Below are 72,089 nucleotides of genomic sequence, written 5' to 3'. Positions count from 1 at the left end.
TTAATTGTTTCTATTTTGTTATGTTGATGATTTGAAAACTGATTGTTTAAGCCTTGTGTGCTAGATCGTACACCTGCCTCTTGTTGCAGCGGGAGAAAAAAGGGGAAAACAATTTAGTTAGGTTGATTTGAATTATGGCCTTGTCTGGTGTTTGACGGGAGACAGAGGGCACTTGTTCGTGTTGGGTGTTGCCTTTTGCCGGTCGGTTTTGCAAGCTGCAGAACGACCAAGCGGGACCAGTGGCGAGAAGCAAGGTCTTAGGAACGACCCGAGCGGAGCTGGTCAAGGTGCCTTGGCGACGACGTGGTGAGCAGAGCTCCTGTCCTGGCGAGTCGGACCTGGGCACGTGAGGTTACCTGGCGTCCCGACACTGGACGTGAACTTGGACGAGCCTGACGAACGTGCGCGCCTGGCATCCGAGCCACGTGGAGGCAGCTCGTCTTCCCGGCGCCTTATCTGAGGGCGGGGATGCTGTTGTGCCATTACCACAAGCCCGGATCCCGAATCTGCAAGATGCAGAATCTATCCTGCGAGCGCCATAATTCTCCCTTCACAAGTCAAGATGCTGCGCCTTCGTGCGGGAGAAGCCTCGGCGGAGCAGCGTGTTTTGACGTGCCCGCGTGTGCCCGACGGCCCGGCGCCGCACCTCCCTTGCCTGGAGGTCACCGCGCGCGCGAACTTTGAACCGAGTGGCCAGCGCGGTCGCTGGTTGGACCCCTCGGACGACCGTCGTGTGCTGACTTTGTATTGGGCCGGTTGAGTGACAATGGGCCTCGGGGATTATAAAAGCAGTGACAAGCCGCCTGAAAAACAGGATCCGCTGACCCCACCTGGAGAGAGGGTCGCTCCCGACTGGGGTGAGATGTGTCACGCGTTTTCGCCGGACGCCGTCGTGCGAGAACAGTCGCGTTTGTGTGAGCTCTCGGCCCCAGTGCCGATCCGTTTATGTCCTGTATGATAACCTGTATATAATGTATAAAGTCCCTTTTGTTATTCTCATCGACGCCAGGCTCGGAGTCTTCGCTACCAACGCTCTGTCACGAAACGGGTGAAGAGCGCTACGGGACCACAAAGCCGTAATCGTGGTGCAGCGGTGCAAGTTCGTAACACTGGCGGCACCGGTTGGATGTCGTAACACTGGCGGCACCGGTTGGAGTTCATAACAGTGAGCCAATCGAGTTTCCAAGAAAAGGAATCAAGGGAATTCTTGGACGTTAATACGAACAACAGTGTTAGGGACAACATATCGCCTATTTACTCAGACTGAATCGGGGAGACTCGGAAGTTTTTGCCAAAGTAAACTTCGTGGCTTCTCTGACGATCCCCTTCAACGTGCCAGCAGGCGAAATGTAGTAGAAACATATAGTCTAATCGAACGATATTTGCTATTCACATCGTATTCAAATACAGAGTAAACTATTAAAAATTATTGAATAGCCGTTTGCGTTCGAATCTAATGAATAACAGTACTTATGAAGTCTCCAAGGTGAGAGGCCAAAGCAATGAGGACTCTTATGCAGAATGATTGCGCTGCTGGAGTCGTGGCTGCTGCGCAGAGGCGCGCCAGTTCCTGAGAGAATTAACACATGGTTGCTAATCGGCTCTGCTCAACAAGTTACTAGCTGCCATTCCATATAAACGCCTCATTTTGGGGCAGCCTGTAAATCTGCCAACTTGATTCAGGCAAGGAAAACAATTTTTTTCACAGCCTCACCATATCTTCAACCCATTAAAATTGGGTGCACAATGTGGCACCGCACTTATCTTCTTCGACGAACACAGCAGATCTACAAATATCTCTGCATGCATGTGAGGCGGGCCGTTCCTTTAAGTGCTTGATTAATGTCCTTATCATAGTGCACCGGATAACTCAGAGCCGCTGTTTATAATACAGAAGCTGCTTAGTTGAGCGAACGTACAATCAGCAACGGCATTACATTACGGTATGAAATATAAGATAAGGGTAACATGTTTTTCTCAGAAATAAACTTGAGAATAATTTCTTTTGTTTACAACCCCAGAAAAAAGCCGTAGGACGCAGCTACATTATTTCTGTCTCGTTTTTTTAATTAAAGAAATTCTAGCGTTTTACGCCTGGCGATATGCTTATAAGACATCCTGTTCAGTTTTCATCACCTGGGGTTCCTTAACGAGCACCTAAACATAAGTGCACGAGTGTTTTTCCATTTCGTTCCCATCGAATTCCGCGACCTGGTTTGCACCCGTGAGTTCTTGTTTATCAGCGCAAAGCGATATCCACTTTGTAGCCACTAATTAAGCTACCACGCCGCCTTTTTCTGTGTGTTTTGTTACAGCAAACCTGTTAACGGCTACCTTCCCGACTATCGTGTCCGCGTGTAGAAAAAAATTGCGAAGCTAGTGCAATGCCGGGCCGACCCGCGGCGGAGTTGAAGCAGGCGTTAAACACTCACCATACGGGAGCCAATCTGAAAGATAGATTGTCGATGCCCGGCTGATTCGCGGCGGAGGTGGAGTTGCCCATTAAGGGGCCCACATACACAGCTTCACAGGTTAACCTTCTTCACAGACTGGAAGGGCACTGAGTTTTGTCTTGTTGTTGCTTGTTGTTAAGCATGGACTGAACGAAAAATTTCACACGGCTTATGGGCCAAAGATTAGCATATATAATAGCTACCTAAAACTGTTTTCGGCGCCCGAGTGCCGACCGCAACAAAAGCCGTGCCAATTACTCAGCGTTCTGCTACGCGAGGAAGACGGAACCATGAATGGAAGGTTGCACTGCAGTCTTTTTTTAATTTTTCTATATGAATACTTCACGTAAATCTAGTAAAAGGTGCCGGATGGGGCCAATATGTTTTATTTATTTGAAGCGGCAAGCAAGAAGTTTACGTATATGTTTTTTCCATCTGTGTTTCGCATGAAATACTGATGAAAAACTATATGCGCAAAAATACACACGAGAGATATATACTGCTTGAAGAACAAGAAAAATATTTGTTCTCCAGAAGGAACTCTACAATAGCATATTAGAATAAAAGGCGACACTGCGGCCGCAATGCAGGCGCAGTCACCGAGCGACGTTGAAAATAAATAAAATGAAATAGAGAAGAAAAGGTTATTCCTAAGGCATAAATACATGTCATATACCATTAAAAAGACCATTTTATCGGTATAATCGCAAACAGCAGGGTGCGAAGTAGTGCGAACCGAGCAGAATCGCCAGCAGTTTCTAACGGCGCGACCTTGATGGGGCCCAATCTACTTTCATCGCATCGCCGCCACAGCATTTTTCGTCATCGCACGCCTCACTGCAAAGCATGCGCCGCCACAGCCGCCCGTCCCACTCAACCGTATTCTAGTACACTCTAGCCGCAGCCTTGGCAACGCATCACGTGACTCGCCGCGCCGAACTCCACCGCCGCCTACCGCCGTTGGCTTGGCGCAGCTGCGTCGCCTCCTAACCACGTGACTCACCGTGCGCCTGGCTAAGAGGAGCGCCGCGCGCGCTTAGTCAGTACGAGCTTGGCCAACATCCTCTTGGCCATAGATGAGGGCGAGGTCGGGTCTTCTTCTCGGAGCGTAGCGCGGGAGCGGGAGGCTTTGAGCCGTCGTAGCCAAGCGGCGTCTGATCACCCCGCGGATATCGCCCGGCGAGCAGCTTCACTTTAGAGATTCCGGTATGCAACAGGCATACCATCATGGAGATCAATGTAGCGAACGCGTTCGTGCCCTGTCTTTTTGTGTTTCGACGCTGCGCATGTTCGCGGCATCTCTTTGCATGTGCAAAGCACTTGCGCTTCCCCTGTGGCACAACAGGTGTCGCACCGTCGAACGATGAGTGTCTACCCAAGCCTAGTCACAGCCATGTCTAGCCAGCGACCTAGAGACAGCCGTCATACCTGACTTAACGATGATTTTATAGCTAAATATAATAATTACAGCTAAATCAAGAGAGAGAGAGAGAGAGCAAATTATAAAGGAAAGGTAGGGAGGTTAACCAGGACTGAGTCCGGTTGGCTACCCTACACTGGGGAAAGGGAAAAGGGGATTGAAAGATTAAAAGAAGAAGAGAAAGTCCACTGGGCATATCGTTCGGTCAATCAGTCCGGGTCACAGACGCTGACTCAGTCCAGTAGCCTTCAAATATCGCAGCAGAGCTTTTGTGGCCTTTCGTAGCTGCGATATGCGAGGCCATGGCCCCAAGATCTTCTTCAAGGTGAACGGTGTGCTGTCTAGCTGATTGAGAGCTGTGCAGAGGTCATGTCTTTCGTTTTGAAAAGATGGGCAGTAGCACAGTAGATATTCTATAGTTTCCTCGGCACCGCAGGCATTACAGTCGGCGCTATCAGTCATTCCAATCAAAAACGTATGCGCATTGGTGAATGCGACGCCCAAGCGTAAGCGGCACAGCATTGTTGCCTCATTTCGCTGAAGTCCTGGTAACAGCCGCAGTTGCATAGAGGGGTCGAGGGAATGCAATCGTTCTTGGGTGAATTCAGGTGTATGCCACTTCTCTAATGTCATACGGTGTGCTACCTTGCTTAGGTGTTGGGCTGCGTCGGTCCGCGATAAAGGTACAGAAACAAGGGTTGCTCCTTCATGGGCTTTCCTAGCAGCTTCGTCAGCGAGGTCGTTGCCGGAGATACCGCAATGGCCGGGCAGCCACTGAAACACGACGTCGTGTCCTTTCGCTATCATACAATGGTGCATTTCTCGTATCTCCGACACTAGTTGTTCACACGACCCGCGACGAAGAGATGACAGAAGACATTGTAAGGCCGCCTTCGAATCGCAGAATATTGCCCACCGATTAGCGGGTTGGTTGTTAATGTAATCAACGGCACCTCGGAGGGCAACAAGCTCCGATCCGGTCGATGTTGTCATGTGAGAAATCTTGTATTGGATGCTAATTGATCGTGATGGTATAACCACTGCGCCGGTGGAGCTGGTGTGAGTGGAAGAGCCATCCGTATATATGTGGACTCGGTCAAAGTAGAAAGTGTTCAAACAATCCAGAGCTGCTTGCTTCAGGGCCAAGGTAGGCAGGTCGGTCTTCTTTCTTATTCCTGGTACCGTGAGACGCACTTGAGGTTGTTCTAAACACCACAAAGCTGAGGTTGAACGTGCTGGGGGTGTGAAGCCCGATGGTAGACAGGCACGATGGATGCTGACCTCGTTGGAGAAGGACGCCTGCGGTCGTCGTTCTGGCAGGCAGGCAAGAGAGCTTGATTGTATGCGTGAAACATGACGAACATGGGCCCTAAGCGTGTCGATGCTAATGTAAGTCGTGATCGGATGGTCTCGAGCCAATATAATGGTTCCTGCTGTTGAGGCGCTCCGCGGAAGTCCTAGGCAAACACGTAGTGCCTGGGCTTGCACGCTCTGTAGTTCTCGAAGATTTGACTTGCATGTTTTAGCAAGAACGGGAGAACTGTAACGTAGCAATCCGATAAAAAGTGCTCGATATAACTGTAGCATGGAGCCCACGGACGATCCCCATGTTTTACCGGCGATAAACTTGAAGACATGAACAATAGATGTGAGCTTCTTCTTCAAATGGGCAACGTGAGGGCTCCAAGAGAGGTCCCGGTCCACAATGACACCCGAAAACCGATGATTTCTCTTGTAGGAGATAGGCTGGCCATTAATGCATACTGGATAACGAAACATTGGTTTTCGTGTAAAAGCGACTAACGCACATTTTTCTGTTGAGATGGTAAGGCCTTGTGTGTGAAGATAGTGAGATGCCTGTGTTGCTGCTTTCTGCAGCCTTGCGCGAACCTGCAGGCGAGTGACTGCTGATGACCAGATGCAGATGTCATCGGCGTAGATTGAGACACTCACTGTTTCCGGTAGGGATTCGGCCAGCCCAAGAAGCGCGAGGTTGAAAAGAATAGGGCTTAGAACCCCACCTAAATCAAAAGTTAAACAAGTGAAACCAAGGTTAAACCAGGCTAAACGAAGCTTTCGCTTTGCACATCAAGGGTTAGCTTAGCTAAGCCGCAGCCAATTTTTTCTTGCCAATGAGGGTCGATATCGACGTTGTGTGTGTTTTTTTTACTGACACTCTCAAAATGCGCGTTCTTGCCAAATATGACCTTAAACATCGCGTTTGTGCTTTACAAGGGCTCTGCGTAGGAGATACTGAGCTACTAGGCTTTCGCGGCTACCGAAGCGGTTCACGAAGAATGCTGTGATTTTCTTGTTAATCATGTTTTGATAATGTATTCGTCACAAGACTACAGATATTGCCAGAGTCACTGCAGTGGTCATGTGCGATAACATGCAAGCTTCGGCGTGGATTGTACGGCTGCAATGAGACGGTGACGGCAGACAAGCTACCATATACATACATACATGGATGGATTGAACCCTTCACCCCACAGGTGCAGCAGCACGATGGTAAAACCGTACGCTTGTTTCTCTCATACCGATGCCAGCTACAGGCGAGCACCTCTGCAAGAAAGGTCTCTAGAATGGAATGACCTGAATAACGAAGGAGTAACCCTGTTCTTGTGTCAGTTGCGCGACCTTTACAACAAAGTGACTTGTATAACGAAGGATTCCAGAGGCCCAAAGCACTCCCTAATAAAGGCGTTCGACCGCGATACACTTTTTTGATATGACCGGCACGTATATGTCACGTCCTACATAGCACGAGTGAGAGCACTTGTGGGCGTTCCAGCTTCCATACGGCAAAGAATTAATGACTTTCTTCTTTCACGAGCGGGATCGTATGAGTTTGTCCCATTCTCGCCTTGCCGTAACTAACGCTTTCGGACGCTGTGTTGAACCGCACCCCCGCCTTTGGGGTCCGCTCTCATTCCCCAGACGTTCTCTCGTAGCAGAACGCTATAGACATTTTGCCGCCTTCGGTTTCGGTCCAGGTTGTACCGTTTCTTTGTGGAGTAAAACATTCACCGACGATTACGATACTCCCTAATGCGAAATCTATATGTGCTTTTCTTTCGCGATATATCGGCTGGCGCGGACAATCTGTCTCGTGCAGCAAATTGCAAACGGAGATAAGTGCGGCGCGACTACCTGGCGAATCGGGAGATCGCGAGAAGCAATGCGTAGGCGTGGTTCACAGCAGCCGCCGCAGATAGACCTCTGCTCATGCAGTGCTTTGGTTCCGTATATGGTATCGGTGGACGCGCTCTCCGCATGCTATCGGTGAACAGACGACGGCGAGCTACTCTGGCGTCATCTCGTAGCGGTCGTCGCCGCAGAGCCCGTCTAGAGCGACACTAAGCTTTTCTTCTCACGATTTCGCCATAACCTCCTCCTCCGCTTTCCTCCTCGCGCACTCATCGCTATCGCCGCATTTAAAGCTCCGCTTGGCATTCACACTTTCATCCTTCGCTGTGCTCGTTCGCTCGGTTACGCTGACGCTCAACGCAGGAAGGGGCGCCTAAGAGTTGCGCACTAAAGTTATGGACAAAGGAAGGAGACGTACGTCTCTTTTTTGTTTCTTGAGCTGCTTCGCCGATCTCACACGTGTCGGTAAGTTCCCGTTCTCTGTTCCTTCTAATTATTTTTATCTTTGCAATGCATCGCCATTCTTAATGTCTTAGAAAGTAGCCCAATCTTCAGTCATGGACCATTTCACACAGCTGAACCCGACGAGAGCCGTGGGTGGCGGCAAGCGTGAACATGCCGGTGCGTTCACGTTCGCCATCGATGCACAGCAAACAGTCATGTGCCAGACGCGAATAGGGCTGGGAAGCGCGAGGAAGGAAAACATACCCTGAAAGGAAGACATCAGTCTTCCGGCAAATAATACGGCAAAAGGCGGAATACAGATCAAAGCGTTCGCCTTCGTAGCCCAAGCTTCCGAGCCGTTACAGCTGCGTAGGCGAAGACAGGCGGTTCCCATGGGGCGCTAAGCTCTTCCGTATGAACGACTCCTTTGTAAATGTTGGAACTATTAGATCACAGCAAAGCAGGCTTCGGAAACGTAGAGTGCTTAGCGATTGAAACTCAATACACAGAGCGCGTGGCTGCCACCTTCTTTTTTTTTCCGCAGCAGGTGAGCACTCTATAGCTGCTCGCTTTGGGACCACATGCAGTCCCAATATGTCACAAAGGTTCTGGCTTTCACTGTATACCATGGTGCATCAGCTCGGAGTCTCCAGCGCTTTCACTCAGTGCAACAAACGCCGTCGACCGCGCGCTTCGAGTATCGCGTTTCAATTACTGACCACTGTACGTACTGTCGCCTACAGACTGCGCGTATACAGTCATTCCGCCGTTCCATCTGGTGAGGCGGCGATGAAAAAAAAAAAGGAACGATGGAACTTGGTAAATCAACGTAGATGGCGTCAGCGCCTGCTGCGCTCTGCCTCGCCGTCACATGCCATTACATTTATGGTGCCGCCACATGAAGGCGCCACCGATCCGAACTCATACCGTGTCCGGTGCCTATAAAAAGTAATGATGACTTGCCCCTAAGATTTAATTATGCGTACGGGCCCCCGCTGTTTATGGCGCTCCAGAATAGTCGGCTACCATTGCGACTCAGATGAAAAACCAGCGCGTACTTAATTTATTTATTTATTTATTCCTGAAATGCCCCTGGAGAGGGGTTTTACATGAGGGGTGGGCTACTTCGAAGGAAAATGCGTTCGATCGCAGTCCTGAACGCAGTCACACTGGAGTGGTCCGCTGCTTTTTCAGGCAGATCATTCCAGTCTCTCGCTGTACGTGGTAAAAACGAATGAAGATGGTATGATGTGCGTGCATGCGGGGGTATACTGACTTTGAATAATTGGTCCGAGATGAATGGCGGTGAGCTGGCGATATGACGCTGTTACCAATCGGGGCATGATGAAACTTGTGATATAGAATGAGCCTGCACACTTGACGTCTCGCTTGTAGTCTAGGAAGATTCGCATTAGATTTTAGTGCTGTGACACTTGTATATGAAGAATAGTCATGGAAGATAAATCGGGCTGCGCGGTTTTAGACAGATTCAAGCATGTTAGAAAGATTAGTACGATGAGGGTCGCAAATTGAGCATGCGTATTCAAGTTTGGGCCTTACCAAAGATTTGTAGGCGAGATTTTTTACCGGAGGAGGGCCAAATTTCAGATGTCGCCGGAGGAAGCCTAAGGTGCGGTTAGCCTCGTTAGTTATTTTAGCGATGTGAGTGGACCATGACAGATCTTGAGTCAAGATAAGCCCCAAATATTTATAGCAGGTCACAGATGATATTATTGAATTACCTAACAGATATGAGGGTGCTATATAAGAATGCCGACGATTGAAAGAGATTAATGAGGTTTCAAATACATTTAATGACATTAACCATGTCTTACACAATTTTTCAACTGTTTGTAAGTCACGCTGCACGGCAGGGATGTCTGAACTATTGTTAATGGGTGGGTAAATAACACAGTCGTCCGCAAATAGGCGTAGGTTAGAGGATATGTAATTAGGAAGGTCATTAATGTAGATTAAAAAGAGGAGGGGGCCAAGAACAGAACCTTGAGGAACTCCAGAAAGTACAGGAGACATAGGGGATGAAAAGTTATTTGCAAAAACAAACTGTTGCCAGCCGGTCAGAAAGCTGCGCAACCAATTATAAATTAAGGGATTGAGATTCAGGACTGAAAGTTTCAAGAAAACACGGTTGCGGGGTACCTTTTCAAAAGCTTTCTCGAAGTCTGAAAACAATGAGTCTACGAGTACATTAAGGTCTAATTGGGAACTGATGTCATTTATAAAGAGTGCAAGTTGAGTATCGCAAGATAAATGCTTAAGAAATCCGTGCTGACTATGATGAAAAAAGTTGTTAGAAATTAGAAATCTCATGATGTGGGAAGAGATTACATGCTCCATCAGTTTGGAACAAACGCTGGTAATGGAAATTGGCCGGTAGTCAAGACATGACGTTGAAGAAGCTTTTTTGGGGACTGGAATGATCTTACCTGTCTTCCAGTCCTGCGGCACCACTCCAGACGAGAGTGGCTGTTGAAAAATGTGTGATAAGATGACACTACTGACATCTTTTGTATTCTTAAGCACTTTCGCGTTAATTTCGGCAATGCCAGCCGATAAAGTTAGCTTCAAAGATTCTATTAGTCTGCAAATGCCATGAGGTTCAAACGTGATGGCAGGCATGGGAGGATATTGAGGGTTAGGGAAATAAGGAAGATTGCCTTCAGATTCTTTTGTAAAAACCGAACAAAATGTTGAATTAAGTGTTGTTGCAAGTTCAGTATCAGGGATAGGGACGCCATTTTGGTCAAGTATATTTGTCGATTTCTTTGGGCATGGATTGACAGCCTTCCGGAATTGACGAGGGTTATACATAGCATATCAGGAAGTGAGGTTGAAAAGAATGATCGCTTAGTTTCGTTAGCTTGTGACTGAAACATTTTGTCAATGCAGCGGTACTTTTCCCATGCGCGCGACATGTTAGATTGCTTGGCGATACGATAAAGCCTTTTCTTTCTATTGTTCAGGCGTTTTAATGTGTTATTAAATCAAGGGGATGAGGGCCGTTCAGTTACAGTAATGGTAGGAATATGGGCTTTCGTTAGTTCTTGCATTTTGGATTTAAACATTAACCAGTTATCTTCAACGGAACGACAAGTGAGCATTTCAAGAAAGGAGTAACGGAACTGAGTTAACTTTTCATTGAACGCGACATAATCCCCTCTGTCGTAGAGCGTTATGATCTTTCTTATTTTGGGGGTATAGGCTATATGAAATTGATAAGTAGCGTGAATTACAGCATGATCACTAAGCCCGGGCAAAAATGTTATCTCAGAAAAGTTGTCAGGATGCGTGGCAAACAGGAGGTCGAGCAAGCTGGACGATTGATTTATGTGCCTTGTTGGATGGAAGATGAGCTGAGATGAGCCAAACGTAAGACAGTGTCAAGAAATTCACTTTCTGCATGTCCTAAGTGTATGGCTCCATTTATTGAGTTACAGAAATCAGTAAGATGGGCTCCTGAGTGGCTACTCAGGGTTGAACGTCTAGCTTCACTGTCCTTGGCGTCAGTGTTTGTTGGCTTCTCATGATATGACTAATAAAAATCGGGCCCCTCAGTTAACCCCCTTTCTTCTCGTTTAGCTTTACTAAAGGAATTTTAAATCATAACGTCCGGCATATCACAACGAGATGGCGTATCAGAAAGGACGCGCGGATACAGAAAAAACCAGAGTCGAGCTCTTAACTGCTGTCACAACAAGAATAGCGCAATTTTAACGTGATAAACATTTTTTGTCGATATGCCGCGAGAACGAAGAGAGAGTTACTTTGAAGGGAAGAGCACCGGATGGCTCCCTGCGAGAGCATGTGCGCAGACAAGCAGCATATAATGCTACAGTTTTTCGCTGGTAAGTCACCGACAGTTGTTTCCCGTTAACAGTGCCATCATGAAGTAAAGCTCCATTGGGCTTCTTTCTGTTCCCTAGACGAAGTTCTTGCGATGTCGCCGGTTGGAATCGAACGACGTCATTACGTACTATCTACCAGTGTTCATATGAAAGATTCACTTTACATAAAGAAATCAGGAAACGTTCCTGTCGACGCACGAATAATCTCTTTATTCTAGATAATAAACAACTCATAACCTGCATTTGGAGAGTATTGGAAACTTTGAGCGTAATACCCCCATATACGCGCTGCATCCACAGCGCCTACAAAGTCTCTGTCATGCTTTCTCGGCATCAGGCACGTCATAGCTTCAGTTAAGGCGGCCAGTGCCTCCGTTCTGTAGCTTTTTTCGTTTTCCTTCCGTTTCTTAAACATTCACGTCCACCTTCACCAATAGCGCCATAAAAGGCAGCGACCACCGAGAGAAACGTCGCACCTCAACACCCAATCCAAGAATGGGGGGAGTACATAGGAAATGTTCTCAGCTGGAGACGAATCTCACGCGGGAGTGCCTCTGTGACAATGAAATCGAGCGAGAAAAAAAAAGAGAAAAGGAAAGAGAAGCATAGCGAGATAACGTAGATGAACGAGACGACGACGTGAAGAGTTGCGGGGCGACCTCGGTCAAGTTTCCGGAGGTCCTTGTTCTTCCCGAGGCGACGCCGTAGCTTAGCCAAAAGAGAACGCACCTGGGCCGAGCACAATGAAGATAGGCAGCGCAGCTTTAGCGCCAATGCATTATCGTTCTATGGTCGTTGACGCATCAGTGCGTAACCTTCGTTGCGGTGAATAATAAAAAAAAGCACGAAAATACCGTGCTGGGAAAGCGCACCGCCGATCCAGAAAGGAAGGTTCCTACACTCGAATTCCTACATAGGTGCGCCTCTTCGTAGAAGAGACCGCACGCCGCAACCACGAAACCGCCCACCGAGCGACATACCGACCTCACGAGTCGACGACGGCTATCGCGACGATGCGTTCTTGGCAGCCCACGTGCGAGCCCCGCGCGCATGCAAGCACGACGATGAAGAATGGGTGGGGAGGGAACTCTATGCGACACCAGACACCACCTGAGAGGCGGGAGAAGAGCCGATGCGCATACACACACACCCTCTCTCGCGCTTTCCGCAAAACACGGCCGCAACCTCTCCCACTCTGCTCTCGCTACTATACACTCCTTCCCCTCATTGCGTCTTTCATGCTCGCATCCGCGTTGCGGTCTCAATTTTTTTTCTGTCGTGCGTCGCCTAGCGTTTGCTATATTCGTGCGGGTAAGAGGTGTTGAGTTCCAGGCGGGTCCTCTTCACCCAGGTGCGTGCGGGACCACAGGTGACGGATACCCCGCTGCGTTATCGCGCCCTTCACGTCCCAGCGTCCTCACACTGCAACGAGTCACCAGCAGGGCCACCCAGTGGACACCTCTTGACGGACGACCAAATGGCGTTTCTCAAGGGCCCACTCTTTGCTTTGAAGGTTCCCGAGTTTACACTGCTTGACATCATACCACACTTGTTTTCTCTTCACATGCACTGCAAAATTCGCAGCAGAGCCATATCCTCCATGAACCCACAGGCTGCAAGCTAACCGTGAGAAACGCTGCCTGAGACGATGAGGGGGTTAATGAATGTGTGCGTATTTCTACGACAGTTGTACTTTGACCATCGTCTGCTGTATAGCATCGTCAGCTCTTGCGATCATGACAGCTTCTTGAAAAGCATTAAATGGGCCGCAACATAGCGGATTATCGTTCGCGTATCGCTCTCGACACCGTGAAGCAACGCGTCATTGATTCGATAGCAGGATATTCTTATTTAGTATTGCCTAATGTCCAATAAAAACTGTAAAATTTTTTGAACAAGAACACTATCTAGCATTGCAAACGAAAGGTTTTTTCATCTCTTTAAATCTCTTATTTAATGAGCCCAGTTTATGTTGTATAAGGGATAAAGTACACGCAAGTAATGCAAATACTTACAAGTACATATAACGAAAACAAGCTAATGCATGCAACGCGAGCAATACATGTATGTCAGTACCAGAATACGAGTGAAAAAGCATATCATGCAAGCCGCAGCTTGGGCAAAATAGTCGAGCATCCGCGCAGCTGTGGGAGACAGACCAGTGCTGTTACCGGTAAAATAGTGACAAACGTGCTTCAGCTCCGGCGCTGGACAACTATGGTTGTTCCAGATGATTGGCATGACACCCACCTGATGGCATGTTGGATGTGTGGTACCACCAGTATCTTTTCAGGACAACGTACAGGATTTATTGGTACAATGCATATCACAGAATTCTCGTAAGCATGGGAAAAAGTGAAAAGAGCGCTCTTAAATGAAGATGAGCAGCTGATTGCGTCAGTGGGTGAAGGCCCTTCCAAACACCGGCAGCTCTGAAAAAAAATATAATCCGGAAAAAGTCAAGTACGAGCACTTGGAAACGAAACATGAAACACATCACCAAGATGACTGGATGCGCGTGAGTGGGCTTTATGCTAGGAGAATGATTAAGCACAGAACGAAAGAACTTATGTAACAGCGACAGGCTCAATGCATGCGGTGATGAGAAATTGCAAGTGCGATTACTGTAATAAGATTCTCAAGTGAAGGACCAAATGGCAAATTTACTTGCAAGAAAGAAATAAAGGTATGAAGTAGAATGCAAGATATAAAGGGGATATAGAGCTCTGCAAAAGAGCAAGAAAGACAATAGAAAACTAGCTATTTATGTGTACTGTATCAGAACCGTTACTAGTGCTTGAGGTCTCAGAGTGTACTTCACAGTGCTTATTTGTTGTCGCTGGGAGGTGTGCGCGTCGAGCCAAGGAAACAACACAGCACGTTAGCGTCAACTGAAATTCCCTCCAACGCAAGTGGCCCAAGCATTTGAAATCTTGCCACTCTGTGGCGGCCAGATTTCTGTGCTTGCCTGGGGCTAAAGTATTGCCGAATGGTAACAGAAAGGATATATTAGAACGAATAATATTCGCACAAGTGCCCATGTCCATGTGGCACCTGCCACTTTCCCGACAAAAAGGGGTCGTCTTTATCTATCTATCTATCTATCTATCTATCTATCTATCTATCTATCTATCTATCTATCTATCTATCTATCTATCTATCTATCTATCTATCTATCTATCTATCTATCTATCTATCTATCTATCTATCTATCTATCTGTCTGTCTATCTATCTATCAGTGCGACAACATGCTGTTTCTTTTCTTCAGGTACTTGCGATCATAGTCATATCTCCTGCTGTGTTATTTCAGCATTAGGGTAGCGCCCGCTATGCACCTGCTTCCGAGTTCTCGATCCTTTGCCATAAATGCCCATGGGCCATCTATCCCAAAATTATCTCATTTATTGCACATTGCTTCTTGTTTTTCGTTATTATTCGTGTTTCCGCTAGTTTCTCACTTTGTTTTTTACAACGAAGCTGTATACCTCTACTGTACAAGGAAATTTTTGTGTCGTAAACAAAAAAACTCCCCATACGTAAGCCGATCCCGGAGATAGTACAATGCCGGGCCGACCCGCGTCGGAGGAGAAGCAGGCGTTAAACGGCCCCTCATCAGATCTGGCGATATACAGCTGACAAGCGCAGAGCATACACTGCGCGATAACGATCGTGTCTGCAATCGTGTCTTACACCGCTACGTGTTTCGGAAAGATCTGAAATTTCAAACTGAACGCCGTTTTTCCTTCTCCTCGCGGCGGCAGCGCTCCAAGCCGGATGGTGACGTAGTCGTGCCCCTGCGCCTACGTAGTCGTGTCCGCAGTGTGACGTCGCTCGTGGTGACACGTAACTTTAACAATTATTGAAGACATTTGTTTTCTGTGCGATTTGTTGCTTGAATGGACGAATTGAAGTTTAGAGAAACAATAAAACACGCATACTGAAGGTCTGCGTGTATTTTGTTTTACTTCGCACCGAGGCAAAAGAAATGTATTTCCGCTTCTTCTGCTTGTTCCCACGGTCGTGCGGTCACGTGCGCAGGTACCGAAACTATGCCATTTTATACCCTGTTCCAGCCCGTGATCATGCTCTGCGATCCTCTTGATCTGCCTTAGTATTTGAGCAGCACTGAATTACGCCACCAGCCATGTTTCCTTGTGCACAGTGCTTAAAGTCGTGCGCTGCGCGAACGAGACAGCCAGCGCGCGAAGTTGTCGGCGGAAGTGCGTAGCGCCGGAAGAAAACCGACGAACCAAAAACAAAAGTGAAGGCGGGGCCTGCGACATATGAGTCACGCGATCCTCGAGGTCCGGTATGGCAGAACGCAGGGAAGGAATTTCGCTTGCGTAAGCTAGGCGGGGCAAGGGGAGAGACCGTCTTGCTTGGCAGTGGAGCCCGCCTGCAAAAATCATGGGTTCGCGGCACTGAAAAGTTTCTATCTCGGCTGATAATGAGCCGATTTGAGAAAGCGCGCACAGTTGACAAGGACAGAGTGTAGGGAGACACGAGCGCTTTAAGAATATGACACGGAAAAGAGCCCTCGGTGCTAGAAATGAACTGCAGCAGAACTGATAGTTGGGCGAATTGATACGAATTCATAGTAAAATATTTAGCGCGCACAATTGAGAAGGACAGAGTGAAGGGGGACACACGAGCTCTTTGACTCTGTGCTTGTCAATTGTGCGCGCTAAATATTTTACTATGAATTCGCACCAACTCGCCCAACTATCAGTTCTGCTTCTATTGCACACTCCTTAAAGGGACACTAAAGCGAAACAATTAATCAGTTTAGGCTAATGAAGCATTGTTTGAGAACACTGCAGGCAGTCATTTCAACAAAATAGTTTGATTATTAGATGAGAAAATGAAGGTCCAAGTATCAGTATTTGAATTTCGCCCCGGTACGTCAGCGTGACGTCAGGGATTCCAAAGTATGTTTTCGCATTTGAGTCGCGTTGGCTGAATAAAGGTTCCCGAAACTTTGCATGTTTAATATTGGGTTCCTTTAGAACACAATGTAGTCAATCTGTACCGCTATATATAGTTAGTAGGCCCTAAAAGATGCCATCAAAATCCACGACGTCACAGCCCCCAGGTGCGGGAACATAAGTAGGCGTCGCCACCCGTATTTCGTTCTTGCGCTTTTTCTGGCTTACCAAACGTCTTATCGTTGTAAGAGTGGTGTTTTTGGTGTTGTAGAACGGTAATTTACTGATGCAGAAGAAATCATTTTTCCCTTTAGTGTCCCTTTAATGATGCCCATAAGACTGTCCTTCATTGCTTCAACACTAAAGTTCTCTTCCTGAGTTAAACCCGAATGCCTGTTCTGTAGCTTGATTCGGAATTCCTCGCAAAGATAATTCACAGAGCAGTCAAGAAAAATGGGGAAACTGAAGTAATCAGACGCATAAACAGCAAATATCTTCCGGTTACACCCACGGAAAGGCATCCTGAGTACTGCGGTCAAGCCAACGAGAAGCTTGACCGCGACATCAGCGTCGAGGAAGTGCGAGCGGCCCTGCACGAACTAAACAGCAAGCCGGCGGCCGGCCCGGATCACATCTCGAACAGAGCGCTCAAGAACTTCAGCGATGTGGCCATCGAAAACCTCACCGGTTACTACAACAAGTGCTAGAGTGCGGGGTCACTGCCCCAGCAGTGGAAGACTGCCAAGACCATACTCATCCCCAAACCAGGCAAGCCGCTGAACACGGACAACCTCCGGCCCATCTCGCTCACGTCCTGCGTGGGCAAGGTGTTGGAGCACGTCCTCATGTGTAGGTGGCAGGATCACCTGGAGGAGTCAGGACTATACCCCACCACGATCATCGGGTTTCGGCGTTCCCTCGGCACCCAAGACGCGATGATTCTGTTGAAGAAAGATATAATTGACGAAGATACCCTAACGAAAGACAACAAGGCCATTCTGGGGCTGGACCTGCAGAGCGCCTTCGACAAGGTGAAGCACTCTGCAATCCTAGCCCAGGTGTCCAGACGCAACATGGGCGCAAAAACGTACAATTATATCAAGGACTTTCTGACGGGGCGGGCTACCGAGCTCTGCGTCGGCGATCTACGGCTCCAAGCAGGGGCGTAGCCAGGGGGGGGGGGGCTTATGGGGCTTCAGCCCCCCCCCCCCCTAAATTTTTTCGTGCTGTCCATGCACCGCCGACAAAAGCAACCCCCGGCGCCAGAAATCATTCTGGATTTTGTCTAGAGCATCTTTTTCACGCTCGACAAGCCATTTCACCGCAAGAATTGCGAACTTAGGCTAAATTTCGCGGCAACGCCCATGCACCGGGAGTCACATAACGCAAGCAGCCCCATCCGTGCACAAAGTTTCAAGGACGTTTTGATGGCGAACGGGCTCACCGCGGAATTGCGCGGAGGCCGCGGAATTCACACTATCATGGAATTCACGGAGCGCGTGGATATCAATTCCGAAACTTTATGGGCATAAAGTTCTCATAAATGTTTGATGTGAAAGGTACATTGACATTTCCAAACGTGTGCTTTAGATTTTCAATTGCGGAACTTTGTAAGTTTAATGCTCCCATAAATATTTGACGCCAAAGGTGCACTCTTTTCCAAAGTCGCTCATCGGGCCATACAACGAGACAAGCCAAATGAACACGCTATCAGACAAGTTGACAAAGCCCGCAGCGAGGCCCGATGAGACGAAGCGTTGTGGTGGTTCATTCGTGCCGTCATGTCACATTAGAAATATCATTCTTTTTCACCTGCGCCAAAGCATCCAGTGAAGACACTAAAGCCAGCCAAGGCAACTACGTTCGTACTTATTTTTCTACTTTGACTTTTAATCGCGAGGACACATTGAGCCTCTTCAATTTTTTTTTTTGTTCTCGCTCCCCTACCCGCGCGCTACCAGAGCCAGCCAGAGCGCACGCGTTTTTCTCGTGTTGCCCCGACCACCGCGCGGCGCACATCGGTGCGCGTTCGGTTTTCTCTGGCCGAGTGCATTTTCGCCTGGCAGAGCTTTCGACGCTTTCTAGCTAGCAGACGAGAAAAAGAAACAATGGTCGCTAGCCGCCATCACTGTGCGTACTCGGCGGATTGCAGTGCGTTCGCTTGAGCGCAACCTCTCCAGAAAGTCTTGTCTTGCCGGTGTAGGATACTGAGCAGTATGCGCATGGTTCTTGGTGGACCAAGCGTCTCGTGTTTTCTTCGATATTCCTTGAATAGCCATATCAGTTGCCCAAAATAGGCATTCTATTGTGACCAACATACTTCGCGTTTTTTTTTCATTACGGTGCCCCCGCCCCACAAAAGGAAAAAAGAAGCGTTGTTGCGGTGCAGCGAATTGTCGCATGGTGAAAGTGCTATTTCGTTACTTCTTTTGCGGAAAGTAATGGGCCATGGGACGCTTCAGCTGCCAGATACTCTTATTATAATACTGTGATAGCAATTATACGGACACTAGGCGCTTTCCTGCCATCGCCGTCGCCCTCATGTTCCGCATAAAGTCCAAGTGCGATAACATCGTGACCCCGCGCCGCATGCTGTATGTGCGAGTGAAAGCGTGTGGAGGGAGGGGGGGGGGAATGGTGAGCCGACGATAGTGGCTCACTCTGGCTCACAAAGTGAGGAGCAAGTGCGCCGCCTTCCGTCGCGCGCTTTACATTGGGGGGAGTGGATGAAATGGGGGCAGGATCTAGGACGCTGTTAATCTGCGATTGCGCAGCATGTTTATTTGCCTTGTTTGACTCATTATGTACCGTGACGTTTTCTCAGATACGTAGATTTATTGGAGACTTATACGTATATTCAAATATCTTGTTGCGAGGTTTTGTGTGTACGTGCAGTGGCATTTCCAGTGGCACTTTTTTGCTCTTTATCAAGCTGTATCTTCGCATTTGTATATTCCATTGCATTTTCGCATTTCTAATGTACGAGGGCTAGTCAAATGAAAGTGAGCCTACCCACGCCGCGAAACTATGGTTCTGTTCATTATCTGCAAGGCCTGCGCGTAGCACACAGGCATCTCTCATTTACAAAAGTGACACGCAGGTGTGAGGATAAATTTTCTTTAATGCTCTCATACACTGGGTTGAACATGATTGCGTGCCGTAATGGACTCCCCAGAAGTGAAGCAGCGTAATGCCGTGATGTTTTTGACAGCTGAAGGTGTTTCCCAAAACGAAATTTGTCACCGTATAACTGCCGTGTACATGGAACATTGCATTTTATTGGCCATTGTGAAGCGTTGGAACAAACGGTTACAAGAAGGACGTGAAATTTGCAAAGACGATCCCAGAACGGGCCGTAGCCATCGTGCAATCACCCCTAACAAGATTGCAAAGGCTGATGAGCTGATGAAACAAGAACGGAGGATAAGCATCGATGAACTGGCAGAGCGTGTGAACATCAGTCACGGTTTGGTGCACGCCATCATTCATGAACATCTCAGTTATCGGCTCTTGTGTGCGCAATGGATGCGCAAGATTTTGAACCACTGCCAGAATACGGAGAAGATCAGCGCTGCCTCTACTCATCTGACCCGGTGTCACAATAAAGGTGACAATTTCTTGTCTGCAATTGTGATCGGAGACGAGCCATCATGCCACTACTAAGAGCCTGAAACACAACGGCAAAGCTTACAATGGAAACATTCAAATTCACCTTCTCCAAAGAAAGCAAAGGCCGTCATTTCCGCCGGGAAGGTGTTGTTGACTTTTATTTTTCGATCGTCAGGGGCCATTACTTGATAGAATTTGCTGAATCTTGAGAGACTATCAATTGTTCCCGATATTATGAAACGCCGGATGGGCTGCGTGTGGCAATCAAGAACGAACAACGTGGAAAATTGACGAATGGGGTCATCTTGTTCCACGACAATGCCCATTCCCACGTCGCTGACGTGGTTAATACGAAACTGGCAATGTTCAAGCGGGAAACGCTGCAACATCTGCCATACAGCTCGGACCTGTCACCTTGCGGCTTCCACATTTTGAGGCAATCGAAAAAACAGCTTAAGGGAACTAGATTCGGCTCGGACGATGTCGTGAAATTCAGTTGCAGACGTTTTGAAGCAACAACCGAAGGAGCTTTATGAGACGGGAATTGCGCGACTCTTTAGTCAATGGGACAAATGTCTAAATGCTCATGGGGGCTACTTTTTATTAAAGTACCCCGTTTGTTATATATTCGCATTGGCTCACTTTCATTTGACTCGCCCTCGTATATTCTGCAGAACTCCTGGTTTTTATACGTGGTCTCTGTTGCGACTATAATTTCGGTGCAATTACTCACGATACACGACCGGTGACAGCTGCTGCTGCAAAATACATTAGAACAAATGGCAGCGTCATAGAGATTTTTCACTGGCCGTTGCATATGTACAAGAATGTAAACAAGGATCTTGAATGACAAAGTGTCATTAACATATTTGTCCTCAACTTGTTCATTTCATGGCCTTTACATTTTTCATATCAACGGCATGCACTGCCTTGCTGGCTCCGAAGTGACGTAGTTCTAAAGTTCGTGTGATATTTTCTTTACTTAATAAATAGTTATGTTGGCCACAATTTTTGGCACATATGAGTATATTCTTTTATAAAAAAATACATATTTTACTTGTACTGACAGTGCGTAGTGTTCAGCAATTCGTTTGCAGCATCTTTGGCAATGGCAATGCAGTTATTATTCGTGTATTTGACCCCTAGGCAAATTGTTTAAGAGGAAGCTTTAGCTCGGGCCCATCTGCGACGCGTCCTATTCAGATACATGTAAAACGCAGAAACGGTTTTCTGAGATAACTCCTGAATCGTTTTTAATGAAATTTGTTGCATTTGAGAGAGTATGTTAAATTCTAGTGTCTGTTGGAAGTGGAATTTCGATTTAGGGCCTGAACTTTGTTTAAAATATTTTGAAAAATTCGGAAGTTCGAGAAAAATGTAAGCACGATGTCTAAATATTAATAGTTCTGCATCGAGAACAGATATCGTGGTTCTGTAAACGGCATCCATTACACCATTCAAAGCGGAGAAATTCGATATGTCAATTTGTATCTTACGTGAATTGGTTATGTTATATGCATAGGTTCTGCAAAAGCCGTATTTCCATAATACTTAATTTTTTGAGACTCATGTGTAACATATCAATTTTGTCCACTGTAGATGTACTATTATGTGCAATTCACACAATTGTGATATCAATTATCATTGCTGATTTACAGAGTTGTAAACCAAATTGCATCGTTTTCTGAAAATTTACGATTTTCGCCACTTCTTAATAAAATATTGATCACTTAAATCGAAAATTCGAAACAAACAGTCACTAGAATGTAGATTTTTCTTTTAAATGCAACAAACCTCGTCAAATTTGGTGCAGTGGTTGTCGAGAAAAACGAATTCTCCTTCTACATGTATTTAGATAGGCGCATCCGACCTAATGTTTCCTCTCAAGGAGGGGGTCCACCTGCAACGTGAGCCCCCCCCGAACGAAATTTCTGGCTACGCCACTGGCTCCAAGAGAAGAGGCTCGGCAGTGTTGGTACCCCCCAAGGCTCGGTCATCTCGCCGTTGTTATTCAACCTCGTTATGATCGGGGTGGCCAAGCGACTCTCTCGCGTCGAGGGCGTCCGGCACACCATCTACGCCGATGACATCACGCTGTGGGTTCCGGGAGGCAGTGATGGTCACATTGAGAGCACGCTGCAAGAAGCCGTCGACGCGATCGAAGACCAGCTGAACGGTTCCGGTTTGATCTGCTCACCGAGCAAGTCAGAACTGCTGGTGTTACCACCAAAATACGTCAGACGTAAGAAGAGCGAAGCGAGGGATTACGAGGCCATCAAAATTGTGACGAGGAACGGCCACGTGATCCCGGAGATCAACAAAATCCGGATGCTCGGCATGATCATAGACAAGCGACGGGGCAACGGCGAGACTATTTCCCGCCTTACAGCCAAGATTACCAACGCAATACGTCTCATCAGACGGGTTGCCAACCGCAAGACCGGGATGAAGGAGGAAAGCTTGATTCGGCTTGTGCACTCCTTCGTAATCAGCCACGTCACCTACGTTGTAGCCTTCCACAACTGGATGCAATGCGAAAGGAATAAAATCGACGCCCTGATACGCCGAGCTTACAAGGCGGCGCTCGGACTATTCGAGTGTACGAACACCAACAAGCTCCTGAGCCTGGGGGTACACAATACCCTCGACGAAATCGCGGAAGCGCTACGGACCGCCCAGCTGGAGCGGCTCTCTATGACCGAAGCCGGCAGGCGCATACTTAAATACTTGGGCTTCGTGACCGGAGCGAAAGCGGCGAGTAGCGACGTTTTTGTCTGTCCCGGACGGAACCCGGCGCCGGATTCGGGTGGGCCTCATCCCGAGAAACATGAACCCGGAGTATAACAAGGAGAGAAGAGCGGCGAGGGCCAAGGCCCTCATCGACTTTCACGCCAAGGACGAGCACGCAAGGTTCGTGGGTGCGGCAGAATACCAGGGAGACTGCGCGGCGTTCGTAGCTACCGTCATCGAGGCGTCGTCCGGCGCGACGAGGGCAGCGGCGAGCTTACGGGTCCGCGAGGCGTGTCAGGCGGAGGAGGTGGCCATTGCCCTGGCCATTTCGGACCCCGGGTGCCAGACGGTGTTGTGCGATTCCCGAAGTGCAGTGCGGAATTATGCAAAGGGCAAAGTGTGTGGTGAGGCTTTGCGCGTTCTGTGCTCGGCTGACCTGCAACGACAGAATCGGTGTGTTAGAATCAAGTGGTTCCCGGCGCACGCGGGCAACGATGCGTCCGAGAAGCACGATAACCACAACAAGACGGCACACGCAAAGGCGCGAGCGCTAACCAACCGCGCCGCTGCAACCGACCGTCCAACGTGATGTAGTGCCAAGGACCGCATGACGACGTTCAACGAACTCACCCAGTTCCGCCGCCTGGCTCGAAGGACTTTCCCACCCCCGCACCCGGGGCTGAGCGGAGCGGAGGCGGTGCTGTTCAGACAATTGCAAACTGGTTCTTTACCCACCCCAGTATTAATGACTCATCTATACCCTAAATTATATGTGAGTGATGTGTGTCGCGTGTGCCAGCGGGAGAGGGCCACCCTGACGCACATCCTATGGGATTGCACCAAGTTCCCCAATGAGGCTTCGACAAGTACGATTCCTCCGCGACTCGCGGCTGCGGCGGAATGCTACGACCACGAAAGCCAAACCTGGGCCGTCCAGCAGGTCTTTGCGGCTCTTGAAGACAAAGGCCGAGCGAAACCGACGGGACGTTGCCCCACAGGGCGACCGACCGCGGGAGTAACACGCGCCGGAGTTGAGTAGAGACCACCCGCTGAGAAGACGTCAGGGCCCGCGTCACGGCGCCATTTAGTCATGGTGTCGTTCTGCAGGCGACTACATGAAGTTGTGTCTCTCTTTCTATTTGTCCTCTTACCGCTAACACATTGATCGGCTTCTTTTGTACGAGTTACTTCCGTGCCCTCATGAAGTCTAGGCTAATTCGAGATCTTACCATCCTATGGTCACTGCAGCGCACCTTTCCGAGCACGTCCACGTTTTGTATGGTGCCAAGGTTAGCGCAGAGTATGAGGTCTATTTCATTTCTTGTCTAGCCATTCAGGCTACGACTCCACGTCCACTTTCGATTATCCCGCTTGCGGTAGAAGATATTCATTATCCTCAAATTATTCCGTTCTGCAAACTCTACTAATGACTTTGCCCTGCTATTCCTAGAACCTATGCCATATTCCCCACTAACTTGTCTCCAGCCTGCTTCTTCCTTACCACGGCATTGAAGTCACCCATCATTTAGTTTTGACTTTGCCCATCGCCAATTCCACGTCTTCGTAGAAGCTTTCGACTTCATGGTCATCATGACTGGATGTACGGGCGTAGACCTGTACAACCTTCAATTTGTACCTCTTATTAAGCAATTACTTTTTCGCAATACCGTCGGCGTCACTGTATGCGCCGCCGGCATAGAATCGCCTTCCAGCCATCATGGTCCTGAACGAATTTGACGAGCAAGAGTTGCAGCAAAGCGGGATGGTCTCGGAGACAGTGTATGTCGTATGTGGCCGAAACACTTGAAACATCTGAAAGACCACAACAGGTTTTAAAGGTGTCTGCGGCAATGCGGTGTGTCGCTACGTGGTCGCTACATTTTTTTAATGATAATCGTATTAACTTCCATAGTAATCTTAAGATACATTCTTCCGGAATTATTTCATCTTTGCGACACTAAGAAATTGTAGCCGTTATTCTTACTGGACCTTAGAATCTCAGAAGTCATCGTGCTCAGGTAAGAGACTGACGACCTGACGTTCGAATGGAGGTGGGGCGGAGAGTTTGACAGAGGCCCTGCCTGTCAACTAGGAAAAACCCATTATGGTGGTTGGGAGTGACGGCGAAGGACAAATTTTGAGAGCGGCAAAACGTCACAGAGTGTGATCAAAATGACGAAGAATTCTAAATAAATTTCCACTGCAATGTCAATGCAGAGATTGGAAACTATGTGGTGAGAGACTTGCTGCAAAAAAGCTCCCTAGACTGTCTTCAGTTTTCCAAAGTATGATTCGTATAGGAGCCGCAAGAAGAATCAATGAAAGGAGCTGCAGTAGAGCTGGCTGCATTTTTGAAGATCAAAAGACGTACCTAAAGGCAAAGTCGTTTACAATAATTTGTTGATGCACAAATATATATAAATTTTTGGCAGGAGTCATTCATTGATGTGCCACATTACATTGCCTTGTACGTGATCATTTTAATGGAAAAAGAAAACTGAAATACTTTTTAAAGTTCGTAAAGTACTAAAATAAGAAGGTAGAAAATAAATCCCCAAAGACCCCAAAAATAAATCCCCACAAGTTATTCTGTGTGAAAAGCTATGCTACAACTCGCTAGTGGTTTCCATTATTTTTCTTCACTATTTTTTCTATTAAGCGATTTGAATATTCTGCCACAATTTATGGCACAATTAGTCCAACCAAATAAACATTCACTTTCAAGTTTCTACTGTTCTTAGATAAGTACTTCATTATTACGTGAATTCTGCAAAATTTTGCAATATTGGTGAGGTCGACATGGAAACAACATATAAAGCAGAAAATTTTGTTGTCTCAGTGGAACTCGCTTTTGAATGTTATTTGCATATGTTAAGGGGTTCAACCTCCGTGTTCACATCCTTGCATAGGGTTACCATGAAAGGCTTTATTTACGAATGCTTGACGATGGGTTGATCCGCTATGTCGATCCGCTATGTGATGTCCGCTATGTTTCTAGCAGACGTCGCCCGTTGGATGACTCACGATGGATTAGAAGCCGGGTATAAGCATTTCAGATGAGCAACGTGAGTCACCTCAGTGTTACTGGATCACCGGTTACTGCACAGGAGGCGAGCTATTACGTAAGTGAGTTCGTTTAAATGGTCGAGAACGACGAATGGGCCTGCATACTGTGACAGGAACTTATGGCATAATGCGCGCTTGCGTTACAGGGTCCATGGAAGCACGAAGTCACGAAACTGGTTCATGACGGTCATCGTATCGCTCTTTCTAACGACATTGCAAGGCCAGAGAACGAAGACGGGCTGCATCAGCTATACGCAGGGTCTTCGATGCGGAAGCGACATTGTGAAAGGTAAACGGTAAGAAGGTATCCAGAGAGCTTCGCTGTGAGCTTTCGTATAGATGAGGTGTAATGACCTTAAGTCCGCGGCTTTATGTTTCATCGTGTTGTATCCGTAAGTTACGAAAGGCAGCACGTCGTCCCAGCCATTGCGGTTGTAGGACACGTACATCGCAAGCATGTCAATCAGTGCTTTGTTCATCATTTCAAAGACGACATTGGTCTGTGGATGATACGGCATCGAGTGACGTAACTGTGAAGCGCACATATGAAGTAGGCCTTTAACGCAATGAGTCATGAGCTGGCGACCACGGTCACAGATGATAACATGCAGTGGGCCGTGGCGAAAGGTCAGAGTTGAACAGGAAGATGACCACGCAAGCAGCCATGAAAGAAGGTATGGCTGCGCCTTTTGCGTACCGCTCAAAACCGTCCACACAAACGATGAAACAACGGTTATTGTTTTATAATGGCAATGGACCCAGAAGATCAATGCCTACTTGCTTAAAAGGCATACTGGGTGGTGTTATGTGCCCAATAGGACCCGGTAAAATTGTTGCCAGCCGCTTGTGAAGTTTGCACATTTCTTAACTATAGGGGTGTACCACTTAGTTGTCTGATGCATGCTGGGCCAGTAAAAGTGCTCCTGCTTGCGAAGCAGCTTTTAGTGATCAGCTTACTGAGCAGCTTACGTTTACATGACGCCTAGGACGTCTGAACGGAGGCTCTCGAAGATAACTGAGAGGAAACGGGCTCCATTTCTCTCGTGATTGGTCTTCTTTATAGAGGCCATCGCGAATACAAAAGCGACCGCTGTCTTGAGAAGTACAGGCAGCGACATGCAGGGAATCTAATACCCCTGTCACACGGACGCGGCAAAAGTCATTGAAATTTTATTTCCTCCAACCAAGGACGTCTTTATCTCGAGGGAGATGCGCACCGTGTTACACGGCAGTCCTTTAGCAAAGGAAGTTTAAGGAAGTTCCTAGCGAAAGGAGATGGAAGATCTCCCTTGCAGACTGAAGGGAGTACGCTTGTTCCCAGTGTGCTTGAATTTCGAGTCAAGAAATCACTCTCATTTTATTAATTTCACTTTTACCAGCAATTAAAACTGTTTTTATTGCATACAATATAGTATTTCAGCACTGACAAAGATATTTGAATTGAGCAGCTGCATTCGACTCTCGAACCGGGCGATCTCGGAATGGCTGCTGCGTTTGCCCTGACATCGCCATTTTTCGCTGTTTTGGTCAACGCGATTGGACGTCTCGTGCATGCGGAATGAGTTATTCACGTCTTTCCCAAGACTTTTTAGAATACATAACGTGTTTCTTTGATGACTGCGTACGAGGTGAGCAGCGCCTAATGGGCCCCCAGCGGCAGCTTTCAAAAGCTCGCTTATAGGCCGTGTGACACGGAGCTAACTCCTTTGAGGTGAAACTCCCTTGCGGTCCTTTAAGGGAAGGATGTTGGAAGGAGATCCGAGTTGCCCGTGTGACACGGGTATAAGCGGAGATCGTGGCGTTGCTCTCCCTAAAGGAGTTCTGCGTCACGTAACGTGCAAGTAATGATAGCAAAACAGACATCGAAGTTCTCAGCCTTGCCGTCTGTAGTCGCAAGAGGAATGCAGGAAAGACCGTCTGCGTCAGCGTGACGACGGTCGCTCTTGTATGACACCACAAAATCATATTCTTAAGGCGCAGCGTCCAGAGCGGGAGGTGACTAGAAGGATCATGCAAGCTGATCAGCCAGCATAAAGTATGGTGGTCGGTCACTATATTAAATGGTCTTCGGTGAAGGTAACAGTGAAATATCTGCACTGCGAAAACAACTGCCAAAAATTCCTGCTCCGCGACAGTATAGTGGCGTTCAGAGTTGTTCAGTCGACGACTGGCATGCGCGATGGCACTTTCAGCGTTATTGTAGCGTTATACAAGCGTTACGATTCCACATACTTCAGTGAGCGAAGATGGATTGAAGGGCCGGAAAGGGGTTCCGGTGCCAGCAAAAACTTCAATTATGAAAATCATGCGTCACACTCCGGCGCCCATTTGAAGCCCGCATCTTTTCGCAAAATACGTATCAATGGGTAAACGATGTCAGCAAAGTAGGGCACAAAACAACGCAAATCTGAACGCAAGTCAATGAAAGAACGATGTTTTCGTTCTGGCGGCGGTGGTTTGAAGGAGCTCATTGCTTCCACCTTCCGAGCGTGGGTCCCGACGCCATCCTTGTCAACTAAAGCATCTGAAGCAATGTTTGACATTCACCAAACCGAACTTATTTTTCGTTTAAAACCAGTCCAGCTACTTAGATGTCGTCGAGAACAAGGCTAAGGCGAGAGTAACATTCATCAAACGTACGACGAAACATTACAATATCATCAAGGTAACACTTGCAGATCTCCCACTTTAGCCCACGCATTATTGTGTCTATATATATTTCGAAAGTGGCAGGAGGTTTGCAAAGGCCAAACCCGTACAAAAATGAGTGTTGATTAACCATTGATATATTGTTTGGTAATTGTTGAAACAACTGAGTTCAACAAATTTTCAAGAGCAATTGAGCTCACTCAACCCTTGCACAACAATATTACCGTTGAGTGTTCTCAATAAACAATTTATTGGGTAATTTGTGTTGATTTTTCTAGCTGTTCTTTTGTTGTGTAGCAGTTGAGTCCAGTATACAATAACTAGGACTCGCATATGAAGACATTCCAAACATGTTTTGCGATGCGTTCCAACCTCATTCCTGTCACTTTGCGGCAGGTAGGTTCTTCTTTCGCCTCGCTTTCATTAATAGAAAATTATGCGTGACCGATGGGGTGGAATCTAACGTCGCCCGTCGAGCCCGGTACTCTAACCAATAGGCCACGAGCGCGCGCTTACTCCTCTCATTCGAAAGCCAGTGAGCTCTGAAATGCTTGGCGTGTGCGCCGCGTGCCACTTCCTGGTGCTGTCGCTACAGCTGGCGCTTTGAAGCGCCTATCTCCGGGACCGCCCCACTTTCGTAGCCATTTTCGCTACATAAAAACTGCAACGTTAGACTAGATTCATGACCGCCCAAGTTCATAACGATTTATTTCTTCGCCGGTGTACAAATGCCATCGTCGTTTTAACATACACTAGATGACATAACCATTGGTACGATCCGAAATGAGCACGTTTTGGGGAGCAGAAGAATGCGAAATCACTTGCCAACACGGTGACTACGCGCATGTGGAGTTCCCCAAAAGTAGACACGGCGGCAGCGCGGCCGGCGATAAGACAAGTGCCGACAGGCGACGACGCTACCTTCGAGCATCGGACGTACTGTGGGAACCGTAGGATGCAAGCGCGCACACGCTACAAACATACACGGGTGAGGTCTTCGAATTTCCTGCGACGTACCCTCTGTCCGTAAAGCAAATATAGTTTTTGTCCAATGTCCGTAGTACTAGAAATCAAAGAATGAACGCGCTTTGAGATCGCAGCGCGCAGCCGCTATAACCATTGACTTCAAAGAGCTTCAGATTCAGCAACAGCCGCAACAGTATCACAGCTAATCGCTGTATCTGCGGCTGCTCCCGTTTCTCGCCTTGCAAGCAGCACGATGGCAGCACGCGATTTATTTGAGCCTCGCCGGTCGTCCTCTCCCAAGCCTGCAGGTCTCGTATGTTCAGTTAAGCACGCCAAAGGGAAATGAAAGAAATACAGGTAACGGACTTTTATTGTACCTTACTTGTCACCTCGTCATCTGCAAAAACGCTGCAAACTATTTTAAAAGCTTTATTTTTGTAAAAATAGCAAAACTAGTAGTAATTTTTATTTCTAGGTGGCGCGACAAACGTTAAGGTAGCGTTCGGGTGTGTATGTGTGCGCGCAAACGGGTGCAACCGAGCTTCGTTTTGCGCACACTTTTGCAACGGTACACATGGTTACCGCTAGTTTCGTAGTCGCATTTTTTGGTCGTAGTATTTATTGTTTACGCTATAAATTAGGCAGTTCTTAATAATTTATGAAGGTTAGTTGATAAAAAATTATTGCTAATTAATTAGTGGTTCTTAAGTGCCGTTATTTTGTGTTTGAAAGGTTTTTATAACTGAATACGATAGTGAAACCATGTGAAGCTGTGAACGGCTTTCGGACTCAGTTATTCGGTTGCAGTTGTGCGGTGGTTCACGCCTCGTGCTTCTTTATGAAAGTATTTTCTTTTCGGACATCATGACGCACATTTTAGTGGAATGCTTTAACAACGATAAGTGGGACGTTTATCCGGTGAAGTGGTTGGCTCACCCAACAACTAGTCTTCTACTGATGTGCGAGCCTGACGGTTTTGATGAGTTGCGCGGCAGAGGCCATGATGCCTGTTGGAGAGAAGGCACCCCGAAACAGTCGCAGCCGCACTTCTGAAGATAGGTAAGTAATCTCGCTTTCTTGGTCACGTAGCCTTCTTTTCTATTTTGACATTGACGAGCGTGACATGTTAAGCACACCGTTCACATTCTTGAAGCAAACCGCATGCCCCCGACCAAATGCGCGCGATACTAACTCTCGCTGCCGCCGTCACTTCGTTTGAAACAGAAACAATGGTAGGCGAAGAGGCAGCGGCGCCCCATGTGCGTAAAATTGCATTGCTTCATTTGTTCCTGTCTGATAACGTTTCCTTCATTTGTATGGGAGAACACAATTGGAACATAAGGATCGGCTTCTCTGCGCAGTGATAATTTTGTACAGTGGCCACGTCATTTTTCATGGGGGCTCACGTATGCCGTCTAAGCGCTTGTTATCGCGTTCCGATACGTGACAGGCGCGCTGCCTTTCAAGGTATTTAGGCAGGCACTACGAGTTTAGGAGAACCGCGACAAATAATCGTGCAGCAGGTGTGCAGCTGTGCTACGCTTGTACCACACTCGTACCGGAAGGTAGTGTTGCACTTCACGCTTACGCATTTCGAAACTATGGCGGCCTCCGTGGCAATTTGGGGATCGAGGTCGTGGATACGATCCCTGCAGCGGCCGCATTCCAAAGGAGCGGAATGCAAAAACGCTCGTGCATTATGCATTGTATGCACGTAAAAATTTCCAGGAAGTCAAAATTAATACGGAGCCCCCAACTACGACGTGCCTCATAATCATATCGTTGGTTTGGCACGTGGAACATCAGAATTTTTTTTTCCGTAGTGGCTCATCGTATACCATACGGTTAGTGTGATCACCTTTTGTGCCGTAGCGGTTAAGCGCGCCTCGATTTAGGTTGCGTCTAATGATGCGGCACACCGCGAAATATATTTCGCCTCTCTGGGATTTTCGGAGAACGGCCAACCGATTAGTCACAGCTTCCGCGCGGTGACTGTACATGGATACACAGCGCAAATGAACAGAGGTGTGGTGACGTGGTCAAAGAACACAGCTGCCGACGGGCTCACCTTATCGTCTATCACCGCCAAAACTACCGCAGTAAGCATCTTTATCTAGCGCGGCGGTTTGCCGTTGAAGACGTACTGTACAATTTTAATAAGCGATAACCGAAACATGCCACCGTTCTCTGCTGCCTCTTTGAGTTGGACCGATCCGAATATGGGTTGTTTCCAGAAGCGAAAGGAGCGCCAATCGGCGCGTTGTCGCCTCGAGCTAAGCGTCGCACTCGAGCACCGTTTGCGCGGTGAAGAATGACGCGTGCATGAAGCTAGCTCACTGCGCGGACGCTACCGCGCAACGCAAGGGCGTGTACGCGACGTTCTGCACACAAATCGCGCGGGATGATCGGAGCCACGCCGGAGCGCGGCTAGCTTCAAAGAAGCGGTACATGTTCTCACTCGTACAGGCACGCTCACGCTCGCATCGCTCTCGGCGTATGTTTAGGTCATCCCTTCTACTGGACTTCTGCCAAAAGATTCGATATCTGTTTGGTATGGGTTATGCACTGTCGCGTGGTCTTTGGTTCTGCGAGAGAGCCGGGAATATTTTCCCTACTGTGAAACATCGCTGTGCGTGTTTTAGCTAACATTTACCGTAGCAACCCATTCCTTCCTTTTCTCGATGGCACTCGTAAAGAGTCCCAAATTTTTACTTGTCAGTATAGTGTGTACTTCTATTTCGTGCGTAGTTATGTGCAGTGCGTGGCAGATTCTTAATCCGCGCAATCTCATTTTATGTCCACATTCCCTTCTCACAGGTTACGTATGCAGTAAATTCCCAGATGCTAAAGTGTTCTACGCCAAAAGCACCTTGGCGTCGTGCAAGAGACACCCGTTGATATGTGGCTGATTCACTAGCAAGCTCGCATCAAGTGGGATTTTCAACTATTTTTTGTGTTACTCTGTGGTGTACCAGCTGCTGCATGGACGCTGTGAAGGCTTACTTTCTATTTGCTCTGGCGTTTAGTAGTAAAGGATGGGCTACCTTTTGAGGGCAGGCATTTACTTTTGTTTGTGAGAATGTTTACCAGCCTAACCAAGTGATACGTGGGTACTGTAAACAGCAGTATGAACAGAGGCGGACGACGAAATAGGTAGGAGCACACACGAGCGCAAGCTCTACTAATGTTTACTTTTGATGACAAAGGTATTAAACACACTGGTCAACTTGGCAAACGTAAAAATCCGTGCGTGCGTGGCAGAAACAGCCACGTGCGACAAGAAAAAAATATGAAAAAGCCATGTCATGTAGAATAAGCGTGCGTGAAAAACGAGAACTATCGGTCAAATCTATTGAAAAAGCGAAAGATTTGTCCGATAAGCGATACTACCCAACGGGAAATAGTCTTTTGAAAACAACTTTTTCCCACTAAGGGCAACAGATAACTTGGTTACGCAATTGTTTCGTTTGTGATCAATAAATATTGCTTCTGGAACTCCTCTGGTGTTGCGGTATAGAGCAGAAAGAACGATTCTTTCATCACAGAGATCAGAACACAAAAGGACTTACGGAAGCATTATTTATTGATCACGAAGAAATATTCATAAACAAGATTTCTGTGACCCTAAGTGGGAAAGAGTTGCTACAGTACTTCTCGTTACTATCGCTTACAGGAGAAACCTTTCAGTTTTCATGTTTTTGTTAGTTTTTGGCGCACATGTTTATTCTACAGGACGTATTTCGGTCCTTTTTTGTTGTGCCGGGCTGTGTATGCTGCGCATCCATGGCTTTTTCTTTGTGAAGTTGGCCAGTGTGTTTAAAATCTTCGGCTTCACGAATAAACTTCTACTTGAGTCAGCGTTCGTGTGTGTTCCTACCTTAATTCATCCTTCTCGTCTCTGTTTGGGTGGTTGTGAAATATAAATGTACACCGAATTGGCGAAGTGTCCATAGAATTGATACATGAAGTTATTTGCGCTGTTCATTTCAGGAAGAACGCTATAGGGTCTTATCTTCTCTTTGTTTTTGACACTGAGTACATTTTTCTAGTTCAGTTTCAAGGAATCCCCTCAGGAAGCCAATAAGAGTGATGGTAACTTCCTTTGTGCGTAAGATTTATGAATTTCATCCATTCAAGGCATGACATGGCACATGCCTGATTGTAGGTTGCAAGCATTCGTAGTAAGATCTACTTTTCGGTTCTCATGACGCTTCCTTGTACTGCGCTGCATTCTCCAGGCACATGAACCTTTTTATGCTCTAAGTGCATGCGTTCTTTTTCTATATGTTGGAGCGAAAATTGTAAACTTAAATATGCATATATATCATTTTCCTTGTCATCTTTTTCAACATGGGTGCGCTGTAGCTCCCTCTGTCTTTCAGTTACTGCTTTGTCCCAATTTTTATGCAACCTTTATATATTTTATGCAGCAAAATTCTGGTGCTATTTTAATAACATTTTATCTGTGAAATTGAGGTAATTGGTGTTTCGTATATGGTTTATTTGCGTTTTTCACTGTCTCAGCAATCGGGCTGTCGAGTCATTGGAACCTTTTCTCATACTGTAAGACTATTTCTGGGGTGCTTGATACTGAAAGTGCAGGTGACCATTTATTTGGCTTTTTGGAATTGTGTTAGCCATGTGTTACTACCAATTTTCTGTGCTAAATAATTATTTTTTCTCTTATCGTTCAAGGTATTAAACTTTCCTTATCTCTTTATTGACTGAGGTAGCACTTAGTTGCTGGGTATAGGAAAAAAGGCCCCCAAAAGTGCTTTAATTAGCTTTGTGCAAGTCCAGAAATATTACCTGAAAATGAGCTCACTAAATTGAGGAAATGCCACTAACGAACTCCTCTGTACCCCAAATTAACATAATCAAATGGCGTACTGTTTGTTCTTGACTTGTACCAGGGAGATAAGCTGCTTTCATTACACAAAAGCTTTAGTTTATTTCTGAAGAAAGCAATCCTGGCTTGTCAGAAACACGATTCAGGTGTTCATCATGCCCGACAACTTTCTGAATGATGTCTCGTCAAATAATAGCTAAATTGAGTGATGTTATTTTATCAAATAATTGGGCAACATGAATATATATATATCTCGAAGACAAAGCTCAGGCAAGTCTACTTTGGTACTTCATTAAATTTTAATCACGGTGAAAGACGTGTGCTAAAGGTTGTATATATTTACGTGAAGTCATTCGTTTCAAGTTGGTTATTTTGCCTTCTCACAGTCAGCCGTAGCTCTTCCTGTGATGTGTTAGTGTGCGCAACATTTTAATGTAACATATTCAGATGTCTTTTGTGTATTCACATGCAAGCAGCTCCAAGTGTTCATGTGTTCAAAGTTGGTTGCTGCAAGGGTATGCTTAAGCCCTGCCTTTTGAGTCGCTTTGCCTCCTAGTCATAAACTTAAGTCGAAAGGGAAGAGCACAATGATCGTTTTGATTGGATTCATATGTATAGGTTTTTTCAGATGTATTTACACTGCTAGAGTGCTGTAGGTACTAGCCTGTGTCTCCAGGTTCGATGTAGTGGTGCCTTATGTACTGTAATGTTTCACGTCCACACATCTTTAGTGTAAATAAAGGTACTTCAAGTTGATCAGTCTCTCCTTTGATTTTGTTTGTTTGGGAAAGTTATGAGCAGGCACCGGGGCATGCAAGTGTGAACAGCGAAGCAATTTCAATATATGAATAAAAATACCCTAGCCCAACGAAACCTCAATCATATTTCAATGGTGACTTCTGAAATCTCAATGGCATCTCAACTGTGGCACGATATGCTTTTCAATGCTGTGGCAATAATAACTCAACAACAGGTCAACAAAACTACCACAACGTTAGTTCAACGCAGTATCAATGGTAACTCAACAACCATTCAACAAAACGAACACAACGGGCCGTCTAAGCACAATGGACTTTCAATGGTAACTTAACAATTATTCAACATTGAGGTACCCAATGGTGTTTCAATTCGATTTCAGTGGCCAATATTCAAGAGTGCTCAACACTCGACCCAACCATTCTCCAACATACTCTCAATAATTCCTCAATAAAAAACTCAACATTGACCAACAATATTTCAATGCCTTCTCAAGAATTTTTTTTGTACGGGAAGCGCATACAATTAAATTCAAATAGGTTATCTGGGGTCACGAATGCGGCCTTTCCCTTGTCGTAATAATCCACACATATTTTCAATAGCCTGACTGAAAATCAAGTGTAGAAAGATAATAAGCAGCGTATAGGTAACGAATGACTTTGTCGATTCTTGGTAGCGCAGATACATCCTTCTTATAGTCACTGCGTTTAGTCGTCTGTAACCTACGCAAAATCTCCCGATACATCTTCATTTGGAACCATTGGATGACCGTCAATTAGCCTATTCGCTTTGTTTTTTTGAGAATCGCAACAGGCATAGGTATTTCTGGCAAAAGCCGTTCGGCAACCTCACCTCTATAGATCGCGGATGCTATAGTTTCCCGGCGGCGGTAAAGTTGAGCGGCGCCGCTGAGAGGAAGCGCGACGTGGACTTGGTGGTGTCCAGCTAAGGTCGGCTGCCGGTGAATCGCTACGTTTGTTCTCCTGCCAAAAAGTCCGTTTGGAAGCGAATTGGTTATCCATAGTCGAGAATACTGTTTCCAGGTGGGGAGAATATGGCTGGTCACCTTCGTGGCTGACGGCGATTATGATAAAAACCGAGCTGCATGTCCCGTGACAACGCAAGTGTAGGGTAAAGGAGAGTCACTGACTATATATATATATATATTGTTACGCTAAAGTTAGACAAAACGGAAGAAGAGGAGAACGCAGTGCGCTTGTCTTTGCAATGGCTCGATGTTGGTGCGGCCTCTTTTCATCAATTCATCTGTAGATAAACGCTCCTCATTGTAACAATATCGGGGGACGGTGCGGGGTAAAACAATGACAGCCCTACGCCGAACCACGAACCTTCGCCGGAAAAGCCGGGCAAGACGTGGACGGATGGCTCAGCTTTTACCAACGCGCAAGTCGGTTCAATGGCTGGAACGCTACCATCCGCTTAACAACGTTGCCTTCTTCCTAAAGGGAACCACGTCCGCATGGTTTGAAATTCACGAAGAAAGCTTGACGACATGGGAAAAGTTCGTAAACGAAATCACGAAGCGCTTCGTAGATCCGGCAGGTAAACAGAAGCGTGCAGCGCAAACCCCAATGCAGTGAGCTCAAGTTCCCAGCGAAACCTGCACGACGTACATTGACGAAGTGCTGAAGTTGTGCAAGGCCCTGGACCCTCAGATGACAGAACAGGACAAAGTTGGTCACCTTTTAAAAGGGATCGCCGAGGGCGTGCACCAGTTCCTCATAGGAAAAGTCAGTCTATATAGACTCCGCAAGTGACGTCATTCGGCACTGCCGTACATTTGAAGCCTTGAAAGCTCGGCGTATCACACTGAAGTTCAGCCACCTGGCCGACGTAACTAACGTCGCCAGTGTTGACGTGGTACCAGCTCCATCCGACCTTACGTCAGTGATTCGGCAAGTGTTGCGCGAAGAGCTTGACCGACGTGAAGCGGCTTCCCTGTCGACTCCGCGGGCTCGAGAGCCCTCTTCTCACTGCGACTTCCGAGAAATGTCCATCAACGCCGCCTCCGTATAGACGCCTACAACTTCGTTCTCTTCCGTTCACTCTGTAGCTTTAGCGTAACACTCCAAAATTGTTACGATGGGGTGCGTTTATTTAAAGATGAATTGATGAAAAGGGGTGGCGCCGACACCGAGCCGCTGAAAAGACAAGCGCACTTCGTTCTCCTCTTCTTCCGTTCTCTCTGTAGCTTTAGCGTAACAATATGTACTGCTCAAAACCAATGTAAGATCACTGCGGGCGTCGAGCGATTTCGTTCTCATTGCGAGGACTTGTCTCCGATGCTCGCTGAAATCCGTTGTGCTGACCATAAGTCGAGTCTTGGTAGTACGAGAGCAGCTGTTGTGGTAGCGGACCAACGTGATAAGGCGGGATTTTATAGCATATATGGGGTTGTTGTCGCGGCCAGAGTCGATGATTCTTGATGCCCCTTGTCACGGGGCCCACATAAAATGTAAAAATAGTTGCCTGAACAAGTGGCAGGTCGGAGTGATAAGTATACCCGAGCGTATCACTCGCGTGTGCATGTTCAGCTCTTCGTTGACTATGCCGTATCATTGATGCAAGATCGAGTGACTGCTGGTTGTTGTCAGTGCTTGCAAAGGTCGTCATATAGGCTAGCCTGCCAAAATTCGGCAGGATCCACTTCGTCTTAAGTTGCTCGAACGTCGGCGGGAAACTATAGGTTCTCTGTTGTGATGAGGCAGATACAAACATCCTGGGCAATACCTTTCAGCACGTGCTCGACTTTGTCTTTCTTAGACATTCCAGAGCCTACCGTCCTGCAGACATTTATTATTGCCTCGACAAACGTCGCGCAGGTTTCACCTGGTACTTGCGTGCGTTGTAGTAGCGTATCTTCTGCCTGTTTCCTTTTCGCCGCGGAATCGTCGAAGCGCTCCTTGATTTCCGAATCAAAGCGGCTCCATGTTGTCAATGTTTCCTCGTGATTGTTGGACCACATGAGCGCAGCATCCGTTAGAAAGAATACGACTTTCTTAAGCTGAGAAGCACTGCTCCAGTGGTTGTAGTCGCTCACATGTTCGTATTGAATCAGTCATTCCTTGACATTTCGCCAGGTTTTCCTCCAAAGAGACGCCTGTTTCTATGTTGTTGCACAGCGCTTGTGGTTGGAACGGGCCGTTATTCTTCGGCATCGTCATCATCATCATCATTATCAGCCTGGTTACGCCCACTGCAGGGCAAAGGCCACTCCCATACTTCTCCAACAACCCCGGTCATGTACTAATTGTGGCCATGCCGCCCCTGCAAACTTCTTAATCTCATCCGCCCACCTAACTTTCTGCCGCCCCCTGCTACGCTTCCCTTCCCTTGGGATCCAGTCCGTAACCCTTAATGACCATCTTCCCTCCTCATTACATGTCCTGCCCATGCCCATTTCTTTTTCTTAATTTCAACTAAGATGTCATTAACTCGTGTTTGTTCCCTCACCCAATCTGCTCTTTTCTTATCCCTTAATGTTACATCTATCATTCTTCTTTCCATAGCTCGTTGCGTCTTCCTCAATTTGAGTAGAACTCTTTTCGTAAGCCTCCAGGTTTCTGCCCCGTAGGTGAGTACTGGTAAGACACAGCTATTATATACTTTTCTCTTGAGGGATAATGGCAACCTGCTCTTCATGATCTGAGAATGCCTGCCAAACGCCCCCCAGCCAATTCTTATTCTTCTGATTATTTCCGTCTCATGATCCGGATCCGCCGTCACTACCTGCCCCAAGTAGGTGTATTCCCTTACGACTTCCAGTGCCTCGCTGCCTATTGTAAATTGCTGTTCTCTTCCAAGATTGTTAAACATTACTTTAGTTTTCTGCAGATTAATTTTTAGACCCACTCTTCTGCTTTGCCTCTCCAGGTCAGTGAGCATGCATTGCAATTGGTCCCCTGAGTTACTAAGCAAGGCAATATCATCAGCGAATCGCAAGTTACTAAGGTATTCTCCATTAACTTTTATCCCCAATTCTTCGTAGAGCATCGTAGAACATCTTAAACTCAGGTAGATTTACTGGAAGTCCAGCAAGTGAAGGTTTCGCCGAAGAACGGGTGGGTCAACGTCCGTCTTCAGGTGTTGCGTACGGATGTCGTAAACGTCCACCAAAACTGATTCGATGAAAGTCTTTATTTACGGAAGACTGGCGATGGGACGATTGTACACTGCGGCAGTCACAGCTCCTCGTTCTTCTCATCTATTTTCTCATTCTACTTATAGTATTCCCTTACAATGTTTTTTTTTTAGCCCTAGTTGAGTTTTCTGCAAATTTACATGAAAAAACAACAACAAGCCTATCTTATCGAAAGCAGAAGGAAAAAATACGCCACGTTGCCTGTGCTCCAAACCTACTGGTCTTAATGCCACTGCGCTTGACAGTCTACGTGACAAAACAAACTGACGTAACATATTTAACAGGGAGAGGCGGGCTATAGTTGGTGGTCGATATTGGAATACATTATGTAACCGCGCAAACGACAACGGACAAAGAAGGAAACACGCAGGACAAGCGCAGATGCATTACACAATGCATCCGTGCTTGTCATCAGTGCTTATCCGATTGTCTGACAAGAGGCGAGGAGTACGATCAAGTGGAGAGGGATTGGTAGGGGCCGAGCCAGTGCACTGAAAATAGATAACTGGAGGAAGAAGTAGGTGACGGCGTTTGCGATTCGTTCGCTTTCCATTACTTAGCTTGCCGCGGCTTGTTTAAAATCGCGGTGACTTGCAACGGACAGTTAAAAATGCCGCTGAAACGGATCCTCAGCAGTGTTGGCACATCGATGTCGTATATGTGCCGAAAGGGCTCGACACCGTTATACGGCCACGCAAAAAGTTTTGTTACACGTAGATAAACCCATGCTCTCTGGCAGATGCGAGTATTGCCTGGGCGATCGGCGGCAGCCATTTTCTATTCCTTTCGCAACGGGGCACTCTCCGGCTATACAGAAAAAAAAATCCAATTTTTTGGGGCATATTATACGTCTTTAACGCGTGCACGTCACTTTGACGCAATAAGTTTTCGCGGTTTTGTGACGTGGAGTGAGAGACAGGTGATGCGGGCTCAGGCTGAAACCGTTTGACCAATAGCAGAGGGTTAGTGACAAAAAGGCGTCGAACCAGAAATAATTATTTTTCTTTTGTTCATGCATAACCATTCTGTACACGTCATACCGGAATGGGAGCTATCCCGGTTTTCGTGACATCGCATGACGGACAGGCGATGTGGGGGTGGTCGAAAGAGGTTCTTGACCAATCGCGCCGGGCTGATTGCAGAATTAGAATAGAAAAGTTTGGAGTAGCTTTACGTTATAGCGCCCCTTTTTTTCGTTTGCACTCGGATGCTAAGAAAATTGCAAGTTTTAATTTTCGCACAAGGGTACAAATGTAGCATCAGAATGAATTGAAAGGCGAACAGAAAGAAACTCACCAGACGCCCGTTGCGCGCAAGCATATGAAAGTGCGATGTGCAGTCGCTCCGTAGCTGGCCTATCAGCGCAGTATCGTCCCAAGTGTAGTCTTCGGAGCATGAGTTAGGCCACGGTTAAAAAGGCAGGCTAACGGGGAAACGCGACAATGCATTCTAGTGGTTTTGGATTTGTTCGTATTTCTATATATGTATATTTATACCATACATGCCGTTTGATTGCACCAATGAAGTCTAGCGGTGATCTTTGGTGACGAGATTCATTACGCCGGCAGTATACATTACGCAGGCAGTATCCCGACTAGGATAATGGCCGATCCTGTAAAGACAAGAACTTGCTAACTCTCTCCAAGCACTGGACAATCAGCCGCTTTCCGTGCAGGTGCTGCTGGAACACCGTCCCCATCGCTCGTCAGCCCATAAAGCGGTGAAAGCACTTTTGTGCTTCTTGAGGACAACGGGCTTGTGTGAACAACTGTGACTGTTACTGATATTGCTATTCGACCACACGCGTCAGCGAACTCACCGCTAATTTACTTCTTCCCTCCTATCTCTCCCTGTCATCTTTGTTTTCCCCTTTCCCATTCCCCCGGTGTAGGGTAGTCAACCGGACGTTATTTTGGTTAAACTCCCTGCCTTCTGCTTTTCTCTTTGCTTCCTTCCCTTCCTGTAGCAGGAAGATTTTTCGAAGCTACACTGTAAAAAATTTCCGTAATTTTACGGGGGATTTCTGTCATTATACGGAGAACTGCAGATAAAAATACGGAAAGTATGTCATATTTCAAAAATACGGCAAAATCTGCCGTTAATATACGGAAAGTGCTCTCCGTATTCAGCTTTACGGACATTTTCACTGTAATCATATAACGGCTATACACTGTTTTGGACGAAACAGAGAGAATTCCGTATTTTTGTTATGAGAACATCCGTATATTGTGAGAAAATTTAAGCTGTCTCAATGAGCGCTCGTACTCATAAAGTTTCAGCTAACAATACTTTATTGAACACGCAAACTGTACGCATTATGAAGTTGCGTACAAAATGTGAGAGCTAGCCTTCTACCAAAAGTTGCAATAACAGATCGTATAAATATATATACGCATCTTCTATTCCGGTCGCAGTTTGCCGCGCATATGGGCTTAGTAACGCTGATCATATGCGCAAATATATGCGTGTTCTCGCAATGTTCTCAAATTAAGCGCTTTGTAGTTAATAACGCAGCATATATGTTTAAGTGAATGAAGAGCCGGGGACATACGTGCATACGTAAACAAGCTTGCGGCACTCAGGTGCTGGTGCACTGGGAATGACATTGGTGCTCTATACGCCAAAAATTGTGCGCACTCTAAATCAGTACCGAAACGCAGGGAGTGGTATAATGACCGTAACTGCGTTTACATTTGGCAATAAATGGTCTCGAAGGGGACTGGCGGCCTATAGATCCAAGTACAACGGTCGGAGGAAATTTTCGAATGCGGCAAGCAATTAACCCAAGTGTCAAAGGGCACTGCTGAGCTGCAATGTAGTTGGTTGAACTCATTCCCATGATATTTACAAAATATCTCGTCTCTGACAATAACTGCCCATTCATTGAGACAAATCGATTACGCATAATCTTCACTGTTCATGTGTTAATTCTTGCGGTAAGATGTAATCGCAAACATTTGGCGCTTCATCTTGAAACAAGACCGGTAAGCGCGCTCGTTCTTGTACGGTAGAATAAAGAACGCGAACATGCACCGACATGTATGTAAACTACTGGAAGGTGACTGAAGATGAAGGACCTATTACCGTGCTAGTACTGTGTATACTGTCAAAAAGAAGAAAAAATATTTCGGAAAGAAAGAATGCCCAGTGTCGAGATGTAACGATTCAAGCTTTATTTCTTTTTGACCTAGAATGCAACACCATTAGTTCCACGTGCTTTATGCATGGGTAATGTTATGACACAACTCATTATTTACCCGTTCATTACATGCACCAACCCGCCCAAATTATCACTGTACTCGAGCTTATGGACGCATCGCAGTGCACTGCTTTGCACTTCATTGTAGCACAGGGGTTTGCTATCGCCAGTAGCGAGTGCTTTGGTTGACCTCCCTGCCTTTCTGCCTTTTGAATTCTCTCTCCCTTTGTATAAAACGCACTAACTTGTGGGAGAGAAAGCGTTCTCCTCTTTTAGAATTCAATTAATTGTCAAGCAATTATATTGCAGTTCCAGTAACTAGAGCACAAATGCGAAAACGAAACCGATTCTGTTCGGTTCTCCGCGATCAGAGTGCGGCACCAGGGGGCAGCGCGCGCTGCGCGTCCGTTAGGAGTGGCAGATGGATATGCACATGTGTAGTCAGCCGGCATTTTTCGAGTCGTGTTCTAAATGTTGTTAATTCGCCGTAAATATCTCTTGATTTGTACTCAAGGGTGGAGCAAGACCCCAAGGAAGAGAGATTGACGCATCGGGAGCGAAGAACAGAAACGATGGATGGTTACGCTGCTTGGGTCTCGGCACGTTCGAATTGGCAAAGTTCCGAATTTGTCGCTGTGTTGTGTACGCTTGTGCGCTCGTTATTTGCCGTCATCGCGCGGAGATATTTGCGCTGGATGTCTTTCACTTCGTGTACAAAACTCTGCTCGCTGCGGCATCGAAGAAGTTGTCCTGTGTTTGGGTGCACGTATGCGCTTGGACACGGATAGCCTGCTTGCTCTCAACGGGTGTTCAACAGTCTACGCGCGCTCGTAACTTGCTCATGAGGTAAGCCCATTTTAATCTTATTTGGTTTGCATAACGTAGGTGTTAAAATGATGTGTGGTAAGCCGGTGTCGCGAACAGAAATATTGTTTCAAAAGACCACTATGCAACGTCTTAGGGCAAAAATCACGCATGAATGGGGAAAGGGATCAACCTATCTTTTCAGATCGATTCCAGTCGTAGCGCGATTGGCTCGATCGCAATTTCCGTGAGGTACTTCTAACCTTTTGTTCACTCGCGTTAAAAGCGTAGAATAAAACTGCGTTCAGTTGAGCTCTTGTATTGACGCTTGTATTGGCTTGAGAGCATACTGTATCCGATACAAGAACTTCTGTTAAAATACGGAAATAAACGTTCGAGGTAATAGCAGTCGCTCACTACCTGTGATCGTTACTTTCTTGCTTGGGTGCACGTTTTAATTGTGACCAGAAAAAAACCTCTTGCTGCACCGTTTGCGGTGCAGCAAGACGTGTTCCTTCGAATGATGTCTGGGCAGTCAAGGCATTCGTGCCACTAAGCAAGCAGTAAACGGGGTATCAGTTCGAAAAAATTTGGACATACAAGAGAAGCGAATGGTATCATCATAGACTCTTTTATTTGACGAATAATTCAGTTGTATTACTAAAGCGGAGAGTGGATATGCATGAAAGTCAGATTGTATTGATATTCAGCAAAAACAAGGTAACTTATCATTACTAATCAATCCTTTTCTTTTACTGAAAGGCAAGTTGCTGTTGCGCTGGAGCTGAGAAGAGGTCTGCTGCCTGCAATGGGTCCATCTCTCTCAAGTTATTGCAGTATTATAGCTCTCAAGGTGAGTGGATTTTTTTTTCTCATAGCTATTTGCCACCTGAATCATGACCGTTTACTTAGCTGTGTAGGTGATCACTGTTAGTGACATTGTAGTGCTGGTGGACCAGCACTCCTTTATGATTGCAACGCATATGACAGAGTGCAGCTGTGGCAGTAAGCAAAGGTGTTAATCTATAAGCCAAATTAGGTTCTTTGAGGTAATATGTTAATATATTGATGACATTGGATTGTGGTCTAGCAGGCAAAAATGCTAAACAAAAAGAAATTTTAATTTGCACTTGGTAAGATGTGCAAGCAATTCAGGCTGTTATACATGAAATGGGACATTTGTAGATGTCTTCTACAGTGCTGCAGTCCTGAATTGCTTCAGAGTTGAGTGATACCACTATAATTTCTCTGTAGAGCATGCAGCACAGTTTAGCATTGGGAGAGGCTGGCATCAACAGGCGTCTACTTACTGTGAAGTTCAAATGAGGTGTTACTGTTAGGGTGACTATATATAATTTATGGTTTAATTCTAGTCTTGTGTCAGGCAGACATAGTTTACCCACTTGGTTAAACAATAGAGATGTAATATCTATGTATGCAAGTATTCCCCATTCATTTATGCCATTTAGACAATGGCAGAAATGCGTGGGTAATACTTGTGTACATAGACAATACATCACTATTGTTTAACCAAGCGGTGCCCCTGCATGCTAAATTTTACAGGGCTATTATTAAGTAATGTGAGCTTTTGTTGTAACATTAAGGCACCTTTTATATTATTACAGATTACCACCATTGTGCACCATCATAGTGTCATATTTACACTAAATGTATTTGACTTTGCTATAAAACCTTGCACAGCGGTGCATCATGGAATTTTTTTTATAGTTTCTGGCCTCAGAATGCACTTCACGTTTTATTCTTGTTTGCAACAAGACTATAATGCAGGTTTCTCTCCTTATGTTTTGTGGCACTTCAAACTGCGGCGAGCTAAACCACTGGGCAGCAATACTGGATACGCTACTGCATGTGGAGCTGTCTTCAAACACACACAAGGAATACATCATTGCTTTTTTAGCACAAAACAACGGACACAAGAAAGACGACAGAACAAGGCGCTACTCTCAACTGACATCACTTTATTGCGTCCCTCCTTTGTAGACAGCAGAATCTAGAAGAACATTTGCTGTGAACACCATGTGCAGGAACCACCAACATCTGATCAAAAAAGCACACTCATGCGACAGAATCCAATAAAAACCATATTGAGCACTTTACAAGGTTAAAGAAAGCACACTAATGCACTGTGACCCCAATGACTGTATGAAGAAAACTTCCGATAACTCTCTGGCGGTAGTATCACGGCTCTTTTTTCAAAATCGTAGCATCACGAAACATTGCGAACCTAAGCGATCCATACCAACAGGCACAGGTTCCCATTTGGCTCAACATTGTAAAATATGGAAGTGCAAAGCCATGTTTCGTGATACTACGATTTTGAAAAAGTGCTGTGATACCACTGCCTGAGAGTTATCGGAAGCTTTCTTCATACAGTCATTGGGGTCACAGTGCATTAGTGTGCCTTCTTTAACCTTGTGCAGTGCTCAATATGGTTTTTTGGATCCCGTCGCATGAGTACGCTCTTGTGATTGGTTGTTGGTGGTCTCTGCACATGGTGCTCACTGCGGATGTTCTTCTAGATTCTACTATTTATAAAGGAGCGACGCAATAAAGTGATGTCAGTTGAGTGTAGCGCCTTGTGCTGGTCGTTTTTCTTGTGTCCATTGTTTTGCGCTTAACAAAGTATTTATGGATTCACACCAACTAGCCCGCCAACACATTGTGTTGCGGGCACTTCTGAAGTACTGTCTGTCCAATAGCCTTGGTGGCATGGAAGCGCCGTCCACTTCTATGCGTTGCTTTCTGTTTCATTGTGGCATCAGATCACATTATAATCATAATGTGTATGTACTTTTTCCAAGAGACCCATATTCCTATCCTTGTGTTATATTTGCTGTCGCATTATTTATGTGCAAATGACCAGTGCTCCAAGCTCCATTTTATCGCAAAGTAAACTACTGGTACCTAAACAGTTCTGTATATCAGAAAACCAAAGCTGAACTGCCGAACAGTACCAAGCGACAGCCTTAGTGCAGTGTCAAGTAGTCAGATTTTATTGGTCATGCAGAGGTACACAGGATAGCTCTTTATTACTTGCTGAATAATTAAGCTGTGTGAAAACTAAGTATTTATGTAGCTTCAACCACATGCTATTGGTCATTGCTCCTGCCCTCATCAAATGTAGAAGATTATCACGGCATTTCCTATTCTCTTTTTCCTTAATACAGTGGGATTACTGCATGTGTAAGTAGGAAACAGATCACATAGGCAATCAAAAGCCAACATTGTGTAAACTTGGAACATTGATTGTACAGTTTGATGACCCAGAATAAGTAGAAATACACCATAAATGATTGACAATTAACTTTTACTTGACACAGGGCTAAAGCATACAGTAAGCATACTGTATGCTCATACGGTGTCACATCAATTTAAATTTTAGTGTAGCTTTACAGTGTACGCTTCTATTGTTGCATTCTGTCAGAGGAATGGTAATGTTTCGCGTGTATAGCAACTAGACTGTCTATATACAGAAGTAAAAATGTGTGAACTGTATTTTTTAATGATTTGATAAAATGTGTAGCACAATAAAGCCATACAATCAACACACAGTGATGTGACTTTCTCTGCACATGTTGCAGGTTCAAAAAAAGTATGGTGGAAGCTGTTGCCAAGGTTCTGACCAGAAAAGACAGCCAGTATAAAAGGGTCCACGCCACTGATCTCTACTACAGGGGATGAACAGCACATCGAGCGCCCTCGACTGAAGCCGGCCTTGTCCCGGAAGTTGGTGCTTGACAACTTTGCGGCAGCACTTTGTTGCACGGGTGTGTAGCATTTCTTCCCCTAACATGCCTGCCTGATGTGCCATAAACTACCCAAGCAGTGTTTCGAAGTGTCCAGAATTTTTCCATTGTAGTGTCTACAGTGTCGCTAACATAAGTGGCGTGCAATGGAAACACTGGTAAATCAGAAAAAACTTGATGTAAGAGAACACTATCGTATACGGGTTCAGATTGTCATAAAAGTGCTTACCAGACATGTAGAGACCTCCTAAAATGTGAAAAACCACAAAGAAAAGTTTTTCGGCAGCAATATTATCTGATCGCACGCACTAGTTAGTCCACCATATGCCCTGCTTCCAGGACAAGCGACTGCATGACATCGCATTTCCACTGGCTTCACCTGCATCCGGTGCGGTGTGTTGCATCCAGCGAAACATGTTAGAAATCAGTGGTGCACAGTGTTTTCTGTCCCCTTTCTCGACGCCTACTGAACACATGTTAAACTGTTTCCAAAGCAGACAAACAGAGGGAAAGGGTTCTGAACACATTGCATTTTAAAGTGGCTGGTACTGGGTAACGCAAGTACTGTGGCATAGTAGATTTGCACGAGGCAACCTCGGTGCCCAAAAAGGCTGCTGTTTACTTGCAAATGGCCAACATATTGTGTTGAACATAAGTTCTTTTTTTATTCTCATCGCTTATTTAGCTAACGGAGACAGCTTTCACAACTGAAGAAGCCTTGGAAGCATGAAACACTTCACAAAACCAGCTTCAATATATCGTGTCTGCATCACAATTTCATGGCTGCATGAGTGAACCCTCTGGTTAACATGTAAGAGAGTTCATGATGTTTGCCATGCATTATCCACTTTATTTACAGGTCAACCCTATCTTGAGATTTAAGCTGATGTTGCGTTTAGAGAAATTATGGCCGAGAGCCAGCTTTTGAGAATACAGATTGAGCTTGACAGATTAAACGCCAGAACAAGTCGTTGAGGATTTCAGATCAAGAATCTTCAAAGGCCAGTTCATTTAGTGGTGTTAATATTCTGCTCGAAGTTGTTGATTGTTACGTTCATATGGTGCCCAAGCATTGCGGTAACAACTTCACTTGGAGTACATAGCAAGGGTGTATTCGATGTAAGCTGCTGGCTTTTTTTCTGTGTTTTCAAAAACTGGTTTCTTGTTCAGTTTAAATTTTCAAATTTTGCATTGTTTATTAGGTGTTGTGTCTTGTTTCCTTTTCCTGCAGCTTCTTAGTTAAACATCTGAATAGTGAACACAACTTGACCTTTTGCTTGATTGCCTAGATTACATGCCCTCGATGCAAAACAATTTCACTTCAAAACTGCTTGTACCATACTGAAAGAATAACTTGAAGCAGCCATAGCCACCAATAACACGCAAGAGATGATTATGAAAATTTTAATATTGTTTTTTGATCTACAGGGTGTCTTAACTATCATGCACCAAGATTTAGAAATATGTAAATGTGATGTAACTAGACAAAATGAAGGTCATGTTTGCCATCGGCTGGAGATACTCTGATTATATTGTGCATTCTGCCTAATTACATAATTCTTAATTAGTTATTAAATATCTCAAATAATTAAATGAAATGTGTCAATGAAAAGTTGTAGAGCAATATGAAAGCCTCCTGATACACTTTTTTGTTACTGTTACTCATTGTGTGCTACATAAAAGTGTTTTTCCAAGGAATAAGCCTGCGAATACACATAAAGTGTCTTGAGTGGCCAGTCATGTGTCAGTTTTGTGGTGCAAAGCCACGAATACAACTTAAATGGGTTCTTTTAAGAAAAAGACTTAGCTCAGCAAATTATCTTTCTTTGTGCAGCCTGTGGAGACAATGTTTCTTAGACATGGCCGTGGCCCTCAAGGAAGATGCCGAGGCCGCAGGCAGTTCCTCCAGTGACCGTGAAAAGGTCCCCTGGGGCACAAGTCTGGTTTGGCACCCCCACCTTTCTCCTGCAGCTTTTCTGTCTACTTAGCTAACCAGGTGGGTCAATGATGGCAAAGGGAAAAAAAAAATCAACAGCATCAAACGCAGAACTTGCTCAAGCTCAATGCATTTTTGGTGTGAAGTTTTTCCCTTATCATTTATCAAAAAATGGGCAATAAGTATATGATATGGTCTTCATACGGACACCTCTTTCCCAGAGAGAATTAGCAGTAAAAAAAGCAGCTTATGAAGGCTTGAATATTAGCTATGATGATGTGGCATAGATAGGATAATGATTATGAATGTTTCTAATGAAGGCAGTGGTAGTAGAGTGAATAATCAGAGTTTATATATAGTTTGAAAGACATTTCGTTCCAATGCCAGAATTTTAAATCCCAAATAATTCTTGCATTTTATAGTCTTCATTTTATAGTTCTTGATGCTTGCTTCTTGCTGACATCATTCTTATGCTGCATAATTCACCTGTTATAAATTCCCTATTTCCCCCATTCAGGCAACTTTACATTCATCATAAGAAACCTCGTAGATGAGTTCCAGAAACTTGCTGATGAGATTAGGGGGCGGCTTGTACCCCAGGCTGAGATATGCATTCAAGAGCCTCATATCTTGCAAATGTTAGAAATACTCCTGCTAAGCAAGTTCTTGGTGTCATACAAGGTTACTTGCGAATACGAATTTGCCTAAATTTAGAAAACAGTCAATATAAAACATGTCAAGCGATATCGCTGATGATACACACACATTCCAACTGAACTAAATACAAATAAATATAGCACCAAATGCAGAATCATTGGCATGATGCCATTCTTTCAGTGGAATAAAATCTGTCCTGCATTGTAAATCTGGAATCCTTTATAATCCAGACTACTAAATACTTATGAGGGTTGTAGCGTAAAATATGCATGTATTTACTCCTCGTTTCTTTACTTTAGGACCCGATAATGCTTAAACAGCAGGGAAAGAACTGAGATCACAGTACCTAATACTTTATATTGCTCCAGAAATCCGTTTCTCTGCCGATCGCAGCATTCGACACTAACAAGAAGGCACATAACACTTAGGGTGGTGCTATTCACTTTGATTGTTTGGGAACGAAACCCATAATGTACATGTTATGGCCCTACGTGTCATTACGTTTGAACAACAAAAAGGTAGGGGGTTTGCATTTTGCAAAACTGCATGGAGGTTTTCACTGTGTGCAATTAAAATTAGGAACCTTCCCAGCTCATACTAAATGCATTCTCCAAAGCTTTAGGTTATACAGGTGCACAACTTTACACAGAACACACTCTTTTCCCTCGTCACGGCTCACACTCTTAGGCAGAGTTACACCCTTTGAAGTGCCCCTTCTTCCACACAACGATAATTGTCATCTGCCTTTATGCATTTTCTTTCTTTAATGCTGCGAGCCCTGTGCTTTCCAGTAACGAACGGCATGCGCGTTATCAGCATGATAGCATTCTCGACAACAAAGTAGCGGGCGTGGCGTCTTCAAGAAAGGAAACGCATCAAGGCAAATAACGATTATTGTTGTGTGGCAGAAGGGGCACTCCAAAGGGTGTAACTTTGCCTAAGAGTGCAGGTGGTGATTCAGATTCTTCAAAGGTGTTTCATTGTATGGGATGGCACATCGCGCTTTACTTATTTGCAGAATATTGCATTCCAATTGTGTCATATGAGATAAATCCATTAGAGAGCTTTAGCTTGCCCTAAATTTATTACAGCTGTGTACTGGTAAACTGGCCGCAGCTTGCAGTGCTTGTGGAAAAACAATTGTAACTGCCATATTATATGTAACTGCTAGTGCACAAGCATCGGCAGCAGCAATGGTTAGGGTACACTTGTTTCTTCTATTCTGGGGTATGCATCCTCCACCAGAAAGTAGTTTTTTTCTTCTTCCTCTTCTACTATATTGGAATGTGAAATGGGGTGTAATTTGTAGGATATACTCTTGCATAAACTTCATGAGCATTTATTCTTGTCTGTGCCACAGATCATTGTTGCTACCACTGGAAAAGCAGGGTGCCTGTTTACAGCACCCATAGGGAACAATCTGTGAATCTTTAACGAACAGTAAGGATAATGAATAATCGAATAATTTTTAGTAATTTTCAACAAATTTAGCACTCTTTGCTTTCCACTACGGTGTTTTTCAAACTCTAATATTGGCACAACGTTTGAGTGCAGGATGTCATTTTGTGTGAAAGAGTACACTTGTGCGCATAACACCTCATCGTCAACATTCTGCTGCACAGAATGTCATTAGCTTTTGTATGCATTGGTCACTATCTCACAAACCGGTTGCTCCTTTGTTAGTTGGAATGTAGCATTTATGTAAAGCACATTTGATGTTCTAACAAAAAGCATTGTGCCCTCTTATCCCCTAATTCTCCTCACTTGATGCCTAGTGTTGTAATAGCATGGTTGACACCATGAGAGTCAGTGTGGTGAATAATTGTGTCTGGTGGAGTAGGGGGTGTACGTTAACTTAAGCAACTTTTCCAGACGACTTGAATCAGTATTGTGGAATGCTGGTTTTTTTTTTCAATCACTGTTACCAAGTTTCACTTTGGTTGTGGCAACAAGTATAATGTAGTTCGCTAGCACTCCTGCCAACACATATAATGTGCAGGCATCTGTGTTGAAAAAAAGACCAGCTAATGGTTTGCCAGGAGCTAAGGTCCATTTAGACCATTAAATTTTGAACTTACACCGGTGGAAATAACTGGTGAATGAAAGCACACCCAGGAGAACTGAAGCAAGACTGCGAGTCGGCCTAGTTGGAACAAATTCATCTTGAAACTTATTGTGCGCAACAAACAGGGACGAAGAATAGAAGAAACACAAGGACGAGCGCTTAACATTGTGTTTCTTCTATTCTTCGTCCCTGTTTGTTGCGCACAATAAGTTTCAAGATGAGCAGGAGAACTGACCATAATATTTTCTTTCATTATAACACGGCTGAAGCTTTGAACTACATTTGAAGTGGCTTGTTTAAAAAATGACCCATTTCCTTGTTCAAGTAAGACAAAGGTTCCACAGGAAGACAGAAACTTGAAGCCGTCAACAGCAGCATGAATATAAACAGCACTCGACGTTTTGCAATCTTGCACCTGGTTATATTATCCATCCCATTTTTTTCCACAGGCTGTTCTTTACTGTTTTATGATCATATCCAGTTTAACTTTAATGTCCCTATTTTTTAATATTTGGTTAATATATATTTTCTTCATCGGCTTTCAACAAAATATATATTCATAATGTGCCTTCATTTACCATTTGCAGTGATCTTAACCAGATGCATCTTGATACAAAATTTATTTTCCTTAATTCTTCGTTTTCCTTTTCCAAAAGTGCAAACTGTTTATCTTGATAGCTATTTTGTCTTCTGGGAAGATTGGTTCTACTGGATTAATGACTGCATACATGTGTACATCGTTTTCTGTTTTGGTCACCCCTACTCTTGGCAAGTACTGACAGCATTGCTCATACCCGCTCCATCACAATCACCACTGCTAAGCACACCCTTCCTTCCTTTATTTTAACACTTTGGCTTCTCTTGACCTATTATATGCACCAGTTACTTCTCCCCCAATGAGGCTAGGGGCCAGTGAGATATGCACAATCCCACAACACAGCCAAGGAAAACATTTGCTACCCTAATGACAAGCACCTATGTCGAAATGTTGGCTACAGCAACATCCCTTGTGCCAACAATGTTGATCTACTTACATGTTTTTCTAACACAGAAGTTACTGCTTTGTCGTGTTCTGTGATTAAACTTTTTTTCCGCTTTCTTTAGGATGGATATTCACGAATACTATTTGTTTCTCCTAACAGCAGCAAGTTTATCCTTGCAAGTGTTTGGAGTCAAGAACAACTTTCACCAGGAAGAAGTGCAAGACGAGTGATTGAAGAAAATAAAGTTGCTTCTGTGATCTAAGAACTTGAGGACTGAAATGTTGCACCTTTTTGTATATATGCTATGCAGTGCATTCATATCACAAAGTCCAAAGTGTTTTATCTCTGCAGCCATGTCAGTGTGTTGGCAAGACAATTTTCTCAATGGTGACCTGCTGCTTTGACTATGAGCTGCCTTCATGACATTTGCATTAAAGGAGATGTACTATCGTGGACAAAAGTACCCTGGAAGTGCGAGCGTTGACCAAATTGCATTTCTGCTCAAGACCGCTGAAAACAGTGGGTCACGTATGCACATTCCGAACGCAGATGGTGGCACGGCTGATCCCAGCAAATAGCACACCAATGAAATTCGGTCGACTCTCGCACATCCTGGGCAATTTTGTGCCCGATGGCACATTCTTCGAATGGATATGCTCTGCAAGATGAAATACGGGAAGCACCTGTACTTTAACGGATATAGTACAGATTTAGTATACGGAGTCTTTCGTTTTCTGAATACGGCAAGCACCTGTTTTTTTAACGGTTATAGCACAGATTCAGCATACGGTGTGTTCCGTTTTCTGAATACGAGAAGCACCGTACTTTAACGGTTATAGTACAGATTCAGAATACAGAGTCTTCCGTTTTCTAGATACAGAAGCACTCGTATCTTGTATTACGGTCTCTTTTTTTACAGTTGTCCGTTCTACGGAAATGACCGTTCTTAATTTACGGAAGAGTGTTCGGTCACAAATTACCAGCAAATTTTCTGTAAAGTAAGGCAAATTTTTTTCACAGTGTATCTTAAAACTTAAAAGTGTGGCGGCGCCTTGTATTTTCTCCCAGATCGGTCGCCCACGGGAAGTTTGCTCGTGATTATTGAATTTTGCTATCATGTGTACATACCTTTTGTAACAAATAACTGCATACAAGCAGCACGGTGTATCCCGCTGACGCGGCTAAAGGTGTGCGGTGCTGCTCCGTAGCTTCAGGCGAAGCAAAGCTGACACTGCCCTGCGTCACGCTGCAATGAAAGAATGGACCACCACGTCCCAACAGCATCGCAAAAAAAACTATGAAACATTATGAAATCTCGGAACGAGGCAAGAGGCATATTTAGAACGCGCCTGTTTCAAGGAATCTGAATGCTTCAAATCAGCCGCCCTTTCTTTGTCCACGCCCGTTCTCGCAAAAACCTTCAGCTAAACGGGCTTAAGAAATAAGGGGCGGCTAACCGCGCCCCCTCCTGTTCGCAAAATATTCGCGGCCTCTTACCGAATGAAGTCAACAACGGGCCGAGGCAGAGGAACCCGTAAACGCCGCTATAGACTAGTATGACAAAAACCTGAGCGCTGTCTTTATCCTCCACTTATTCTCCGCGCGCTCGTTCTCTGTTTGCCAAAGGAAGGACGACGACGGCAAGCTCCCTCTTCGGGACAAAGACGGAAGCTCCTCTTTTGGCTCCTCGAACGTGGCGCACTGAATGCCAGTCCTGGCCTTTGCCTGGAGTTGTGCAGTCGCCTGCAAGGAAATCTTCAGAATGCAGTCGTGCGAGCGCCGGGAGAGTCGTGAGAAAAACTTGACTCTCTCGCTTCGAAGGCAGCGGTGGCGCACTGTGTGTTCGGCGGATGAAAACATAGGTGTATATGCGACGGGACGAGCTGAGGCGGTGATGGGTTGAACGCCTCAGGTGCCGTTATTGAAGCAGCAAGTGGCTAAGCACGAACAAACGAAAGAAAAAGAAAAGAGAAAGAACTTGTGGAGGAGGTCCCGAAACGACAAGGAACTCCGCTTGGGCGTACCTCCAAAGAAGTATAGGTCTCAAACAACACCAAAAAAGGAATGAAAAAACAGAGAATCCAAAAAAAGAATCCTGTTTCTCTCTTGGTGCGGCCCGTCCTTTGTGAGCGATGGCGCAGCTGCGAACAAGTAAGCGGGCTGAAGGGAATCCGCGGATGAATGGTTAAATAAGTAGAAAAAAGGCGTAGGTAAAAATTTCTACAGAGAAACGCGCGCTCATGGTAAGAAAGAAGGGTTGAGACAGTGCATAACGGGACGAACAGAGTCGTCTGCGAACGGTGTTACAGAGACACAACGAACAACGATAGCAAAACACAGAGAATGCGCTTTCAACACCGGGACACACCGCCCGACCTCCGCCGCGGAAGGCGTGTTGGGGGGATGAGGAACAGCACACTCTTCTACATGCTTGTATGTAGTGTGTGCTTAACGCTATTCACTCATCTTGTTGTAGCGAGGGACTCCTGGTGAGAAGCATACTGTGTGCGATCAGCTTTCTTGGATTCTTTTCGCCTCCTTTTTTTTTCCTACCGAATATTTAACGGGGATGAAGGATGTTGATCATCGCCCGCCGTGACATCATGATCAGCACTTGGTGCCACTGCGTGGGCCCTTCATTATAATCACATGTTACCCCACTTAGCAATCTTCCCTTGATCCAGTCTACGTACAAGCGTCCTGTGAGTCACAATAGCTACAAGGGAAGGTGAGGAGAGTTATTCTTCCGGAAACTTGCAATTAACGATTCATTGTGCTTTGAGGTTGTGTGACCGCTTCACTTTGTGCATACAATACGTTTGCTCGGGAATGAAAATTGAGCTGTATAGCTTGTGCGCTATACAGTCGTCATCCACCGTCACGCATGGCGTTCACCTTGGCATCACTTGTTAAAGCATGACGCCATTCGAAGATGAGCCTTTCTATAAACATACTTTTTCGATAGTCATGGGCTGCTTCCAGCAGTTGTTGCAGCCTTTGCTGCATTATCTTGGGGTTTTTTTCGTGATTCGTTGAACGCTTTCCCTGCTTTGCCAGCTTAATCACTCCGAACGAAGCGCATGGCATCTGCCGGGCGATCGGAAACCTGCAACATAAACAAGGATCTGCAGACATTACAGTCTCAAGAGAAAAATTTGACGACACGAATCAACTGAAACGGTAAATGTAAACTAAAAGAAGGACATTGAGTTCGGAGAATATCAAACTCTCCGAATACGAATTCGAATACGAATAAAAAGTATCAAATATGGAATCGTACATCGGATAGTGCAAACGTACGTAGTCGCACATATTTGCAGCAGCAATTTTTATTCCGGTATAGCTAGGTACCATGTCTGTATAGACAAATCGGAAGAAATGCAGCTAACTGCACAAGGTACAAATGGTCAGTTTTAAACACAGGATCAGTAATCAGAACCACTTTTATAGCCTGGTTACAAACATGTTTATGATCAGCACTCCAAAACGTAAAAAATAAATTGTTGCTGAAATGAGATCAAGGCTTAGAGGGAAAAAAGGATGTTGAACGACTTTTATGCAATAAACACCTTTAAAAGGAGCTGTTGCAAGGTAAACATCAGTGACTGCAGCATAAGAAACAAAATTTCTACGTGACGAGGCAGCCAAAAAACACGAAATGATAGAAAAGAAGCAAAGAACAATTACTGGTTCTTATGTAGGTTTCCACGGCAAAACCTAAAGCAAGACTTTCATTAATTACTTGCGCTTCAGCGCTGCTTCAGAAAACATTTGTCGTTGTTTTAGTTCCGGTAGTTTGCGATGCTTCGTTTAGCGCACAGAATACAGCAGCATGCCCTTAACAGTATGTTGTGGCGAAATAGTGTGGAAATATTTTGATGTTAGAAAATACTGAATAGTTCCTCTTCGAATACCAGTTCTAATAGTTAACGTAAAATATTCAATTCACATTCGAAACATCGAGTATTTACCCATTCCCAAAAGAAGCTGACTCAAATTTAATACAAGAAACCACGAATCTGAAGCTAATGACAAAAAGATTTGCGAACTCAAGGATGCGAAACCATTATCACTTGAATAACCACTGCAATAGCATAAAATTTACCAACGTTTCCTTTCACAAGGCCTCTTCGTCATTGGCCGTCTGCTTTCACTAATCGAATACGCGTTACAAGGATCCATTCTAGCATATTTGTTAATTGAACGTTATAGGCTTTTCATAGCAGTGAAACCACGTGAAGGTGAGCCATTCACTATTGCAAATATTGTGAATGGGTTTTAATGAGCTGTTGAATAAGAATGTAAAACGCAAATAAGTTGGTATGGTGCCCTTCACGAGAATAAAATTGTATGGTATTCCTGTAGCCGCACCCGCTGCACAACAGCAGTAATTGCAGTTTGCCGAAGAGCGTGGATAGCGGTCACTTCTCCCGGCCTATGCAGCGACCGCACACCTATTGCGCCGGAAGGCAGGGATACTCACCTGCTGAAATTTTATTGCGTGATATGCCGTCAAAATGAAACCCGTAGCCCACGCGCTGCGACCTCTCTCGCATACTACGAGCGTGAATACTTGTTTGTCTTCACTTGTTATATATCCCCACATGATTCAGAGTCCATGGAAAGTGCGCTATTATACCATCTGAACTGAACATAGTCGTCCTAATTGTTGTAATCAACATTATTGTCGCTCTCATCGAACTAGCCATTGCTTTCCACGATGGCATGCCATTTAGACTTTCCTTTTACATATTTGTCTCGCATGCAATTCAACTAAAGAGAGAAGAAAGACCTGACTTAGAATGTCTTTGTTGCTTTATTTCTTCTTGATATTGTTCAGACTCATGCCAGATGAAATATTAGAGGGTTTCTCTAAAAACTAAGCGAGATACAGCGGGTCGAAAATATTGTTGACCAGGTGGTGAGAGGCAAATGTATGGTCCAAAACTTGTGTTTTGTACTTGCTTTGACAAGGTAAATCTGTGTTCTTGAGATGCACCTCAACGGAGAAAAAAGTAATAGTTTTCTTAAACAAAGGAAAAAATTTCGCGTTAGCGATGATATCACCACCACGTCCGCTAAGACGATATCGATGGTCTTGGAGTTTTGCCACCAAAATGTCTACTTCTACTCGCGGTCGACATTTTTGTGACTACCACTGTTGAGCAGGTACATTACGTAAGGTAAATTGAAAGGCGCATAATAATATTTGCTTTTATATAATGTTTGCAGATATTTTTGTAATTTCAACAATATTGTTGAGCTGCCAGTTAAATTTCTAACGCATTCCGAAATCTCTTGTCGCTAACACTATACCATCGGGCATAAGGAGCGATAGCGTTTGCTCAATTTATGCTTGTCATCGATGGGAGAATACTGACACCAGCTTAAAGATATCATTGCCCAGTTTAGGCTAACCATTCATAGAGTCGAACGCGATACCACTATTGGTGGTGTCTTATTAAAAACCCTCCTTGCCTTTGTAAGAGAAGAAGGCCCCCAAAGAATTGCCATTTAGTGATCAAGCGACCGCGCTGATGTCGCGGCGACCAACGTCGAGCGACATGCCTGATGGCGCTGCTCCAGTCTCTTTTTGTTTCACAGTAGGGCTCTATAAGTACTGTTCCCTACATGGCTCCCCCCTCTCCCCCTAGCGATGAAGGCACTACCGTTGAGCGGTTTAAGGTATGGAGATGGCACTGCCAGAGTGTAGATGAGCTGGCTTCAAGCGGTCAATCGAAATTGTTTCTTCGCGTCCGCTGACAAGAGGTGTGAAAAAATTGGCGTCACGCTTGAGAACTTTGAAGGGACCCTCGTAAGGAGCTTGTAAAGGGTCGCGAGTAATGTCGTGACGGATAAATACGTGACTGCTGTGAACTAAAAATGGGCTCATGTAAACATTTCTGCGGTCGTTACGAAGCGGCGCTCGTAGCGATGGCGCTAGTCCTCTCTTTTCTTTCACCGAGGGGCTCTAGGAGTACTGTCTACTACACCTTCTTCACTGCACCCCCCCCCCCCTCCCCGACACAGACTTGCTACCTAAATTTATTCATTTAAGGCATTACATAGGGCAGTGGGCGAAAATATAAACAGTAGTAAAGAGAAACACATTGCAATGATTAATCATAACAGCGAAAACAATGAAACAAATCAAGTAAAACGTTAGCATACTATGCCGGCTAGTTCGCCAGAAAACTTGAATTATACACCAATAGATGTTATGTCCGTTGGAAGGTGGTTCCACTGAATTGCTGTGCGCGAATAAAACAAGATCTTTTAAAGAGAAAGCTTTACTGGTCGCGAACATGCGATTTCGCCATGGCCGTGCTCCGAGGAGGCACATGTCGTCGCGTCGCGTTCCTCGCCGTTGCGTTCGCCGCCGCTCGCTTCGCCGGCTGCGTCGCATGCCTGATAAGATGTCGGAGGATTGAAAAGGAGAGCTCGCGTGCGCCGCAACCACAGTCGAGGCGGCAGTATGGACGGTGAGAATTCTGATAAGCAGGAGGAGGCATGGAATCGACACCGGAACGAGATGAAGAGGAAAAGAATCGCCCAGGAAACCGATGAACAGTGCGCTGAACGACTGGCCAAACACCGCAACATAGCTAGACAACCAGAAGAACCTGGACTTGCAATAAAGATTAACCAAGGCTAACCATGCTATGCTTTAGCTTTCGCTACGTATATCCTGGCATAGCCGAGCTAAGCCACTGCGACTTTTTTGCTTTTCTTTTTTTAAGGAATTCGATCCCTACCTTATGGTGATGACCATTGCGATGGGGCATATAACTACAGTTGTATATTTCTCGTTAAGAGCCTCCCCCCCCCCCCTCCCGGTATGGGGATATATATTATGAGATACGTTCAGGGCAGCAAAGGTTTCGACGTATTGCTAAAAACGGCAGCCGAAGGCTGACTTTTCGGTTGTTATGTTCGCAGTGTGATTAGATTACAGTTAGAAAGGTTAAAACGAAGCGAGTTGGTCTGCACAAGTTGAAGGACAGTGGCAAGCTTTTCATGCACAGGATCACACTGAAGCAGCGTATTCAAGCTTTCGTCGCGAGAAGATTTTGTAAAGGAGTAGTTTTAATGAGAGGAGGGCGGTGGGAAAGCACCGACGTAAGTACCCAACGTACGGTTAGCATTGTTATTCTTGTTTGCAGTGTGTGTCGTCCACTTTAATTCACATGATATATGAACACCTAAGCAGTTGTAAGAAACTGTAAGTAGCTAAATGGGCAAAATTCATGTATTTCGGGCGACACGCAATACCTTCCATTTATGAACATTTATTTTATTTACAAAACCTCAAAGGCCCCGAAGGGGTTTTACGTGAAGGGCGAGCGCGTATGCATATAGACAACAGTGGTTTCGAACAAACTGGCTAAATTGAAGTTCAAGATACGGTGCCGTGCGTTTCTGCTATTTCTGAAACGAAAACACCATGGAAACTTGTGAAGCGGACAACTGAAGAACGGCGTGCAGACGCAAAGTCACAGCAGTGTAGCGTCCAGGCGACACTGCGGAAGTGGTCGTACGCCAGATAAACACTTCTGAGCCCGCCTTGGTAGCTTTTAGGCTATGGCATTGCTACAGGTCGCGGGTTCGATGCCAACCGCGGCAGCCACATTTCGACGGGAGCGAAATGCAAGAACGCTCGCGTACTTAGATTTAGGTGCTCGTTAAGGAACCCCAGGGGGTCAAAATTAATCCGCATTCCGCGACTGTACGACGTGCCTCATAATCGGATTGTGGTTTTCGCACGACCACTCTCGTAATTCAATGAAGTTTCACGCTTCAGCCAGAATATCATGTGCCGTGTGAGGCCATGACAGTGCTAACCTTCTCGAAGATTATTTATTTATTTATTTATTTATTTATTTATTTATTTATTTATTTTACCCTCAGGGCCGAAGCATTACAGAGGGGAGTGGGTAGAGAATAAACACAGTGCATAGTAACATAATAATAACAAAATAATAATGTACATAATAAACATAATATCACAAAGCATGCTAAGGTATGGTAAATCCTAATTATACAATGTTAGCTAAGGTATGTTTAAATCGGGTATTATCATTAATGGAAACAATGTCGGAAGAAAGGTGATTCCAATCTTGTGAAGTTCGAGGTAAAAAAGAGTAAAGAAAGGTTTTAGTATGACATGGCTCGATACCAACCTTAAAGCGATGGTCAACACGATTAGATATATAATGTGGCTGAAGAATGAATTCGTCAGGGAGGGTAGGGTGATAGTAAAGCCGATGGAAAAAGTTCAAGCAAGAATGTTTTCGGCGGGATTCTAGGGATGGAAGAGATGTATCAGATTTCATAGAAGTTATACTAGTAGTGCGGTTATAACAGGAACAGATGAAGATGAAAGGAGAGTTGTTTAGGTAATATGGAACAGGACTACTGGATGCGCGAGAGATACGCATCACATTACATTTCTTAATATTTAATTCCATTAGCCAGGTATTGCACCAGTGCGATATAGAATTTAAATCTGACTGGAGAATGTTAATATCGTTATCAGTAACTATTTCACGGAAAATAACGCAGTCATCAGCGAAAAGATGAATATTAGAAGAAACTAAAGAAGGAAGGTCGTTAATGAATATGAGAAAAAGAAGGGGGCCTAATACGGATCCTTGTGGGACTCCAGATTGGACAGGACATTGGTTAGAAGAAAGTTCGTTGGCTACGACAAATTGGGTACGATTTAAAAGGAAATCTTTGATCCACAAATAAAGAATATTATCGATATTAAGTTGCCTAAGTTTATGAAAAAGAAGTATGTGGGAGACCTTGTCGAATGCTTTAGAAAAATCTAAGTAAATACAGTCAGCTAACGAAGAACGATCAAGAATGCGGTGCAGTTTATGAGTAAATGATATGAGCTGCGTTTCACACGAAAATGATTTCCGGAAGCCATGTTGAGCTGGTGAGAAAAAGGAGTTAGATTCGAGAAAGGCGCCGAGGTTCGAGTATATAATATGTTTAAGAGTTTGCAGCATGTGCTAGTAATGGAAATGGGTCGATAATTACATGGTGAACTTTTGTTGCCCGATTTGAATATTGGAATCACCTTCCCAATTTTCCATCGGGATGGAAGAGTTGATGTGTCAAGTGATTGCTGAAATATTTGTGTTAGTATGATTGAGCTGTAGACACAAGTATGTTTAAGAAATTTGCAATCAATAGAATCATAACCAGGGGAGGAATGGTGCTCTAAGTTATTGATGAGTTTCGTAATTCCAGCCGTGTCAACAATAATTGGAGGCATGAATGGGTAACTGTAACGAAAAGTGTCTGGAAGATTAGTATTTGTAGCCACGGAGAAATTTCTTGAGAAGGTGTCATTAAGAATAGTAGCACATTGGTTAGGTGGGACGGGGTTGCCAGCTGTGTCTACCAAGGCAATGGAGTTATCAAGACAGGGGTTAATCATACGCCAAAACTTTCGAACATTAGAGTTCAGAAGTTCGGGTAAGGTATTCGACATGAAGTTATCTTTAGCTTCCTTCAATGCTGCAATGTAAGTATCAGATGCAGTTTTATAGGCCGTCCAGCGTGAGTTTGAGGATGATAATTTGGCCAAGCGATACAGACGTTTCTTTCGATTAGAAAGCCATTTGATATGGGAGTTATACCATGGTGTTCGAGGATTAGACGTGATAATACGAGCAGGGATGTATTTTTCAATAATTTGTTTACTTTTGTTGAAAACATGTCCCAGTTATGTTGAATAGAACGTTCATCAAAGTTAGTAAGAAATGTGTTAGTGAAATCTGCTAATTCTTCGTTGATTGCTTCAAAATTAGCTTTAGCATAGTCACGAACTGTCTTGTGTATATTGCCGTTTTTTGGAACGTGTGCATCATTGGAAAAGTAAAGTAACGAGTGGTCGCTTATGCCTGGTAAATAAGAAATACTAGAAACAAGGTCAGGTCTAGTTGTAAGGATTAGATCAAGAGTGTTGGCTGAGACAGGTGGGATTCTAGTAGCTTGAGCGGTTCACTGCGATAATGAAAACGTAGAGCATAGTTCTAAAAAATCGTGAGCTTGAGAGGAAAATGGTGCCATAGCAGCTGGTTCTGTGTTCCACATTATGTTAGGAAAGTTAAAGTCGCCGAATAAAAATATGGGAGATAAAGGAAAACGTGAGAAAATATCATTAATACTGTCATGAAGTTCCGGGACAAAAGAATCAGTGTATGTGGGAGGACGGTAACAAATGCCAATGACTATATTTTGATGTTCAATTAATAAAGACACCCAGATGATTTCTAGGTTAGTTTTGACGTCAATGCGCGGTGATAAAAAATCTTTAGAGACAGCGACGAGCACACCGCCACCACGGCGCGCATCTCTGTCACAACGATAAATACAGAAACGGTATGCATCTTGGAAGATTTGCACATCTTGAACGTTATCATGCAGCCAGGTCTCGGTCAGTGCAATGATATGAGCAGAAAGTGTGTCTATTGCGGATGATAAGGAGTTATATTTGGTTAGTACGCTTCTTGCATTAGTAAAAAGGACAGTTACACGAGAACAGCTTAAGTGCCCATCACCCCTCGCGCTAACCTAGCTTGAAGTGCCGGGGTTTGGTGTAGTAGTAGCAGGCCTTCCACGTAGCTCGATTTCTTCTCCCTTATCGGAGGCAGGATTATACATGAAGCATTTTTTTGTTTAAAAACATTTTGTTGTAACGCAGCTGGGACGAGGACGATTGTGGTTGGCTACGAGCAAATTCCTTTAGTTTCTTTCTAGCTACGCGGGTTCCGGGTGAAAAGTCCTGACTGATGGTTATGTTATTTGTTTTGAATTGCTCTCGCAGTGATAACACCTTTTTCTTAATTTTAAACTTGGAAAACTTGGCAATAATGGGACGCGGTTTGGCAGGACTGATTGAACCTAACCGGTGAGCACGCTGGATGAAATCGGCAGAAAATGAGGGAAGCACTGAAATTATTGCATCTGTTAACTTTTTTTCAGTGTCATTCCAAGATTCTTTGGAATCGAGAAGGCCATACAAAATTAGGTTGTCGCGACGTGACCGGTCTTCCATTTCGTCAAATCGTGACAGAAATGTGTATTTGTGCGAGGATAAATCTTGGATTTCTTCAGTAAGGCAAGACATTTTTTGTGACAGGTCTGGAGCCTGTTTAGCCTGTTGTTCCAAAGTGTCCAAGCGATTCTGAAATGCCGCAAGTTTGGCTTCAATGCTTTTTTGTCCGTTGAACGATGGTTCGTTCGATGGTTCGTATGAACGATGGTTCGCACAAACGCCACTAGCAAACACGTCCCGCTGTGTGTTTTGTGTACAAGGTAAACAAGCAGCAGTGATGCCAGCAGCGTTTGTCATCAACTCACCATTTAGTTTTGTACTAAACGCTAAGAAAATGTAAGCATTCCCCGTCTACATCAAAGCTAATTATCTTGAATCTAAGTAAACAGCACCGAAATATTCACTTACGTCAATTCATACAGTGCGTTGGGATCCGCATAAATTTTTGTTAAAGTGTGCGCGCCGCTGAGTCCTCGATAAAAAGGAGACGGCCTTGTTGTGTCAGAAAACCAATCAGCCGTGAAGTCACACTTGTATGTTAGGCTTAAAAAGCAGACTGCTTCTCTTGGCACCTTAAAAAAGAAATTTTGCTGGAGTGTATACACTCCTCACAGGTGACGCAAGCGACAGTTTTCTAGGTTCACAAGGAAGTTTCGACGCCCAAGCATTAATTTTGACGAATATTTGTTCCAATAATTTGCTTGCACCTTTATAGTTATTTGTTAAGAAATGCAATTTATATGTTATGAATACGCGGCCATCGGCGCCCGTTTTCACAGTGTCGCAATGCTGGATCGAGAGTCCTCGAAGAATTATCCTTGTAAGATGAACACATCTCATTTTCGGCTTGTATTTTGCCCCAACAGATTCGTGCCGAGGTTAGTTACTAAGATATTATTTCCAAAGCATGATTTCTTCGGCACATCCTTCTGCACTCCTCTTCTCGAAGCCGTGGTGCCAGGTCACATGGCTGTGGCGTTTCGAAAATTGGACTCTGGCTCTTTACACTCAAGTATCAGGGCCGAGAGCGCAAGGGGCAAAGAAGGAACAGACACTGAAGTAGGAGCAAGAGAAAGCAGAAAGGAGTGACACCCTCCACTTGAAAGAGAGTGTTTACTGCAGCACTCGCCATTCAGGCCGCGCTCTGCCCATGTTTCTTCTTTTCGTTTGATGTCAAAGTTCGCTCTTCGTTTTCTTCGTAGCCGTTGTGAAGCTGCCTGGTTTTGCTGTTGGTTCCACACCATAAGAACACTTGATCCAGGCACCGAAAACAGAACGCTACGAGTAGCTTACCGACGCTATGTGAACGGCACACTCGGTTAAGACGCGAGTTCGTGACAAGGCGCCGAAGTGATACGGGTGCGTAGAACATCTTTTGCTGTTCACCTTTTAACTTCCGCGGTTTCTGACCAGTTAAGAAAAAAGTATTTTCACAATTTTTTTTATTTGTGCTCAAGAAATAGAATGATGCAAAATGAAAACAGGTGGTGAGAAGAAAGGGGGGGGGGGCGTGGCGGGGGTGCACTTTGTCATTAATGGGGGGGCATTCATCTGCAGGTAAGCTTCACTTGCTCTAAAACGAGCAAGACTACGGCTTATCGGTTCCTGCATATAGAGCGACCAGGCTTCGTTTCCGATTTGCGATGTGGTTTTTTTTATTTATCCAGGGAATCACCATGCAAAAATAAAATGCTGCAAGTATTCTTAATGTCAAATGAATTAATATAAGGAGAGGCAAGCTAAGTGCAATTGTGCGCTCTAAAACAAAATTACACCCTTTGGGTTGTATCTTGCCACACAACAATAAATTTCATCTGTTCTGTCCGTATTTCCTTTCTTTAACGCTGCGAGCCCGGTACTTCCCAGTAATGAACGGCATGCGCGTTATCAGCATGACATAGCATTCCCGACAGGAAAGTAGCCGGCGCGGCATTTTCAAGAAAGGAAACGCAAGCAAGGCAGACGATGATTATTGTTGTGTTACAGATATACACCCCGAAGAATGGACCTTTGTCTAAGAGTGTGGAGGCAGAAAAAATAACAACGCGCAATTTTTTCCTTCCCTATTTAGTGTCACATTGCATGTAGAGCGAACAATCTGTCAAAATATTAAAGGAATAATAAATGAAAACTGAGACATCCACCCAAACGTAGCCAAGTGCTACAAAGGAAACCCATACGGGTTCCTCGAAAGGAAAGCTTCGCAGTTGAGGAAAAATTTGTCCAGGTCCATGACCACCGCCTTTCCGGGGCAGCCGCTCTACCACCTGAGCTAACCAGGCGGCTAGCAGATGGCAGGCGAAGTCGAATTTATCAACAACTCAGAAGCAAAGCAAGAGTTCGGCGCAATAGTTAACTATTGCGTCAATATTAAGGCATGTATGCAGAGCTGCTTAATCAAGGTTACATGCCGTGGAAAGGAGTTCTCGCGTACTTGCGCACACATCTCCTGGAACATAATAGTCACGTGGAACATCATAGAAACCAAGAAGAGGTTAGATACTCATGGGCCAGAAAGCTTAGTCTTTGAAATAATTGCCCATTGTTAGCTTTCATTCGAGCGCACGGGTTCTTGCAGTGGGCATGTATTTCTTGTTTTCTGTTAGACCTCGCGCTCTAGCGGAAAGCCACACTTATAGCTTAACAAAGCAACGCTGTAGCGACAAATGGAGGCGGACGTAAAGGATCCCTAAGCTTAATACATTATTTAAAAAATAAATAAAACTTTCAATATCATTTACAATTTCTCCGTTACGGCTGCCTTAATACGAGGAGCCCATTTTCACATGTAAAAATGCTTACCCGCTTTGTGATTCCAACTACTAAACAACACCAGCCGATGCGGATTCTCCATGATCGTTCTTCAATGTTAGCTGGCTCAGAAATCTTCAGGCAATCTTTATGGAATATTCTAAAACTGTCTCTCGCGGGGTTGAACTTCATTTATTGCGTGCACTCTTCCTTTCAATTTTACTTTTATTTTCCTGTTCTGAGGAGGGCTCCCTTACGTCACAGAAAAACAGAAAAAAACGGGGAAATGAATGTAAACAAAATACATCCGGTCCTCAAATCAATTATCTTCTTATCTAGTATAAGCAATCAGATAAATTAAAAGATGTCACCATGCTGGTCCATCGTAAATAAGTGAGCTGCCTGCTTACTAATGTCCTACAGCAGATCCCTTGGAAGAGGGAGATAAGTGTCTGTGCCCATTTCAGTCTCACATTTAGCTACCGTATTGCTTCGGCAATGCTACTTTTGGGTCACCAACTAAACGTCCACTAAAGCGGAACAGCACCAGCAGCAGCAGAGGGCACATAAGTTCTGCACAACACAATATAAGTGCATGTTAGGCAATGCTCCTACTGCCGCCATGCTTGTCGCAACAAACTTATTGAACAAACATGGCAGTGCATTTCTCCACTCTGAACGTCGACAACAACAACTACAAGAACAACAAACAAAGAAACCGAAAGCACCCTTGTTCAAAGAAACAAAATTGGAGTTGGCGCACATGTACGTCTGTGCCTGGCATCAGGTGTGTAAACTCCCAGGATATGGGTCCCTTACTGAACCATGACGTAATCAAGGTGTCGAACCCCCCTAAAAATACCGGTTCGGTTTCGATACTGGATCAACGCGCTCCGATTTCATTTGGGTTCAGTTCTGGTTCAGCGGAGTAAAATGTATGTTCGCGAACGCCTTCGAAAAACTGAAGCGGATTGCAAACAGGCTCAGCGCAGTCTATCTTATTTCACCACGTGGCAGCATGCGGCATGGTGCTATCGAATGGTGCATATGGCGCATGCGCAAGTTTCGTCAGGAAGAGGAGGAAATGCATCCCTGTCACGTGGAATGAATATACATTAGTGACGTTTAATGTTACACAGCTAATGCAGGCGCGCCTATATTGATGGCCATTTTAGGCCGCGGCATCACTAGAGTATGCCGCACGTGGTGCAGTGCCTCGATGCGCCCATCCCAGCGGTTCCTTTTTGCCCGCTTCCTCTTATCGTCATTCACACTGACAACGTCAAAACCGTAAAAAAAAAGATCTTATAAGAAGTATAAGCGCAGGACTGCAGTATTCGTTAAACCAAGATCTCGGGCTAACTATTTGTCAACGTTTTTTTCCTCGTAGACGGCACACTGCCATTTAGCGATATAACATTGCAGACAATAAGGAATAACACTTTTTTATGAATATGTCTGAAAACTGAAACATAATTATTAGCCCAGTACACTACACCTCACGCGCATAATAATAGGTGACAATCTTGAAGTCGTAGGACGTAAACTAGACTCGAACATACAACAAAGCACCTTGTCTTCCATGCGCCAGAATGTCCGCGAACCAGCATTAAATATGGAAATATATTGAGCATTCTGCGCATCATCGAATGCATAAGCGAAAGCAAACCACAATGCGGGGGCTGATGCTTGCTGTTAGGGGCCCAGCCCGAGCCCGAAGAGCCCAGCCCGGTGGTTTCAAACCTGGCCCGTAACCAACCCGAGGCCGAGAGATTAGGGCCCGGCGTGAACCGTCCCTGTTCGGCTCGTTGGCCCCTGAGCCTAAATGAAACATGATCCTTTCGGTTACTATGAAGGCACCAGCCGCATAGATTGTGTAAGGTACTCCACTGTATTTCCTGCTGGGAAATGAACATGGCCAAGAGAAAGAAAAAAATACACGTAGAAGCTTTACATTATGCTCATGCGCTACTATGCGCTACTGTGTGATATGTATGGGCGCTCGCTTGTCTAAGAGTGCAGTAAAGGCGCAGGTGGCAGTACTTTTCTATACTATACCAGTAATTTAATATTATTCTTGAATACCGACTAACCACTGTTGTGTACTTTAGATTGAGATTTCTTATCGTATTCCACGATGAGAAGTTCGCCGACGTTTATAATTAGCATTTGATAGTTTATTTATTTTTTTGCTGTTTTTGTATTGTAAGTACCTTTCTGTCACTTGTGGTTTTATTTATTTAACGTGTTAATATGCTCTGCTGTGCGTGCGCAAGACGTCGTGTGAATACCTGTATAAAATTTGTGTTCAGTGACATTTTTTGATTGTGAATGGTGCGCTGTCCTTTCTCCTTTTCTGTGTACTTCTGTGTGTGTGCCGGTGCAATTCAGGATCTGACCAACATTAACTTTAACCAACCAGCCCGATTCACCATGTTGTTGCGAGGTGCAATGCTACAATTTGAGCGAATAAATTTCGGGACGCTGGCCTATTGGCTTGCACTAGGCTGCTTTTAGAAGTTCTTTTAGCTCAACTATCTATAAGGAGGTCGCACGCAAGTGAAACACTCGTGTGCGGCCATATTTTCACGTTTAACAAATAATTGTTATTGCTAATTGTTTTAGCTACATGTTAATGTTGTCAGTTTTTAGGCACAGATACAGGCATCCGAGTTTCGTAGTGTGACTAAAATTCGGCTGTTCTTATTCTATTCAAATGTGGCTTGTCAACCACAGTGCATGTACTACGTAGACAACGCAGCTTCTTCTTTTTTTCTAAGTTGCTTTAATAAAATGTCATACTTCTTCGTTTACGCTAGTTTCCAGGGAACGCATGCAGTGCTAGCAAGAACAAATACAAGGCCATGAACAAGAACACTACGCCAATTAACGAGTTGAGACTTCATTGAACAGAAAACCGCATTTCTCAGCGTCCGTTTTATTCGCACTTGCCCTTCAGCAAAGTTGCACGCATTATTTCGCACCGTCTGCGTTAGTATCATGTGTTTACCTAAAAAGACTCCAAAGTTTGAAATACGTTATGTTAGACTAATTATGCCACCGGATAAACTACGGCACATTATTTAACTCAGTTGAACGAAGAATGAAGCACATAAATGGAAATCAGTAACGAGTTGGCGCTATGCCCTTGAACGCAACAAATTTTGTGAATGTATATTCCTGAATTTACTGCTACCACAATGAGTTGTTTCGTTGGTCGAGTAAAGCGTATAAGTTTTCGTCTCTGTTTATTTTTATATTGAAATTATTACAGGTAAAGCGGTGTAAGGCACCAAATCATTCACTGCAAGAAAAAAATATTTAGTCTTCGTGCAGCAGACACAAAAGATTGTCCAGCGACTCTAATTTAAGCAGGTCTTATGGTATTGAACAATGTGACCATTTGCAAAGACATTTATTTCACTGCTTACGAGTGTGGCTGCTCTACGAAGAATACGTTTGACAACTGAAGATAGTACATGGGACTTCTTTCTAGGAGCCTTCCGCTATTCAAGTATGGGTGTCCCATCTCTTCCACGCCATCTAAATGCAAATAACTGTCTACCTGACGTCGTCCAGTTCGGACTGTCAAGTTCTACCCTTCTTGAAGTTCATCTTTCCCCACCACTCCTCAGTCCCAACTCGACTAATGGGCTGTCTCTTGTTGGCAGAGTGAGCCGCTGTCAGACTCATCACCACATCTGGATTCGAGCGTCAGGTCGTCCGTCACTGGCCTGTGCGCAAAGCTTGCCTCAAGGAATCCGAGGTCTTAGCAATCTGGTAGGGATGTGCGAATCGTTATTTTTGAGGCCGATTTGGAATACGAATCGAACAGCGCCAAAAGCGAATCGAATAGTTTTCGGATAACTAAAAATTGTTATCACAATTATTATAAAACGAAATTCACAACTTAGTATTCTTAAAGTCAGCAAGTTCCTGTCATTATATAGTGCGTTATTAGGCGCTGTTTATTAAAAGCACAAATGAGGCATTAGGAGCACACAAGTAGTTTCTTCGCATGCACAGGACTCTTCAGAGGGCGCGAATGATCGCTGTAAAGCCTGTAATGTATGTCTACCTAAAAGACGTAGCCTGCTCCAATAAGCAAGGTCTCATGTTTTGTGTCTATACTATGCCCACGGGGGCTAAAAGTTACGATACATTTGCTCCAATTCCTTGTCTATTTGGACACGTTTGATGTTGTAAAATGTTCCACGCTTATTCGAAAAATATTCCCCATTAACGAATAGTGACCCTTCGATTCGTTATTCGAAAGTTTCCAATATTTGCACACCGTTATAACCTGGGAAATATGCTGACCAATTTCCCAGTGTCAGGAAGACGAAAGAATATAGGAGCAGGTGGCCACCGATGGCAACTGTTACCATTTCGCTAGAAACTGAGGGGCGCCGCTGACGTGCACGAATCGGTGGCACGTGCCACTTATTCGCTGTGGCTGGCCCACCCCTGCTTTCGCATAAGCCAACACGCGCAATTGAACCGAAAAGTTTGTAAGGCCGGCAATTCCTATAGCCGACAGTTCAGGAAAGTTATCAACGCCATGAGTAGGCCTATTATAGACCTTACTGCAGCGCAGGCCCGACCCGAGCCTCAAGCTCCTCGGCCCGATCCCGGACGAGGCCTACGCCAGGATGTGCTTAATCGGCCCTAGCCCGGTCCGCATGCATGGCTCATGCAGTGCTGCCGATGAAAGCATCTCACAGAATATTTAAGTTTATCTAAAATATCCAAAAGGTAAAAAAGAGAAACACTATAGAAATGTAGAAACTGTTCACTCCATTTTATTAATTCTTTTTTCGCTGACACTGTGCGGCATATGCTCGCCATGATTGCCTCGTAAGCGAAATAGGACGCCACCTGAATTCAGCAAAAGAAAACCAAGGCAACCTTATGCCTGACTATCATGCATGACAGCACCACAAAACTTGTCGCTCACCTCAGCGTTCTCGAGGATACGACAGGACACTGAGCATTTAGAAGAACCGGATGCTTCGCAGACGCAAGACGAATACTCATTATGACACAAACGACAAGAAGTGTAGGTACGCAGCGCCTCCATAGCATGTAACACCAATGTCATTTACAAGGTTGCTGTCAGTCGCGCGGAACGCCAGCTCCTCATCTGCAGGAAACCAACAGCGAACACTACCGGCGCTCAGTCCAGGCAGCCTGCGCGTTACGGAGAAACAAGACAATAGAAGGGTTGACCATGCGCGGAGAAGTGATAACTGAACCGAACAAACTTTGCGTCGATCTAGCTCATTTTTCCCGACGCTGTCAGTGGCGTTGGATCACCTTCGCGCTAGGCTTCAAGCTACCGCGCGAATTTGCCCCTCTTTCCTTCATAACTGCCCCCTTCAGGCCGTGGGAATGCAAAGAGTGGATATAGATGTAGGAGGAAGACAAGATTCCCAGGACAAACAGGGAGCAGGGTGGAAGCACGTCGTGTCGTGGCACCGGAAGTGCAGAGCGAGCGACTTGCGTCGCCGGCGCTGTGATAACTTCGCGTTGGCGCTACAGGGACGAACGTGAAGCTGGCATATGCGCATTATTGAGCGGGAATGAAATGGAGGGATTCACTCCGCAACTTACTAGTTCTTGTTTTTGTTTTAAATTGACATGCAGCAATTAAAAATAACATAATATGAAAGTGGACACAAAAAAAAATCTAGCCGTAGGCGTGATGCGAGCCTTCGTCAACGCATTATGCATGCAATGCTCTTACCAGTGCAACTACCACGGCGATGTTTTTCCAACTAGTTTTTTTTAGTATTATATCTGTACTA

At 45.1% G+C, this 72,089-nt stretch overlaps 1 long non-coding RNA gene across 1 annotated transcript; it reads left to right on the top strand.

Moving 5' to 3' along the window:
• The first annotated feature begins 42,693 nt into the window (after positions 1-42,693).
• On the top strand, positions 42,694-52,722 carry LOC139060438 (uncharacterized). Its single transcript, XR_011514813.1, has 5 exons — positions 42,694-43,091; positions 43,812-43,902; positions 46,652-46,837; positions 48,651-48,812; positions 52,617-52,722. It is a non-coding gene; the product is annotated as an uncharacterized lncRNA (long non-coding RNA).
• The last annotated feature ends 19,367 nt before the right edge of the window (positions 52,723-72,089 follow it).

Source organism: Dermacentor albipictus, chromosome 5 (genome assembly GCF_038994185.2).
Source record: "Dermacentor albipictus isolate Rhodes 1998 colony chromosome 5, USDA_Dalb.pri_finalv2, whole genome shotgun sequence".
NCBI lineage: Eukaryota > Metazoa > Arthropoda > Arachnida > Ixodida > Ixodidae > Dermacentor > Dermacentor albipictus.
The sequence above is the reverse complement of the archived record's forward strand: the minus strand, read 5'-3'. Positions and strand labels throughout refer to the sequence as shown.